The sequence below is a fragment of the Equus przewalskii genome, chromosome 3 (genome assembly GCF_037783145.1).
Source record: "Equus przewalskii isolate Varuska chromosome 3, EquPr2, whole genome shotgun sequence".
Taxonomy (NCBI): Eukaryota; Metazoa; Chordata; class Mammalia; order Perissodactyla; family Equidae; genus Equus; species Equus przewalskii.
Window position 1 is genome coordinate 61,111,045 of NC_091833.1, and position 72,089 is coordinate 61,183,133.

Here is a 72,089-nt window from a genome sequence, read left to right on the forward strand (position 1 = left end):
GCTTAGAATACCAGCACCAAGTGCTGAGCCATCAATTAACTCTTGCTAACGTCTTTCAAATTCTCTGGGGATATCTTATTTGCTTCTGTTAAAAATTTAAAAATGAACAAGATCAGCAGAAGTCAAAGAAATATAAAGTTTACCCTTACTGATAACTCTCAAATTATGCTACTTTTATTTTTTGTAGTAATATTATATTGTAATTGAGTGATTCCAGCAGATGCATGAGTCACGAGTTTTGCTCTGTTTTTATCATATATAATTTTGATTGACAACAAATTTGTTCTTTCCAAGCCCCCATAACAAGTTATTTCTATAAAGGCTTTTTACATTAATTAGAACTCATGTTACAAATAACAGAAATCTAATCCAAAATACCTTAAACATAAAAAAAGTGTTCATTAGATTACGTAACTAAAAAGTCTAGTGGCAAATTGAGGTATCGTTTAGTTTAGGGGTTCAATGGGTTTCATCCAGAATTTCTTTCTCTGCCTCGCTTCCCAGCTTTGTGAGGTGTGAGTGCGTGTGTGTGTGAGCTGGGGGTATATGGGTCTAGGGTAGATGTATGTTTGTCAAACTCTCAGCTGTCTTTTCATTACTAACGGCTTCAGCACGTTGAATGAGAATAAATTTCCTGTACGACTTGGCTTAAGAGGGAGAATACAATTTCTGGCAAAGAGAAGAAGGGCATAGAAATTTGAAACAGAATGTGTTTAGGAAGCTTCAAATAGCTTGGTGTGGCTGGAATGCAGGGTTTCTGTGGGGGAGTAACAAGACGGCTGGGCAGATGCCGTATAAGGCTGGGCTCTGCAAATCTTGATAAAGGTCTAGAGATATTTTTATGTCAGCAACAGAGAGTCATCAAGGGTCTCTAAGCAGTGAAATATCATAAAGTTTGAACTTTAGTAAGATTATTCTGGTATTAATATGGAAAGTGGATTTGACAAAGTTAAGACAGGAAGCCAGGATTGCTCATGGTGAAATAATGACAGACGATGAGGATCTGAACTAAGAGAGATATAATGAAAGTATAGAGAAGAGGAAACATGTTAAATATCTTTGACAAGTTGAACATTTAAGGTTTAGTTATCAATTAGAAGTTAAAGGTGAAGGAGTAGAAGAAGTTAAGGGAGAGAGAACAGGAATAAAATGACTTGTAGGCTTCCAACTTGGATGAATGGTAGTACATACAGAGACAGGAAAAATAGAATGAGGAGCGGATTTTTCTGGAGTTGAGGTGGGTTAAGGGACACGTAGCCCGACAGACCAGCAAGCACTCTCATGCAGAACCAGGTCCATGGGCGCTTTCTCTCAGCATCCTGCAGAGAGACAGGCTTGGGGCCTGGGAACGGTTGAATACTCTATGGGACTGGGCTCCAGTGGAGGGATCCTGCCCTCACGAGGCCTTCCTTTTTTATTTGTGCAAACCTGAGAGCAACTTTATGGGAAGAATAAGCATTTTGGGGGCAGAGGTGAAGCGGTCAGAGCCTACGTGCTAGCTGTTAAGAGAGCTGGAAAATATCAGGTTTGCAGGGCCTAGACTTTAAAGGCCTGAGTCTCATGGGAATTTCAGGTCAAATGAAGCCCCTGAGGGTAGAGGAAGCCCACAGTTCCAGATGGCTTTTTGTTAGGTTACCCAAGATGCACTCCTGAGATCCTCCTTTAGATAGTTCTTCTTGTCTCCACAGATGTTTTCAGTAGTCACTTGTAAATATGGTCCTGCAGTACTGAAGGAAGTATATTTTTGAAAGTTATCAGCATATATGTTGATAGTTAAAGTTTTGGATGAGGATGGTATTGCTCAAGGAGAATACATCATGTTGGCAAAGAAGAGAGACAAAGAAAGAAATGTGGGAAAGCCCAACATTTGAGGGGGAGGGGGGGAAGAAGAGAGCTCATGAGAGGGATGAAGAGGGACCGGGGAGGAGCAGGCACGGGATAGACAAAAACTAGAAGAGAGGGATATCCTGAATGTTAAATAAGACTTAGTGTGAAGATGCTGCTGAGACATCAATGAGTTAAGGAGTAGAGATTGTTCGGTGACCCATATATGCCCCATTTTAAAAGAAGTTCACGTTATCATGTTTCTAATTTTGAATGAGTCCATATGTACTTTTTTTTTTCTGGTGCTGTTTCTTTTTCTTGACAGCGTATTATTAAATGGATGATGTCTGTTGTATCTATGGCATCTTAGAATTGAGGAAATTCGTTAATTAGGAAGTTCTTAGAGATCTTAGCAAGGATAGCTTTGAAACACCAGCAAGTATTGTAGTAGGTACCCAGAGACACCTGGGAAGTGTTCCATAACCCTACCTCCTCCTACCAAGAGCTTGAAAAGGCAGGATATAAGATGAAGAAAATTACCTTTAAGAGTTAAATTAATGACTCAACAGGTTAAAATAGGTAAATACCAAGTCACGTGATTCAAGACAATCAGAAGGTAGCTTGTTCATCAAAGGAAGTAGATAAAGCAGAGTGGCAGAGATAAATACTGGTCGTGCCCATTTAAACACCTCCCTCCCGAGGGATCTGGGAATCTTGACCCACAAGCTTGGAGTAGTACAGCCTCACTGACATGGCCATTCTTGTTTGTGAAGATTAATTCACCAGGCCATTTTGGTGGGATGAACTTAAAATAGCCAAGCTTATGAAGCTTCAAATTATAATTTGGCTAGATTATCAAGCTTCAAATTATAATATGGCTTTCCTAGGTACATATTCCATATGTTGAGTAGAGTGATACAGTGAAAGATATATTTCTTATGTAGATTAATGCTATCATATTCTTTCTTGCTTTTGATTTGCTAGTAAAATTAGGTCTCTGAGTCTGAGAGGATGGAGATCAGAAGAAAGTCATCATGCCCAGACTGGGAGCTCCCATGGGAGACAGATAATTGGCCTCCTGTAGAACTTCTCTATGTTGCTGCTTATCTTGGAAACTCTGCCACTATAACTTAAAGGAAAAAGGTGATAGGTTTTAATATAGGGACCAAACATCAAAAAACAACAAAACAAAACAACACCCAAAATTTCGCTATGAAAGCCCAACATGATGAGTGATTAATTCCGGTTTAAGGACTTTTATTTGCTAAAGGAGGTGGTCTTTCTATGAGCTGGACTTTAAATAATAGAAAATATTATTTCAAACAAAGATAGGATACAAAGTACACTTCAGGCAGAAGAAATTGTGCACATAAAGGATGGAAATCAGGAAAGAATAATCAATGTCATTACAAAGCGAGTCACTAAGCAAATCATTACCCAAATCTAAGAAAAAATGAGTAATTCAAAGTTTACCCTAAAAAATATGTCAGGACTGGATCCCCTTAAGATGTAAATTTTCCTCATAGAAAATGCTGATCCATTTTTGAGCAGGACACAGTACTCTAAGGTCAAACTAAAATCTGCAAACATAAGTTACCTCCATCCATTTAAGATATTTCATAACATCAGCTCTGTTTTGATTTAAATTTAAATTGTAGGTCGATAGTTAATGGCCAATATAGTAAATCAGATATTTCAGTTTCACAAAGAGGTTCTTGGAAAGATGAATGTTGAATTTCACATAGAAAGCGTGCAGCATACTTAGAGTTGGATAATTAGAAAAGTCTAGGGCCCCCATACAATTTCTGTAGCTAAGACTTCATTTACTAAGTAATATTTTATAATTCTTAGAGAAAATAACTAGTGTTAAATCAAGCTCAACCACGTTCTGGGGGGTGAAGGATGACAAAAGAGGGATAGGAAAACATTTTACCAGTTTCCTGTTACAGAACTATACAGTATAAAACCTAATTTTATTTAGCACTCCTCAAAGTGGCAATCAATGGTTTCCTCACTACTAGAAGGTAAAATAAATAAGCCACACCTGTGTGAAAAACAGCACTCTGATTATGTTACTACTTTCAAGTTCATGGAAAAAGAAAGGTTTTTAAAAATACTTTTTTAGTTTTATTAACTTTGCTTTAAATTACCAATTACTAAAACTCACTTAGCCAATCATTGCTGAGGAACTCTAAACAATAGTCAGGCATTTTGCAGTACATATTAATGTAAATCTCTGCCCACTTGGGTATATATTAGAGCATTGATCTCAATAACTCTTTAGAATTTGTTTTGTTTTGTGGCTGGGTTGGCAGTAGATCTTGGCTCTCAAAGATGCAATATGGAGTGATTTTGATTCTGTGTGCTGACACGAAGGAAATGACAGGTTAATATTCTTCATTCTTTTTCACCTGGTAAATGAATACTATCTTTTCTTTGTGATATGCCAATGTCTTTCGGTGAGAGTCTAAGCAGTATCCCCAGACCAGGACATAAGAGAGACCTGATAAATGTGAGAGAAAGAGAGAGAGAAAGGCGGGTGGGGGGAGAGAGAGAGAGGGAGAGAGAGGGAGAGAGACAGAGAGAGAGATTAAGATTTGCTGAGGTGTGTATCCAAGGAAGATTTTTTAAGCTTTATCTCAATGATAAAACTTGAATTGTTTGGACTCCTTGCTGATAGCAAAGATGGCTTTCTTTTAAATCATAGGCGTAAAATAAACCTGACGGTTTGAAATGTGAGTCTCACCTACTACTGCATAGTGCATTTGGGGCGATTTTTCATTAGCATAAAAAGAGACAAGGCATCTTCCCAGCCAAGAGGCATGCATAATTATACATTGGCAGGGCTAATATAACAGGAAAGGTCCTGGAAAAGCAATACTCCACAAGTCAGTGACAGGTTTACTGAGCCACAGAAATTACCTGTGTTTTCATTTCTCCTTATGGGTGATTAATTTGGATGCCCTGTTTGAAGTGTCATAATCCTGCTTAAGCATATTTGAAACATGACTGGGTGCTACACTCATCTCTTTGTAACGGAGGCAAATTCTCTTTTTTCAAACCAAGCCCCTACTACCAGCAGATGTTGTTTGTAGGATGGGTTACTAGGGAGAGAGTATTTTCTTACTATGGGGCTAATAAAATTAAGTTTAGTATAAGCCCTCAGAAAGGTTCCATGAAAAGTTGTTTTATTGTTAATTTTTGGAGAGTGGAACTTCCTTATGTAGAGCTTATGGAGTTATTCAGAGAGCCAGAAAATTGATGGTGATTCCTGTGTGTCAAACATTGTGCCAGCAGATGGCATATGAAATGGGACTGACGTTCAATAGGAACATATGGAGATGAAAAAATAAATGGGTATAAACTAGAGATTGGAATTTTTTAAAGAATGTTCGATTCACTTCACTTATATATTTTTGTCTCTTCTTTTTCAGTTGATATCCCCTGTGTTCTAGAAAGTAGTAATGCTATAGAAAGTATTCACAATTCCTGAAATGTAAGCAAAAGTCAGAAGACAAAGGGAGAAAGAGAGAGAATGCTGTAACCATTAACTTCCAAACCTTTACTCAGAGTGTAAATGGAGAAACGAAAGCTCAGTCTAGTTCTATTGAATGCTATATGGCATTCAACAGGGTAAGTAGCTAAGTCAACAGTGTGGGTAATTATCACATCTTGTTTGTCATCTCTGACTGAGTGTCCACAGCTCAGCCTCTTAAGTGTCCTGGAAGTGTCCAATCTCCAAATGACTGTTTATGACAATGAGATACATTTTAAGAATAATGTCCCCCATTAAGAGGAATTATTTTAAAGGTGACTCACTTTTGTTGACCCTTCCTTTCAACTTGCCTCCTTTCCACATAACACCAGGAAGAGGATGCTCCACCATCCTGGTGGCTGGTCTACAAGGATCCAAATGTTTTGTTTTCTTTAAGGCAATGTGTGTCTTAGACCAAATTGTAAAGTAGGTAAATTTGTGGAAGTTTTGGAAATTGTAGAAGGCCAGGAAAGGAGAAATTTCTAAGCCCTTCAAATCATAACAAATTGCATATATATTAAAGCTACAAAAACAAGAGAACTTTATTTGAATATTTGAACTGCAGGCTTTTGAAAAGTCTCAATTTTGTTAATCTTCCAAGTTGCATGAAAGGCTATTATAAGGATTTTTATTTAACATAGTACTGTGATTCTCTAGCTGAAGGACAGAATCAAAACATAATTACCCAAATGTGTTTTATAGTCATCGTTGAATCTCATCTAATTTCCACAATTATTAGTCTTAAATTCTAATACCAGTTGATACGGTCTTAGGGAATCCAAGCTAGTTTTAATGTTCATTCAAGCAAGATAGAATTATGCAAACATTCTATTGGGAAAAAAATGCCCATAATGCATTATAAAACCAAATTGTGAGTTCTGATTGTCATGATTTTGGGTTTAATGTGCAATGCTCCTCCTCGGTGTTAGCAGATATTTTAAAATTTCATAGAAAATGAAATGTGCATGTGTAGTTCACATGAAAATGAAAGCAATGTGTGAGCTTCTGAAATTATAGTGAAGATGATTAACAACAAATTCAAGATTAGAGAGCTTCCACAAAAAGTACCACTGCAAGGACTTATCTCTCTTATAAAGATCCCTCATGTAGAGAATAAAGCCAATTAGGCATGTGCTACAGGTTGGATTGTGCCCCTCCATCATTTCATATGTTGAAATCCTAACCCCTACTTCTTCAGAAGGTGATTTATTTGGAAATAGGGTCATTCTAGGTAGAATTAGTCAAGGTAGGATGAAGTCATACCACAGTAGTGTGAGCCCCTAATCCAATTGACTTGTGTCCTTATAACAAGAGGAAATTTGGAGCCAGACATGCTCACAGGAAGAGCAGCATGTGAGGTGAAGGCAGAGATGGGGGTGATGAAGCAGAAGCTAAGCAATGTCAAAAGTTTCCAGCAAACCACCAGAAGCTGAGAGAAAGGCATGGAACAGATTATCCCTCACAGCTCTCAGAGAAACCAGCCCTGCCAGCATCGTGATTTTGGATTTCTAGCCTCCAGAACTGTGAGACAATAAATTTCTGTTGTTTAAAACACCCAGTTGGTAGTACTTTATTATAGAAGCCCTAGCAAATTAATATAGCATGCCTTTGAAATTAAAGACTAACACCTACATTTTCTAAGAAGAGTGAGACAGTTTTCCTCGTCTTCTCTGTGTCAGTTTGGCTATCCCTTTATCAGGAGTCCCCAAGTGTGCCATGAAGAGTCACATGGCTTCTCCAAAAAATTCCATGAAATCCAGCTGCTTTCAAAGATATGAGTGTCTTGTCAATTGGCACTAACTAGAAAATGCAGTTAGAGAAAGAGTTTTGCCAACAGCTTTCAGTTTCCTAGAACTAGTGGCTTCTGGCCACAACACTGAACTTGAACTTGGATGATTTTTTATAGCACCACCTTTCTCTCTCAGATATTTGAATTCAGAATCTTAAACATGACAATAATTCTGTAAGTATGGGACATGAAGAAGAGGTAATGTAATAAGAAATAAATATCAGGCTGGCCTAAAGTATCTTCTTTCTAACTCTGAATTCCAGAAGGCAGTGAGGCAATTTTTTGCATTATTTTAATGGAAAAGGATGTGATCTTCACATTTTATATATAGCAAATTACTCATACAACTAAAATACAGAAGTATAATGCCAATGAAAAGAAAAAATCTCGAAAAATTATTAATGCTTGTGACAGATTGTATTTTCCAACAACACCTGCCGCAATATGGCCCCTTGAATATAGATGAGTTTTTGACTTGCTCATAACTATTGAAATGCAGTGAAAATGATGCTGTGTGAATTCTGAGGCTAGGTCATGAAAGGTGATGCAGCTTCTGCTGGGTTAAGTGGGAGGTTGGCCCTGGAACTCTGAGACACTCTGTAACAAGTTTGACTTATCTGAGGCATCAGTGCTGTGAGGAAGCCCAAGCCACATGGAAAGGCAACATGGAGGAGTTCCAGCTCAGAGTGTGAGCTGAGAGTTCCAGACTGGGCTGACAGTCAGCATGAACTGCCAGGCATGCCTTTAGATGATTTCAGCCCTCAGTCTTTGAGTTGTCCCAGCTGAGATCCAGAAATTTTGGAACAGAGAGAAGTCATCTGTACTACGACATTTTAAATCTTGACCCATAAAATTAGCGAGCAAAATAAAATGGTTATTTTATGACACTAAGTTTTGTGGTAGTTTGTTAGGTAGCAACAGCAACCGGAAGAGTAGCTTGGTGAACGTTTCCTCTTGTGCAGAAGACCCAAACCTCTGAAACGCTTCTCCCTCTTCAAGCCACAGTTTTGCTGGTAAGTGACATATTATTAAAGAACTATTTATTAACTTTAGAAAAAAAGCCACATTTCTGATCTTTTTCTTCCTTCAGCTAAGAGGGGTTTCTACAATTCATCCCTGTTTAGATCTCTCTCAAATACCGAACTTTTATGACCCAAATCTTCATAAATATAATGATGTCCTTCCCTTAAGCATTACTTCTTACATTTTTATAAACATTTTATGTATTACTTATTTACTATTTTGGCATAAATATTTTTATTTTCTAAATAATATAGCAAAGTTAGACAACCTGCAAGACAACTATTATTAATATTATTAAGATATCTTGTGAAATTCTCTTAAAGTTTTCCTAATATATTAGTACTTTAGGATTTTAGGTCTCTGTCTTCACATTGATGTAAGTTGGTTTAACGAATTGGCTTTGTCATCATTAATGTCTAGGAATATCAGATCATTTTTACTAAAAATGAGTTTGGTTGGTATTTCACGTAGATCGTGAAATGTGGTGTTCACTGTTGGCTCGTGAGTTTTTTCCCGTATTACTTCAGATGTAAGGCCCCAATATTACGTAGATTCCTTCCTTAGTGCTTGAGGCACAAGAGCGCATATCCAACATTTAGGGGGCATTAAGAAGAAATTAGAAGAAGATGTTTGTTTTAAAGACCTGAATTTTCTCAGTGTATACAAATATAGTAATTAAATAAAATTCGTTTTATTTGCTGCAACCAATTTTCCTGTCTATAGGGGCGTACCTCTTTTATCTTAGAAGTCATTCTCACCGTCCAGACTTACATTCTGGGAAGGCCGCTGCAGGCAATGGTGACTCTTAGGGTAATACTTTATTGCTTTTTTACAGATGACTTCAGACTTTTATTTCAGTCTCTTTACAGAGTACAGGATGCTAGAACAATTACAATGTTTTTACAGCAGTAGGACTTCTTGAGGAAAAGTCTTATCTGTCTTGTGTCAACAGATATTTTTTTCCCATAATAGGAAAAGTGATTAGATCAGGAAGAAATCTCGCTTTCTAGGGGCCAACACCTGAGTTTGATTAAAGTTGTCTGTGAAGACGTTTGGTTTATCAGTAATCTGAGGACTAGTAGAGATGGTCCCATTAAGTAGATAAATCAGCAGAAAGTGTTTGCACAGTGGTGAGTTGTTTCCTCCGTGCCTTAAAGCCATTCTGACCTTGCATGTAGGGCAGAGCTGGCTAAAAGTTAGCTAGATTTTAATCTCCAGGATGTAGATTATGGTGCATTTCATTTGGGTCAGTTGGCAGGGTCTCTCACACTTAACTACTGTTTGTAATAATCTGGTTTACTATCATCTAAGGCTTTGTGACTCATGGTGTGGTTCACAGACTAGCAGCTTCAGTGTCACACGAGAGCTTGTTGTAAATGCAGAATCTCAGGCCTGTCCCAACCCTACTGAATCAGAGCCTGCATTTGGGAAGGATCCTATGTGCACACTAAAGTTTGAGATACTCTGCTCTCAGATAAGACGTCCTTGGAACTGGGCGGATGCAGTGTTGTACATTGAAAGTCCATGTGTCCACTCCTATGTATGGATGGATGGAGAGGGAATCTCATTACGGCTTTTTCTGTTCTGGGTAGTACCATATAACCATGAATGGGTGCTCAATCTGTAAAAGCATCAGAATGATAGTGTTACATGTCTAAATATTTAGCAGCCATGCCCTTTGTTCCATTTGTTTGAAAAAGTTTAGTGCTTGAAGAGACATACCCCAGCAAAGAAATGAGTGTGAAGATATCAACCTTGAGAAAGGTGAAATTATGTCATGGAAGGACTGAGTGACTCGCAGGCCAGCTCTTGGAAGAACAACATTTTGCGCCCAGTGTGGGCTGTGAAGCCAGACCGGACTGCAGTCCCTTTTTTAGCTGCTCCCTGTGTCTTTTCACACAGCTGGCTCCATTTTACTCTTTAGGCTTCAGATTGACTTCAGATTGACTTCAGATTGACTTCAGATTGTTTCCATTCTGAAACATAACCTTCGTGTGGAGCAGGAAATTATCTTTTGTTTTCCATTGTTGTAAGCCCTGAGTCCAGTGTCTGACGAATAGTCTATCAAGATGCACTTGTCGAAGAAACAAACTGCATCTGGCTTCCTCGCTTACTTGCTATATAATCTTGGGTAGTTCATGTAACCACTCTGAGCATCAGTTTCCCATCAGTAAGTTAGGTGCATACCCACTTCACTAGGTTATTGGGAGGACTAAAGGAGATACTATATGTAAGCCCTTAGCATGCTCCCTGGGATATCATAAACACTCAATTAATTTTAGTTTAAATCTAAGTACTCAATGTGGTTATGGAACCAAGTGAAAAATAATTCTTGACTTAGGAATGTATAACATAAAAATAAAACAGTTTAGTTTATATACTTAGCACTATCTTGCATGTTACAGGTGTTGGTGTAGGAACAAAATGAAAAATTGCAAATAATCAGAAGTGCAGAAGCTCTATCAGATTGCAGTTTCTCCGTTGTATACTCTTGTTCTCTGGGGTTTTATGAACTTGTTTTTTGTTTGTTTGCTTTGTTTTGTAACGTAGGAGAGGGAACTGCCCAAGGACAGCCTTGTTGGTATAAAAATGGAAACTGGCAGGCTTGCTTTGCTAGGGCTGCTGGATGCTCCTCTCCGCAAATCCTGAAAATTGCTTTATTCCGTTTGGAGCCAGGGCGGGTGTGCTGAACATGCACCCTAGCCTGAGCCCCAGTGCCCGAAGGCCCCCTAGCATCTCACTGGTCCACTTACCAGCTGTTTCTTCTCCTGATAGGATTACATTATCCTATATAATATCTGCTTGCTGATGCTTTCACTGAATATTAGATATCTCCTAAAATTCCTGATTTTTGAATTTTTTTCTCAGTTTGTCTTTAAGTAGAGAGCAAATAAAAAATTCAGATGTAATTTGATCTATATAATTTTTTTGTTTATTTTCTTTGCTTGAGGAAGATTAGCCCTAAGCTAACTTCTGTTGTCAATCTTCCTCTTTTTGCTGAGGAAAATTGTTGCTGAGCTAACATTTGTGCTCATCTTCCTCGATTTTATATGTGAGATGAGGCCATAGCATGGCTTGATGAGCAGTGTGTGGGTCCGTGCCTGGGATCCAAACCCTTGAACCTCCAGCCACTGAAGCAGAGCACATGACCTTAACCACTACACCACCGGGCTGGCCCCTAATTCTGGTTTTTAAACCCATCTAAACCACTAAATTCCATTAAAAAGCTAATATATTTAAGACACATCTCCCGAGTGACTATTTTCCTTCAGAAGAAATTAGTCACCAGACTGATTCTATGCTTTCTACTACACAAGAGATGCAGGACTGTATGCCCACCAGTACGTTCTTCTCTCTTCCATTACAATCAGTAAGAAAAAATGTCTTCCTTATGCCTTTTAATCAGGGTTAGGGATGGAGATTATGGTAGGAGAACCAATGGGGGTGGAAAATGTATGTGGATAGATTTCTTGGGACTTAGAAAACTTAAAGAAACTTTAAATGAAAACTACTGACCATACTATTTTATACTTAAGCATCAGACTTTACTTTGGTTTAGCATAAGTTTCTTGCCATCTTTCAATGGTAAAACATAAAGCAAGAATTATATTTGTTGAACTTTATCAGCGTTTCATTTGAATAATCCATTTGAATAACTATCTTTAGGCAAAAGTGTGAAACTCCAAGTGGATCAGGAATAGCTGATTTTCTTTATCTCCATGAAAAATTTGCATATTAAAAATGGCATATGTAAGATAGAGATACTAAGAGAGAACATTTTCCAGCTCAAAAGTCATTTTACCTCTAAAGTCTTAATATTTTTTTCTACTTAGAATAGAGTCCACTTAGTTTACCAAAAATGAGAACAAAGTAGTAGATATTCCTAAAATATGTCAATACTTTTGGTAAAGTCATAATTGAGATAGTGTAATTTTAGTGTGTTATTTGTTAGGGATGGACCCATAGATATATGAAAAAGATGACATTTTAAATCAGTAGGAAAAAAGATAATGTTATCAACATGGAAAACCTAAAATTATAATTTGACCTCACTCCATATGCAAAAATAATTTCCATGCAAACTAAGGAACCTATGTGAAATGCAAAACCTTTTACATTTTTGCAAAAATACAGGAGAAGGGTAGGAGACAATTTCATGAAAAAAATATAGAAAAATGCTGTTAGATTTGAGTGCATTAAGGTTTAAAATTTTCTTGCCTCAAAAAAGATAAGAGATAGGGTGGAAGAAAATAGTTGCAATTTGTGTAGCCAACATGTAACATCTAGAATGTACTGAGAACATGAAATTAGAACACAAGTAAAATCATCAGTTAACCTAAGAGAAATATGAATGGACAATAAACTTATAAAGAGCTGCTTAGGGGCCAGCCTCGTGGCCGAGTGGTTAAGTTCACGAGCTCTGCTTTGGCAGCCCGGGGTTTGCCGGTTCAGATCCTGGGGTGCAGACCTATGCACCGTTTATCAAGCCATGCTGTGGCAGCATCCCACATGGAAGAACTAGAATGATGTACAACTAGGATATATAGCTATGTACTGGGGCTTTGGGGATTAAAAAAGAAAAAAAGAAAAGAGAGGAAGATTGGCAACAGATGTTAGCTCAGGGCCAACCTTCCTCACCAAAAAAAGCATTCTTTAGGAAAAATAAAAAAAGAGCTGCTTAACCTAACTAGTAATTAGAGAAATGTTAATTAAAAAAAAATGGGATCACATTTTATACCTGTCAGATGGGCAAAAATAAAGCTACAATGCCAAGTATTGGTAACAGGGTAGAGAAATGCAAATTCACACGATTCTGGTGAGAAGAATTAGTCCAACCCAGTTTAGAAGGCAATCTAGCATTATGTAGAGAAGCTGAGGATTTATGATGAATTTTGTCTCAGCAATTCTTTTTGTAAGCCCATCCTCTGCAGAAATTCTTGCCCACATGTGGGAAAACATCCACGAATGCTTTTTGCAGCATTGCTTTTAAGAAAGAAAAACTGGGTACACCTCTGTCTCTATAAATGGGAAATGGATAAACAAAGGGTGACAGAGGTATACAATGGAATATTATACAGCAATTAAAATGAATGCACTAAAATGAAGTATATCAACATAAATACATATCAAATACATGTCATTAAGTATTCACATATTCTTTAAAAACACACAAAAAAGTCTTAAGTTCCCTGTCTATGTACCCAACATGCCTTGGACTGGACGTCATCTTTGTGAGTATTTATCATTCACTTACAAGAGGGGTAGCAAAGTTGAGAATTCAGGTCTGAGCATTTGTGTCTTCCTCTCACTCTGTCCCACCTACGAGCCTGACATTCTGCGTTGAGACTGTGGGTTTCTTCCTGCTCCCTTTGAGAAAGGAAGCCATGTTCTTTTGGAGGCTAGCCTCGCCTCGGCAAAGAGCGGAGCCTGGTCTTTCACTGTATACTCCCTGTAAAAATCTGACACGATCATTGACAGGAAAAGCTATTCAGCACATTGTGAAGCTGTGGAAGTAGAACAAGCTCAAAATCGTGTAGTAATCAATTAAAATGTGAGCCAACTGAAGAGTTTCAGAAGGTCCAAAGAAATGATAAATTCCCCACTGCTTTCCACACAGAGTATTCAGTTAATTGATTGGACATTTCTTCAAAAATTATATATTGAAACCAATATGTGGTTTTTCCTACATGTTGGAACTGTGAATGAGGACTTTCACTTTTCCTTAAATGTGGAAAAATAATACCTGTGTAGTATTTATGTTCATTTCCCTGGTGTAAAGTTAAATTTTGCAATTGATATTTTTAATATCTTTATGACAGCTTAGAGTATACAATTATTTTCTAATTTTAATTGTTTTCTATGAAAATATATTTTACAAATAACAAAGTATATATATATTATGAATGTATAGAAACAAATTAAAAGCACTCAGTTTCATTAAATCAGGGAAATGAATGTTAAAATCACAGTATGATACCTCTACAAACCCCCCCAAAGGAATAAAAAGCAAAGTACTGACAATACCAAGGACTGATGGAGGTGTGAAGCAGCTGATGCTCTCATCCATTTATCTGGTAAGAGTCTAAAGATAGCTCAACCACTTTGGAAAACTGTTGGACAGTATCTAAATTTTCAACACAGACATACCCTGTGACTCAGTAATTAAACTCTTAGGATCGCACAGTTAGAGAAATGCGTGTGCATCAAAGTGGCGTCATTCCTAATAGCCCCAAAGTACAAATGACCCATATGTCTTTCGCCAGCCACTAGATAAGTTGGGTGTAGTCACACGGTGAAGTGCTATCCAGCAATGACAAGGAGCAGGCTCCTGCTACATAAAACGTCATGGAAAAGTCTCACAACATAGTGTTGAACAAAAGAAACCAATGCAAAAGAATACATACTGTGTAATTCCCTTTATATGGAATTTACCAGGCAAACCTAATTTACGGTTTTAAAAATTTACTTTAAAAATTTTCCATGGTATTAGTTCTGTAATCTGCAAAAATAATTCTAAAGTTTATCTGGATGAATAAACAAGCAAGGAAGCTAAGAAAAATTTTAATATTAATACTGACAAGCATTATCTTGCTCTATCTGGTTGTAAAATATTTTAGAAATTACAATAATTGAAACAATTTTGAACTGGTTCAAAGGGGAGTTCAAGGGAAAGGGAAAATTTCCTGTAAAAGATGCTGACCACCATAAAATTTATGAGAAATAATTTAATAATTATCAAGTACTCTCTTCAAATGAAATATGAATGACTATATGAATTATTGTTATTAAAACATTACTGAAGTGTATATATTTACTAAGGAACACTTGAGGAATTATTGTGAATTAAAACACATCCATGTAGGTCAAGAAATGGCACTGCAGAAGCTCTCCTCATACTCCTCCCAATCTTCACCCCCTCCCTTCTTCCCCAAACTATTATCCTGCCTTCTGACATCCTGGATTAGTTTTGTCTGCTTTTGAATTGCGTATAATTGGATTAATGCTGCATGTATTCTTTTATATCTGCCTCTTTTGCTCAATATACAAAGTATTTTTTAAATAATATCAAGAAAAATGATAAATCATTTGCAAATTAATTGAGTTTTTTACCTTATAATGGACACTAACATTAAAAGCCAGAAGAAAACATAACTGGAACTTTAAGTGAGGGAAGGTATTTATAACATAAAATCAATGGAGGAAACCACAAGGGAACACGTTGCTAGATCTGAGTTAAACAAAATTAAATCTATATCAAAAGTGCTATAAAAATTAAAAGGTAGGGGCCAGCCCTTTGGCCGAGTGGTTAAGTTCGAGGGCTCCACTTTGGTGGCCCAAAGTTTCGCTGGTTCAGATCTTGGGCACGGACACGGCACCGCTCATCAAGCCATGCTGAGGCGGCATCCCACATGCCACAACTAGAAGGACCCACCACTAAAAATACACAACTATGTACTTTGGGGAGTTTTGGGGAGAAAAAGGAAAAATAAAATCTTAAAAAAAAATTAAAAGGTAAATTAAGTGGGAAAAATATGTGCAACAATATGACAGAAAAGCATTAACATGTACTTTAGATAAGAGTAACTCTTATGGATCAATAACAAAAATATTACCCCAACAGAAAATTGAACCAAGATACAAATAGACAAATCACAGATATAGATTAGCATAAACAGATAATTTTATGTATCTAATCAGCAAAAATATATCAATTTATAGAAATCTATTTTAAGATAATGATCTGAATTTTACCCAAATATTTATATATAAAGATATTTTATAAATTTTAAAACAATCTAAATGTTTAATGGTAAGGTGAATTATCTTGTAGATAATAAAACATTCTCACTTTGGAATATTATATAGTCATTAAAATTATGCTTTTAATGAATATTTGATGATAAAGAAAAAGTCTTGAGTGTATAATGTTAATTATAAAACGTTTTTAAATATGCCTTGTGAATGTGTTCATGTGTCTATATGTTTACATGAAGAAATTTGGGGGGCTGGCCCGGTGGCACAGTGGTTAAGTGTTCACATTCTGCTTCGGTGGCTCAGGGTCCGCCGGTTTGGATCCTGGGCGTGGACACAGCACTGCTTGACAAGCCATGCTGTGGTAGGCATCCTATATGTAAAATAGAGGAAGACGGGCACGGATGTTAGCTCAGGGACAGTCTTCCTCAGCAAAAGGAGGAGAATTGGCAGAAGATGTTAGGTCAGGGCTAATCTTCCTTAAAAAATAAAAATAAATAAAAAAATTAAAAAACAAAGAAATTTGGACAAAATTTCTTCAGCCTCATGGCTCTGATGGCCTCAGGGTGGTTGGTGAGATTACAGTGACTTTCAGTTTCTTCTATTAATTTTCCAGATTTTCCAAATTTTCTACCTTGGACTCTTTTAATCCTTTCATTCAAGCAGCGAATATTTATGCACCAGGAACTGTATGGTTAGAAGAAAAAGGGTAGAGAAAAGGATCCTATCTAGGAATCACAGAGTGGCAAAGGAAGGGAAAAGATCAAGTGGCAATCCTCCAGGTGTCCTGGCCAGTGGAGGACTTCCTGCTGTGGCTTCGTCTCGCCGTTGCGTCTCCTGTGTTCCCCTGCACAAGCTCAGCTTTGCCTGAGCTCTCTTTGTTCTGGATGTTATGCCCACATGTGTCACAGAATCCAATTTTTGTCACAAAAGTTGTGACACAAACACAAAATTAATCGACATCTTTTGTGCAAATACAAAAATGAGTGCTCCCTGAAGAGGGAATAATTCTCACCTATTTCATAGTAGAATCAATTTTGATCCCTGTAGTGTTTTCATTGTCTGATAGAACTAGACTATTTTTAGGAAACATTAAAATAAAATTTTATCTTAAAGCAAAAAGCCCTGCTTGCTGTCTAAAGGAGGAGCTAACTGTTGCATGTGTTCAGCTTCCACCGGTACACACTTCCACCCATCGAGTTCGGGTAACCATGCGGCAGGCTTCCTCCGAAAGCAGTCGTTAGCCTACTGTCAAGCTGTCACGCACTTTTTGGTACCATCTGTCTCCTCTGGCACATATGACTGCTGTGCAGTCTGGGGCAGAGCAATTTACTCCTTTACCGAAAGGTCCAAAGCGCATTTAAAATGTAATTTACTCTATCATTATTTTTTCAAGGTGTTCCTGAGAACACTGGGCCTGGTGTAGATTTGGGCATGAGTTTGACCAGAATCCAGCTCATTTGTTCTTCAAACAGAAAGTACAAGTACCTTCTACAATGTAATCTAGAAACAATAAAATGATAGCTGAGCCACCTAGGCATAAACATCACTGGTTCATTCTCACATATTCTTAGTCAGGCATTTATTGTTTTTTTAAGTCAATAGCATAACGATTAGTAAACAAATACACCCCTTATTATATGCACACCTTCTTTTAAAGCAAATTCTCCATGCTTTCCAACTCTTCTAATGCCTGCTCCTTAGGCATTTGCCTCCAGGACCTGATATTAGAATACTGAAACATTTTCACGGACTACTAAATAGTTTTAGAATAAACTAGGCCGTGGCCCCAGGGAGGAAATGGCTCAGCTTCAGGGATGCATAACCACCCATATATTTGGTAAGCGCCGATCATTCTGCTGCACAGACTCAACAGGCTGGTCCCTATAGCCGCTCGCTTTCCCCTTTCAGTCCTTTCCTACCTAGAACCTTGAGGCTGTGTGTCCTTTGGCTCATGCTGCTGGCCAGCTCTTCCTGTTCTCAGCTGTGTTATCTAAGTTTTCTCTGATACTCACTTTGCCACTAAAATGCTTCATAAAAATTTGTAGTGAAATAGCCTGCCAGGCCCCATTCTTGTCTATGTACCAATCTAGCAAATATTAAAATCTTGCAAAAATCTTCATGCTAAATTAAATAAAGCAAAGACAGAGCTCAAGACGAGAAATATAATAATTACTTTACTAGACTCGGGCTTCTCCTTGGTATTACCTGAATAAAAAAATACTGAAATGTTTCTCAATTTTCCTCGTTTACATTTTTTCTGCACCATTTTAAATAAGGTATGACTTAAAAATTATTCTTGTAACTACATATGGTGACAGATGTTAAGTGGACTTATTGTGGTGATCATTTCACAATATGTACAAATATTGAATCATTATGTTGTAGACTGTAAACTAATATAATGTTATATGTCAATTGTACTTCAATAAAAAAAATAAGGTACGTCTAATCTCTGGGAACAAACCCTTTGCATAAATGATCAAATTTCATGCACTTCTACTGTTACCAAAAGTGCATGTATGGCAAGTCAAATATTACATAATATGCTACCCTCTCCTGGCCGTAGGTATATAACGAGGAGTCAGACTTCATGAACAGAAAAATTCCTTCTAAGTCTGGACTATCTATCATTGATAAGTGGTACATGGGGCCAGCCATAAAAGGCAGATAATATATCCCCTACTCCTCTAAGTTAGCCACACTCCCTTTTATGCTAGCATTGGGATATACACATGCTTCACAACATTTAGCACATTTTGTTATAACTATCTATTTTGACATTATTCTTCCCTTCTAGTCTGTGCATTCTTTGACAGAATACTTAACATTACTCGTCTCTATATACCCCACACCATGACAATTTCTGCACCTCACTAGGTACTAGTGGTTTTTAGATGAACATATAATCCACCACAATCTAGAACAAGAGTCCATAAATTATGGCCTGTTGGCCAAATCCTGCTCACTGCCTGCTTTTGTAAATAAAGTTTTATTGGAACACGGCGCACTCACTCATTTATATACCGTCTGAGGCTGCTTTCCTGCTACAACAACATGGAATAGATGTGACAGAGATCTTATGCTTCACAAAGCTTAAAATATTTACCATCCATCTCTTTTCAGAAAAGTTGGCTGGTGCCTGGTCTAGAGCCTGAGAAATGAATTATTTTCTAAGAAACAGCCCAGAAGCCCCAGCACCCCAAAGTTAACCCAGGTCCTTCTACTTTGTTCTTCCTCAGTCTCCTGAATATACTTTTCTTCTAAAATGTGTGACCATGTATTTGTAACCTATCTTTCGCACTAGACTCTGGGGATATAGTAAGCTTTCCAGGGGCCCTGCATGATGTAGGTCAGTGGTCTCTCAAACTTTTTGCCCACTTACCCCTTAGGAGAATTTTGGAAATCCTAGCATATATTTAAGTTGAGATCTAAAATGTTTCATTAGAAATTTAGATTGTTGCAAAGGATATAATCTTCTATGGATGTAAATATTCACACTTTAAAATAAAACTGTTACATCTGAGAGAATGTATACAGCAAAGTGTTTGACACCCACTACCATCTAAAGAGATTTTGGCTTCCAGTTAGGATGGAGAAAGGCACAAGAGAACATCACTTCTACTCAAGCAATGAGAACAAGCCAGAGAGTCTACAAAATCATGGTTTCTGGAGTCCATTAGAGAGCTGAGGTTGCAAGGCCACTCGGTGAGCTGAGATCCAAAAGTGACAAGGCCTCTATGAGGAGAGGCAGGACAGAAACGAGCTGGTTGACATTTGGCACAGCAGTGAGAAGAACAGGTGGCTGCCACAGAAATGAGTAAGAGTGGAGCTTAATGAAGACTTTTAGTGGTGAGCGTGAGTTTGGTATGCTTCCACAGGTGGAATCTGCACCCACCTGCCACCTGTCCTCGGACGTCTACCTAGAGTTTACAAGAAACGTGAAGACATGAGTTAGGATCAACTGCAAAGGGGCACAAGGAAACTTTGGAGTGAAGGGCTTGTTCTGTATCTCCTGTAGCTGGTTACACAATTGGTAAAATTACCAAAATTCATCAAAATGAACCACTTAGAAGAAGTGGATTCAATATGTAAATTATGCCTCGATAAGCTGAAAGAACATAATTTGGGCCACAACGAGTGGCAGAATTGTATTAGCAATATGATACTCTTTGCGTAATTTTTAAAACAAGAAAAAATACTAAATATTATGGACAATTACTCGCATAGAAATGATAAGCACCAAATTCAGGATGAGGTCACTTTGGTGGAGACAAGGGCGAGACTGAGATAAGAAGACGGACACGGGCTTTACCTGAATGTATTATGTCTCGTTTCCTTTTCAAAAATCTGAAGCAAATGTGGCTAAAGGTTAAGATTTTTCCATAGCTGGGTGATGACCATACGGGTGTTTGTAATATTACTTTCTGTAATTAACGAAAGTAATCTGGAGTTAAATTCACACAGAACAAAAAATTTAAATAATAGTATTGAAATTGTTTAAGGCAAAAAGAGGGAAGTGATAGATGAAGGTGGAGGAGGGGCAGGCAGAAGAGGATGTTCAAAGTGTTGATTTTTTTTGTCTTTGCAGCTCAAATAAAGTTCTCCCAACAGCACAATTATGTCTCCTCATTCCCTTCTGAGCCAGTGCACTTTGTCCTTCTTCTCTTGTTAGGAAAAACAGATCCCTACCCATCAGTGAAGCTTTCCTTTGTGAATCTGAAGGGTTTCCAGTGGCCAGATCTACCAGCTTGATTCTATCTTTGAGGACAGGCACTTGTTAATACTTCAGCAATAAAAATGTATAACCTCGACAAGCAACCAAAGGAGAGAGTGATTACACTTGGACACTTGTTCCCCAGGTTCCCAAAATCTGTGTTCTTCACCATCATGTGGGTAGTACAGATAGTTACTCAGCAAGCTTCTTCCTAAAGTCCCCACTCTATTAAATAAAATTTCCTTCCTGGGCACCCTCGCCTCCTACACTTTTGGTCGTTTCCACTCCCTTTGTAGTGTGTAGATTGATCTGGAGGAAGATGGCAGTCAGTATGCAGAGAAACTTCTGGTACTTCCTCCTCCTCCTCCCTTCTTCCTCCCTTTTTCTTGCTCCTCTTCCTTCTCCCTGTTCTTCTTAACAAGGATGGCAGTTAAAATCTTGGCAATGTCTGATGTCCATGATCTTTTCTTATTTTCTAGTACATTTTTCCTGACAATGTTACTGCTAAGAACTCAGAAGTACAAGAATTTGCATTTTTAAATTTTCTATAAATAAATTTAAATCTATCTTTGAGCCCATGTCTCACTTTTCCGGTAGAAATTAAATTTCACTCTTTATTAGGGTGCCTCCTCCTCCCATGGGCATGAACCACAGGACTGGGATGTCCCTATGGGCATTGCTCATCGGTTCACACTTGCTGAGACCACCTTTGTTCCAGCATGAATGGTCCCTTCAGCATCAGAAGCTCTGTTGCAATAATGCTTAAAGCATGGGAACCTGGGGGCTGAGTTTCCATCCCCCTAGGGGCACCAAGCAGTCATCCCCTTGAGATTTTGAGATCTTGTTGCCTCCTCTAGATACTGCCTCTGATAGCAATTAATTCTTCCATCTTCCACTACATTGAGACATCTTAATAATTGTAAGCCATCTCTCCCTTTCCTTCATTTTGTCCACAACGGTTGCCCTCAAAGGCCCTCCTCTCTCTCCCTCCCTCCCTCTCTCTCTCCCTCTCTCTCTCCCTCTCTCTCTCTCTCTTTCTCTGTCTCTCTCTCTCTGTCTCTGTCTCTGTCTCTCTCTCTCTCTGTGGGGGGTGGGAGGGCATCATCTATTCAGTGAGCTTTATCACTTAGAAAGACCAGAAAGAGCTCTTCACTTCAAGCATCAACTATTTTCTACCTTGTAAAAACCTCAAGGTAAGTAAGTATACTGACCTCGCCACCTGCTTGAAATGGGGAAAGAAAAAGAAAAGTACATAGGGGAACAAATAGAGTGAATTGATATTCTAATACATTATCCTGAAACACAAACTATAGAAATGATTTCTGAAGGTAGCCACTGTGCATTTTTTAATAACTCGCCCCCGGGTTGCATTTGTAAAATTTGTTAGCCTGCCTTAGACAAGTACTTTTAGAATCAGACTCTCCTATGTTAAACTTCTCAGCTCTGTCACATTCTAGTTCTGGATCCCTGAGGCGGGCACTGTGATGTGCCTTCTAGATCCCCCTTCAGTGAAGGACATGTTGCCTCAAATTGGGAGTGCTTTTTGCGGACAACCTTCGGCTGTCAGGTCGTCAGGGATTGCCTCAGCTGCAAAAGACTGCCTCACCCAAGGTCATGCCTTTTCCCAAGGTGGTCCACATTCAGTGACTGACAGATGTGGGATGTAAGTGCCTGGCCATACTCGCCCAACTGGGGATGACTGAAAGGCGTTCTAGCTTCAGTTTCCCCTGGTTGGTTGAGGCTGTCCTTGAGACTGGTCACAGATCTACTTCTTCCTCTCTCTCTGCCCACTACTGCTCCCCTCCTCTCCCTTTGACCAGTTTTGATCGCAAGGGCATTCCTCAATAAGCATCCTGCTTGCAAAACTCCATCTCAAGTCTGCTTCTCGACCTGAAACATTTTTGAAACTCAACTTCTTCATTTGTATCACAGTATTATTGTAAAGATTAAATGAAATAGTGCAAGTCTTACTATAGTGCCCGACATATTATAAGTTCAATAATTGGTGGAACCTAGTATTATTGTTGCTCAAAAATCACTTTGCTAAAGGCTGTTCTCAACCATTCATCTTCCTATGTTTCTAGTGAAATCTAGTTAAATCAGAGTCTACAAATGGAGGGCATCTTTGCACTCAAAGGTGAAAAGAGAGTCTACAAAACCAGCTCAGCAATGTCTCTCTTTCCCTGCTATGGCGGTTGAATTTCTTTGTTGACCATATGTTGCAACACTTCTGCAAACAATGACTAGAATTGTGTTTTTTTTTTAAACTAAAGTAGGGAATTCTGAGTGCGACTCGACATGAAAATGTTTTCATTTTGGTACCAAGATATCTTTAGAAAAAATACTATGCATTCCTTAATTTTATCAAAATAGAGATATATACAGATATTTATGGAAAGATGGATGACTGAGAGTAGAAATTCCAATATCTGAATGTGGTTTTTGTTTAGCCACCCTCCCTGAAAGATCCTTGGCCCATTGTAATGCCCTGAATTTGACCGTTTTAGATTAGCTCCCTTCCTTCTCCATGACAAGATGAGAATATAGCTATAGCTTATTGTTCTCAAATTTAGTGTGCATGACAATCCACTTGAAAACTTATTGAAAATGTCAGTTCTAAGGTGCCTCTCGTAGTTTCTGACTCAGCACATCTGAGTGGGAGCTCAGGAATGAGCGTTTTTTAACAAGTGCCCAGGTCATTTTGATGCTAGCTGTGAGAAACACTTGCATGGCAAATGGCTAGGTTAATCTCCATTCAATCCAGAGAATAAAGAAAAGGGAATAGGATATAAAATGTACTAAGTCTAATTTGCCACACCTAGGATTTCCATTAGCATCCTGTAGAACCCACAAGAGACACTTTGAAAGGGCTCAAACAAGCATCTCTCTTACAGACTAAACTTATCATGACACTCTTATTATTAGGTGATCATTTATGTTGTGAAGTATGGCTTGATCTAGAACATAACACTTACTTGCTGGTTTTTTTCTTTCTTACCTCAGTGTCCACTCTTTCTCAGTCTTGGTTGGGTTTTCCCAGCCTCTGTTGGAGTGTCCCAGACTCAAACCTTGGTCTCCTCATTCCCTAGGTCATTCATTCTCATGACTTTAAACACCATCTATTGAATAATAATTTCTAAATTTGCATTTCCAATTTCATTCCCCTGAGCTTCAGATTCACGTAACTGTCTACTGGGTATCTCCACTTGAATGCAGAATAGGCATTTCAAATTTAATTTGCCCAAAATTGAAAACTTAATTTATAGTCTCCCCAACTTCTCATCCCCTTGACTCAGTATCTTAGCAAATGGTAATTCAATTCATCTATTGTCTCAGGACTTTGAAGTCATTTTTAACTTGCATTTTTATCTCCCTCAGAGTCCATATTAAATGGATCAGCAAATCTGTTAGCTCTACGTTCAAAATATATTTGAAATTCAAGACTGGATTTCAGTAGACTGTCCTATCCCCAATGCCTAATTTTCATCACTTTCATTACTATTACCCTGAGCAAAGGCATCGCAATTAACTCTTTGGATTCCTTATTGGGACTTCCCTACAATATATTCTCAACAGAGCGCCAGGATGATCCCATTAGAACATGTCAGGTTATATTAAGCCCCTCCAAATGTTTCCAGCTCACTTGAAATGGAGTAAAATCCGTGTACTTTTCATGTGTCTTGGTCTGCTTGGGTTGCCATAACAAAATATCATAGACTTGGTGACTTAATCAACAGAAACATATTTTCTCATAGTTCTCGAAACTGGAAGTCTGAATTCAGGGTACCAGAATTGTTGGTTTCTGATGAGAGTTCTCTTCCTGGCTTGCAGATGGCCACCCATCTCACTGTGTGCTCACATGGCAGAGAGAAAGAGCAAGCTCTCTGGTGTCTCTTCTTAGAAGGGCACTAATCTTATCAGACTCAGGCACTGCTCTCATGACCCTAATTTCCTCCCAAACGCCTCACTCCTAGTACCCTCACACTGGGGGAGAAACAAGCATTCCATCCATAACTCCATGGCACACAAGACCCTCCACAGTCTGGACCTTGACCTTATTTCCTACCTCTCTTTTCTCATTTATTCAGATCTAACTGTCTCTGTATCTTTGCTCTTCATTGAACCCACCCAGGTTCAATGAAGGTTCAACCCACCCCTGCCTTGGGGTCTTTGCACTGGCTGTTCCCTTTCTCCTCACATAGTCAAATGGTTCATTCCCTTAGTTATTCAAGTATTTGCTTGACTGTCAGTTTATCAGATAACTTCTCTTGGCCAAAGTGTACCAGGAACACACCTCTAGTCAATATTGGTTTTCTTGGCTCATTGCAAGGAGAGAGGCAGCACACCATGGGAAGCCATGTGGTGTACCAGTAAGGGGATATCAGAAGGAGCTTGTCATAGTGCTCAAGTTTGTTCTAGGTAACTTTGGGGAGGGTTCAGTGAAGCATGGATTTGCTTTGAGGCTGTCAAAAAGTGGGACAATTCCATAGCTGAGTATCTTAATTTTTAACTCGGAGGAATGGAGTGAGACTAAAGCTATAATTGGTTAAGAGTCAGCAAGAATCAGCTATTACTCATGTTAGCTGGATAAGGGGATGTCTGGTTATTTTTGTGACTCGCACAGTGTTCTTGTTTTTGTCTGTTCTCAGACATGATTACTATTTGGACTCGTTTTGGTTTTGCTCTAATATAGTTACAAGAATGGTCTTGTCTGATTTTAGTTTTCTGTAAAATTGTTTGTGTTCGATAGGAAGACATCTTGGCCACTTCCGAGCTGACAGCAGACAGGTGCTTCTTTTTTTCGTACTCAATCTAAAATACAGCCTCTCCTTGTTTCTCTCCTCTTATACTGCTCTATTTTTATTGGTTATTTTTCCTCCTAGTATATGTCACTCACCACCTTCATACAACAAAGACGTTGTTTATTTGTCCGTTCTCTATACTCTCCCACACATAACTTCACGAGAGTCAGTGTTTGGATTCACTTGTTTCATCCTCAGTACCTTTGTATTCTCCTGGAATATAAGAGATGCTCAGTACTTGCTGAACAAATTTGTTCAATAGATGCTGGTTTTCCCAAACACACTTAAAAACAAATCAAGTTATAAAAGAGCCAAAAGATGAACAAATATCTTCTTCATAGTGTATGAAGTTAAGTACAATTAAGATGTAAAGACACAACTAGCAGATGGCTACCAGGTGACATAGAGTAATGATTGTTATATTACTATAAATCACGGTGTGACTTTTATAAGAATCTTCAAGTATGTGACTAATCTTTTACACAAAGTATAACTGGCTTTTCTGTTTCTCCAAGAAAAATTGAGATTGTCAGATATACAAGAAATTCCTCAATTGGGCAGACTGCTAACGGTGGACTAGGTACATACATGTGAATACTAATTTGATAATATACCTTCGTATATTTTTGGCGCATCTGTACAGTGAAGTTTTCTTTGAATAATTTTCATAAGTAGGTGAAAGGAGAGAAACTTACTTTTATGAATTACACACATAACCTCTTTAAGGCCACTGCTCACAGTACTTTGCTAATATGTTGCTTATCCCTGAAATTACGTGTCTGTGTGTGTGTGTGCACGTACATGTGTCTGTGCGAATATTCACCCACCACGTGTGTGTATGTGTTCCTCAATCAGCACTCAAAGAGCTGATTACCAGCGCAGCAAACAGAACTGAAAACCGTCCTGCAAACGCTCCCAGCCAGTGAGTGCCCAAGGCACTGTCTGGAAAGCGTCTGGGTCAGGGTGCCCTCAGTTATGAAATCAGCATCCGTTAAAACTCCTGCAGCCAGAGCTTCCTAAAATATTTCCTCTTTATTTCTCTCTATTTTTTGAGGTCTCATTATTATTTCCCTGTTAGGGAAACAGATCATTCTGACCTATTGTAGAAATTGAAAACACAAGATGTTGGCATTTGAGGAAATGAAAAATTAAAGCTTCTGTATTTCTAAGGTCTATGTCTCTATGATTAGAGTCATTAGAAGAAGCAATCTATCAGGTTAGCCAAGTCCAAGAATAATTATAATATGTATGAGCCATCATTTATTGATACTGTGTGCCAGCTAATGCACTAAATCCTTTACATTTATTGTCTCCTTTAATTCTTACAACACTAAGATCTATAGTTCCTGTTCTAGAGACAAAATACCGGAGGGTCAGAGATATCAAATTTCACCTTATAACTGGCAAAGTAGGCGTATAAACTGTGGCAGACAGAGCAAGAACTCCACAGAGAAGTCCATGTGCTAACCCCTGGAACCTGTGCATATGTTTCTTCACATGGCAAAGGGGATTTAGCAGGTAAGAGTAAAGTGTTTGAGAGGGAAGGTTATCTTGAGTCCCAATGTAATCACAAAGCTTCTTATAAAAGGGAGGCAGGAGTATGAGAGTCAGAGAACAGATGTGACTACAGAAACAGAGGTTAGAGTGATGAGCTTTGAAAACGAAGGAAGGATCCATGAGCCAAAGAACACGAGTAGCCTCTAGAAGCTGGAGAAGATAAGGAACAGATTTTCCTCTAGAGCCTCCAGCAAGAATGCAGCCCTACTGACACCTGGATTTCAGTTTCATAGACTCCTTTCAGACTTTTGACATCTAGAACTATAATATAATAAGTTTGTGTTGTTTCAAGCCACTAAGTTTGTGGTAATTTGTTATAGCAGCAATGGGAAACTAGTACATAAACCAAGGTCTGTTTAACGCCTCTTCTATATTGCCGTGTGATAAGACATATATTTTAACTGACTCACCAACTGGCTGGTAATATCAAGCAAATTAGGCTTAGGGAAAGCAATAATCTCCTAATTAATGTAAGACATATTGTCTTTGCATATTTGGAAATTACTTCATGAAACACGATCTCTGTTCCACCACATATGTTAAGGAAGTGTGTTCTTTCAATGAGTTGCTCCAGATGAAGTGATGTGTAAGCTCTGTTCAAAATAGACCATTAATTTACTTAAGGATGAATAGTAAGCAACTGTAATACTGTATTCACTCAACTGTTTGTACTTATTGTATAACTGCTTAATCTGCTAGTTTTAACATGCATATTGATTTGGCCACTCAAGTTAATCCCTTTGTGTGTATGTTTTGAAAAGTATGAAGGTGAAAACCCAGCTATGGTTAATGCATCATCAAAATAGGGTTACAAACCAGGGTGATCCTTATAACTGTCTTTATCAGCAATCCTCCTTTAGCAGCTATCTCATTATGGGATTAACATCTTCTCCCAAATGCCAGTCCCTCTCGTAAGGTTATCTGAGGTACATCTTCCACCTTTAAAGGAAAGAATCACAGTGTGGTAGTTTCTCTTCCAGTTCAAAAGGTGAAGTTAGAGAGAGATGGAAACTTTCTCAGGAAAAGTAATAAATGCCCCCATGCTGGCAATGTATCCTTTCATTTATCAAATATCTACTGAGTATCTACCGAGTGGCGTAGGAGCGGAGATTACACTGCGGTGAGGGCTACACAAAGAGGGGTTTACTTTCAAGTGTGTGAGATAAAAAAATAGCACAAACATTTCAAAACCTAAGGATCAGAAGAAGTTCTATGAAGAAATGGTAGTAGAACTGAAAGTGAATGTGTTCATGAGTCCACCATCTGTTTTCAACACACAGAACAGAAGAAAAAGCGGTGAAATAACTATCGCAGTTAACCCATTTTGTTATGAATAGATAATTATGGGAAATTTAGATTTTATGTAGAGCGAAAGGAGAAAGACCATTAACTACAGATCTTGCACATTGGGTCGTCTGTTTACTTGACATAAGCATTCACTAATATTCTTTTCATCACAAGCCCTCTGTCCCAATGACTGGATCTCACAGGGAAAATGGCAGGAGGCAAACACTTGAAAATAATGTGCCAGATTTGCGCAACACAAGAGAAGGGGTGTTTGTCCTTCTGTCTCTTTTAGTCTATACCATACAAATTGCTGTTGAATCTGTACACTGAATGTAACCCATGTCCAAGAAAAATACCATCAATTCAGAAGCTGGCTCTTGTTTGATCATCAATACTCTTTCCCTTGGCACCATTGAGACCAGTCGCTATCTTTCAAAGACATGCTCATTTGAGGCATTGGAAAATACATTCTCAACTTCCAAGTGGAGTTTTATGTCCCCTTCAGCTGTGAAATGTTACACTGACCATCTGGAGAAGAAGGCTTGCCCCGTTTAACCTTTGACCCGTTCTCTAGAGGTAAAATCATCGGTTGTTTATGCACCTCTAAACATCTGAATAAATAACAACTAGAGTTGATATGTTTTCTATCCACACTCTTTAAAAACATAATCTGCAGCATTTTGGAGGGTTGCCTGACATTTCATCATTAAGCAACCTACTAATAAGAATTCCATATATAAGGATACTTGTAAGTGGTCTTCTTACTGTAGCTCCCTGGAAATAGCTGAATATGAAAGATAAGCCTCGTCTTGCAGAAAGATATTAAGAAAATACTTTTTTCTTCTTGGCTTTTTTTGGTTATTTTGTGGTCTTTTAAAATTGACTCTGTCTTCCCTTTTTGGGAGAAACAATAGTTGGTTTTCTTTCATCATAAGGAGGTAGGAATCATCCTAGCACTTCTGTCTGAAGTCAAGATTCAACAACCCCTTGAGGGTTTATCAGACACACTGGCAGTCATGATCCCTCAGGGTCTTCTGGTGGGGTTAGGGGCACAGAGGAGAGGGATTTCTGCTTTTTTATTGTTTTGCTTGGACAGATCTTACGGTCCACGGTGACCACCCAAACACAACCCTTTTTTTTATTATTGAAAACAATAATGGGCAACTTTTCCTTAATCTTTCACGTGTTAAAAGTTCATTCATGCATGCATACATTCACTTATTCGATACGTGCTCTTCTAAGCACTAGGGATATAGCAGTGAATAAAATTTGACGAATCCTCGACCTCATGGAGATTACATCCTACTGAAGGTGCTCTTTTCCCAGGGAACTTGCTGATTTTACATAGTCACCTACTCTTCTTCCTTATTGCAGATATGAACCGTCATTTGGAAAGGGCCCAAACACCTGTGAGAATCTTACTTAATCCTATCTTGTTTTCTGGGAAAGGGAAAAAATTGTTACATGGCGTTCTCAGAAAGATCTCAGGCCCTCGATAGAGGATATTCTTAAGGATTTTTCTATAATAGACAGTTTTTCTTTTACTACTTGTCATTACTCAGGGTTCTGGTTGCAGGAGACAGAAATCAAAATCAAATTAGCTAAGCAAAAGGGGGAATTTAGCTCTTGGAAGAACCGGGGAGGGAATTCTAGACGTGGAATATTTGGGGACAGAGGAGATGCAAATGACGCTGAAATCTCCCTCTGTCTATTTCTCTCCCTCTCTCTTTGTCCCCAGACTCTGAGTCTCTCTGCACAGTAGTCTCATTTTATCCTTATGTAGACAGGCTTTCTTCAGATGTCTGGGATTTGCTGTAATGCCTTACACGGGGTGAGTACGCTTTACCTCTAAAGAGTAGGGCAAGGTTTGAGTAAGACAAATCTCTATGCTCTGGAGCAAGGAAGTCATGGCTACAAGAGCTGCTGGATTATATCACTTCTGTTTAGTAATCTCAGACTGCATAAAATGCCTGTGTACCAAAGCTCAGCTTTTGTTATGCACCTATCTCTGGACAGATCACGTGACCATGACCACACGAATTTGGGAAGGCAGGCACCATTTCCAAAGGAAAGGATGCTGTTACAAGAAGAGATGGGAATGGGATACTGGAAAAGGAGCTGCCAACTGGTTCCTACAGTCTCACTGCTCAGTAGGGCTCATGGGCAAGGATTGTCTCTGCTGCTAGTGTATGGAAGGAGGTTGGTCCTTCTTCATCTTGGTGCTTTTCAGACCACAATTCCATGAAGATGGTTCCCACTCTATCCTCAAAACCTAGGACAATGCATGGCACTTGGTAGTTAGTAAAAGTTGGTTGACTGAATGAGAAGGAAACTACTGGAAGATATTATCCATGAAAACAGGAAAGGAAACCAAGAAAGAAGAAGACACAAAATCTGAGAAAGAAGGGATCCAGTAGAGGATAAAGAGAACAGACATTTCCAATATCATGGGAAAGCAGCAAGCCTTGAGATTAGTCAGTTTAGACTGGGGCAGATCAGAAGACCTGGAGAGAGACTATAAAAAGAAGATGAAATTTATACACTGCTTAATGTACTTAATGTTTGAATATATAGAAGGTAGATTTGCATAGTCAGAGAAGCGTTTTGATAAATTGGTGATAAATACACAGAAAAACTGACAAAGAAAATTAGCCAGATATATCCTTGGGATCCCAAAGAACTTGAAAACAAAAAGGATATGAAAGAAAGAAAAGGTACTACAGATATATGAAATGTCTCCGCTGTCAGTAGCATCTGTATCATCATAACAATGTAAACAATGAATATCCATTTACTGCAACTTTTAAATAATTGGGTTAGGAGGACAGGGCGTGAGTATATCCACATGGAAGGTGGGACCACAGGTAGGGTGTAAGAAAGACCTAAATCATTATCATCCACAGCTAGAGGCTGATATGTAGGGCTTAACTCTGAAAAATCAAGAAGTAGCAATATAAGCACGTTATCTAATGATATTGAAATAAATACAAAAATGGTCAATTAAACAAGATGAAAAGGGTTGCCTCTGAGCAGCAAGAAAAATGGTTGAGGGAGCAAGAAGCAAGCTTTGTATAACTATGTGACCCTCTAAGCTGTGTCCATGAACAACTTTAATAGAAACAATGTTAAAAAATATCTATAATGCCTCTTCCCATGTGTTGGCAGCCTTTGATACCAAAATATTAACTATAATTTTCAAGCCATCTATTTCTACTCTTCTTCTTGTCCTCCCTCCTTTCTACCACACAAAATAAAAGCCATTTTTCTACTTTGTAAGGATCCTAGAAACCTCTCAAGCCTTCCTTCCCCAGAGGAATGACTATCTAATGATGACTTTCAGATTGTAAGGCAGCCAGTGAAGAGATAGTTGGAGGCCCCTCCCAGGCCTCCTCCAATCACTCAACCCGCCTAATCTACTGCTAGGGCAGACTTCCCCAGAGAGTTGTGGGAAAGTGGACAATTTTGAGGAGAACTTTGCTCTCTGGATAATCTATTTCCAAAGCCTTGTGTAGCCCAGAGGTCTTGGGATGTTAAAGTGGCTACTTCTAGTCTAAGCGTCTTGTTACTCATCTTCAGTCCTGCTCGATGTGCTCCCTACAGTGAGGAAGTGTTTTCAGCACCCTCTAGTAACAGATGTGCTTAGAACAACGGGTCCCCCAACTTCTTATTCGTGAAGAAAGGGGAAAGGATAAGGTAGAAAAGCCACTTGAAATATGCCAGATGTACACGGAGCTGTCTTTGCTGTTTCTGAGAGCACAGAGTTCCTTGTTTACATATCTTAGTGTATTAGTTTTTGATTGCTTCAGGAACAAATCACCACAAACTTAGTGTTTTAAACAATATAAATTTGTTATCTTACAGTTCTGGAGGGCATATGTCTGACATGCTGGCTAAATCAAGGTACCAAGAAATTCTACAGTCATCTCTTGGCGTCCATAGGGGATGGGTTCCAGGATACTCTGTGGACACCAAAATTGGTGGATGCTCAAATCCCTTATATAAAATGATGTAGTATTTGCATATAACCTATGAACATCCACCTGTATACTCTAAGTCATCTCTAGATTACTTAAAAAATCTAATACAATGTAAATGCTCTGTAAATAGTTGTTATACTGTATTATTTAGAGAATAATGATGAGAAAAAAAGTCTGTACGTGTTCATTAGAGATGCAACTATCATAGACCTTTTGATCTATGGTTTACTGAATCCATGGATGCAGACCTTTTGGATGCAGTGGGCTGACCGTATTCATTTCTAGAGGCTCAAGGGTGTGTCTGTTTCCTTGCTCATTCAGGTTGTCAGAAAAACTCAGTTCCTTGTGACTTTAGGACTGAGATTTCCATTTGTTTGCTAGCTGTCAATTGAGGGCCATCCCTAGCTTCTAGAAGATTCCTGCATTCCTTGGCTCATGGCCACATTCTTCCACCTTCAAATCAAGCAATGACAGGTCAAGTACCTTTCACTTTGCATCTCTCCTTGTCTCTCCTATCCTCTTAGCCTTCTTTCTTTGTCATATCTCTCTCTGACCACAGACAGGAAATATTCTCTGCTTTTAAGGACTCCTATAATTTCATTGGGCCCATCCAGATAACCCAGGAAAATCTCCCCATCTCAAGGCCATAAATGCTAATCACATCTCAGTCTCTTTTCTCATATAAGATATCATATCCACAGCTTCTGTGCATTAGGATGTGGACATATTTGCGGGGCAATTTAGTCTCCCTACCACACTCAGTTTTGGGGCAGAGTTAAGATGGTGAGAAGAACGAAGGAGGGGAGAGAATACAGCTGCTGCCGCAGCTGTGTGTGTTTGTGTGTGTGTATGAATGTAACACATGCACGTGTGTATGTACAGGTTGTCATTATGAATAGATAGCTGCCTTTCTAAAGCTTTCAGTTGTATAAACAAAAACTTTAACAACAAAAGATTATAAACATTGTGTTGATGTTGCAAGGATAGCCTCCTTTCCCTGATTCTTTCTTCTTCAAATTCACTGGACTCCAATCCACCATGTTTGCATGGAGATATTAATTACATGCCGTTCTGGCTGTGTCCGAGTGCTTTACTTACTTTAGATGCAAGATTTCTAAATTGAGACTATTAGATGGACCACTTTCTCTAAGTTGAGTTTTCCGTGGTGGAAAAAGGTTCAATGAATTTAATTGGTTGTTTAGTGGTGTAAGGAATGTTAAACTGCTAATTCCATGAAGAAATAAACTTTCTGTACAATTTTGGAAAGTGTCTTGAATATAAAATAAAACTTTATTATACTATATTGCTACTGATTCAAAGCCTACGATTATTTGAATAGGTACTAAGTAAAAGTGTACCCCTGTAGTATCAGTTCTAGTTGGATTTTGTTAAACAATTTAATATTGTAAACAAGATTTCAAGAAAATATGTGATTGACTTGTAGAAAAAAGTGCCTTATCTTTTATTCAAGTAAGTAGCTTAAAAATATATTGGGCACTTGGGGCCAGCCTGGTGGCATGGTGGTTAAGTTCATGTGCTTGGCTTCAGTGATCTGGGGTTTGCCGATCCGGATCTGGATGCTGACCTATGTACCGCTTATCAAGCCGTGCTATGGTAAGCGTCCCACATATAAAATAGAGGAGCATGGGTATAGATGTTAGCTCAGGGCCAGTCTTCCTAAAAAAAGATAAAATAGTTGGCACAAACAAACAGCACTCACTCCTCTAGCTCCTACCTATAAAATTAACTAAAGTGCATGTATGTAAAATATATCAATGGCAGTGATGCTCTTTATTTTTAAATCTCACCTTACTAGTTTCCAAAAGCTTTAACAAGGTCAACTTTACGAACATTATCTCAAAGAGGTAGCAATTTGACCTGGCTGCCACCCTTTTCTTCCCTTGGTTGCAATTACTGAGCCTTTCCTAAATATGAATCCATAGGAGAAATGTTTTCAATGTTGATTGCATTCATGAATAAGACTCTAGAAATTATTTAACATGTTTACTGAAGTTTTACTGACAGACTGCTGTTTATGAAACTGGGAATTGTGTAAAAAGTAGACTAAGTCTCCACTAACACTTTTTAGAGGTTCATCATCTATGGAAGAATTCTAAGTCCTTATGACAATCTTAATATAAAAATTATGGCAGTTTGCTTTTTTTAATGTTTTCTTTTGCTGATTAAAAAAATGAGTCATCTTAGAAAGCATTTTACATGGACAGAGCTGTCTCTACGGGATCAAAATTGTGATGATCACTCAAGCTCTTTCACTCTTTATAATTAACCTCTGCCTTCCACTACAAGTAATAGAAAAGTGGTTTTCGGCAGCCATTAACGTCAAAAAATAAAAATTGTCATGTTCAGCATCCCAAGAAATCAGATAAAATGATCTTGCCTTATTTCAGAGTTTCCAACAAATAGGTTACCGAAGTTCTGAGAGTCGTTGACCCCCTCAAGGCTTGCATGTGTGGTGTGTTGAATGTATGCGCCAGCTGCGCTAATTCTGGCCAACACAAGAGCAAGCCATTTTGTCGCTGCAGGACAACATTTATGTGCATAGGGTATTGCTTTCTCCTCACCTGCTGTACTTCCAAAGGAGTTGGCTCCAGCATCCTCTGCTTCCTCTTTTTACTAATATCGAGCCTTGAGATTCTAAGGAACTTGAGTCCAGACAGTGCAAAAGATCCATTAGGTCTCAACTCTTCACCTTTCTTGTCTGAGGAGAGGAAGAAAACCCAAGATGTTATGAACAGTTTGTCTCTAGAATAATGGAAGAGAGTCTTCTGTGCCTTTTATCACTATGGCTTGTGAGATCCCAACAGCTTGACCCATATGGATGCTGGAAGAACTCACACCCATAATGGACACAATTTCCAGCCCCTGTAAGGAGACAGTAACTTGAGAAAGGGAGACGAAGATAAAGGACTGAGGAGTTAGTTCCACCTATTGAGGTGGAACCAACAGAAATCACAGAGACTTTTTAAAGTGTAGAAAAACTGAAATGAGGTAAATTTCTTTTTTCTAATATGTAAAAAAGAATAGGAGGTACATGGGAACTCTTTGTACTTTCCAGTGAATTTTGCTGTGAACCTAAAACTGCTCTAAAAAAATTGTTTATTAACTTTAAAAAATATGTATTTTTGAAGGAATGGACTAGTTGATTTTAAATTTCATATGGAAAAGCAGACTAAGTTTCCACTGATACTTTTTAGAAGTTCACGTTATGAAATAATTCTAAGTTCTTATACAATTTTTATATAAAGAACATGGCATTTTACTTTTTTAAATGTTTTCTTTTGCTGATAAAAAAATGAGCCCTCTTTCAACAATTTTGAAAAAGAAAAACAAAATCTCAAAAACATTATACTAAATGAAAGAAGTAAAAAAAAAGACAATATGCAGTATGATTGCATTTATTCGAAATTCTAGAAAAGGCAAACTACATAATCATATTAGAAGTTGCCTGAGGCTAGAGGAAAGGGGGAGAAGCAACTGCAAAAGGGCATGAAGAAACTTTTAGGGAGTTGAAGCTATTTTATATCTTGATTATATCTTCAGAAGCACTAAAATTCAGTAAACTGTACCTAAAATGATTAAGTTTTATTAGATGTAAATTATACCTCAATAAAGCCATGAAAAATGTGTGTAGGCTTTCCAAGAAATGAACCTGAAATGTATTGACACCCATATCAGATAACAAGTTTACTTGACTCTCTGAAGGAAAAAATATCAAAGCTGTATCTTTAATTTGATTGTTGTACTATTAAAATCTACCTTTGGGACGAAAGTGCAATTTTTATTACACAGACTCTATTAATCTTTCCCATGTTTTCCCCAACAGTTGTAGTTATGGCCAAATAAAGAGTTATTAGCAGATTTAAAATGAATACAAAGTGAAGCCTGGTTTCTTCAACACTAGTTCTTAAAATCCCTGAGTTAGGGGCAGGCTCCGTGGCGCAGCAGTTAAGTTCACACGTTCCACTTCAGCGGCCTGGGGTTTGTCGGTTCAGATCCCTGGGTGAGGACTTGGCACCACTTGGCAAGCCATGCTGTGGTAGGCGTCCCATGTATAAAGTAGAGGAAGATGGGCACGTATGTGAGCTCAGGACCAGTCTTCCTCAGCAAAAAGAGGAGGATTGGCAGCAGATGTTAGCTCAGGGCTAATCTTTCTCAAAAGCAAAACAAACAAAATTCTCTGAGTTACTACTAGCACCGATAAACATAGGAAGGATCATAACCTCATATCACAAGCTTTTAAAAAGTTACCATGACACATAGAAACCCTGAAGACCTCGGTGCAGTGCAGTGAGAGAAGGCCCCCAACTTTACCTCCAACCTCCATCAGTTGATGAAATCATGAGAATTCTCATGAATGCTTTCTACTTGTGAAGAAGTGAACTGAGATACGCAGGAAGACCTGGAAAAACTGAAGGGAAAATGCTTGGAGGGAAGAATAGCTGCCAAACTTATCATCATACAGGTCAGCTGGATTGGGGTAGAAGAGTATAAATCTACAGGAGAGAGTTGTACTTTTTCTAGAGTGGGCCCTGGTGCTTGATCTTCCCCTGGTTCTCAGAGAGAAAACTATGGCCAAGTCCTCTAGCAAGGATTACACCAAGGCACAGTGCGTTCTTAAGCCTTTCCTACTCCTGTTCTCTGTCTCTGAACATTGGCTAGAAATCAACTTACAGTCCTTATTTTGAAGTTCATTTGAGTAAAGATAAATTGTTTGAAGATATGGTGTGTAGAATGTCAAGGAGAAGTGATTCAAACGATATGGGCGACAGGAGGTGCTGTGCACAGCACTGCCTCATTTAAGCACTAGGAAGATACAAGGAGAAGGCGTGGAAACTAAGCATGTTAAAGGAAGGACCATTGGGTATAGAAATGTAAGGACTCTGTCAGCAAGAAATAAACCGACAGAAGAGATTATCCTTGAGTAGTTTGTGCTGAGAAGAACATAACAGGAATATAATTGAATAAAACAAATTTAAAATTCTGAAACAACAGAAGAATGAGATAGAAAAATCAATTTCAAACTATGGAAAAAATGTCCAAATATGACATAAAAAGCAAGGAATACATTAGACATGGTTGAAAGACAAATAAATAGTTTGATGCATAATCTTGAGATAATCATAGCTGATATAGAAGAAAATACTGATACTAAAGAGACCATTTTATTTCTTCCTTTACAATATATATATACACCTTCTTTCTCTCTTTCTTCTTTCTTTTTTTTTTTTGCCTTGAATTACTGTCGAGAACTTCCAGAAAAGTATTGAATAGGAGTTGTGACAGGACATCTTTGCTTATTCCTGAACTTAAGGGGAAAGTATTAAGGCTTTCACCATTTCTCAATTTCTTCTGTGACGAGGTTCTCAGACCTTAAAGTCCAGCTGTATTTGGCAGATATAAAGCTATGTGGTGTTCAAAGATATTCAAAATAAAACTTTTTTTCAAGATCCCTTTCTGATTATCCTATATATTTCAGATGTAATAGGCCTTCTTTTGTAAATGGGAGATATGACATAGATCAAAGCCAGTGATTTTCAGAAAAACCCAAATAATTTCTTGGGATTTTTGCAGGCTTATCTAAGATGAATATATTGGCAGATACATTATCTGATTCTTATTTTATTCATTGGAAATCATATGTAAATCATTCTATTTTCCCCCTCACCTCAAGAACGCTGGGATCCTAATAAATACTCAAATAGCCAGACTTTTGATATGTTCCCATAAAGATTTTTTTATTCTATCCCTTTTCACTTTCTGATCATTAAGGGGTACACAAGTATGGGACTGAAACATTTTGTAAGTAGGATTTGTGCCCAGTGGCAGGTTGCTCCAAGAGGTAGTTGAGACGGCACCATCTGTGGTTGCTGAGGACCCTTTGCGACTATCTAGTGGTGAAGAAGACTGGAGTCATGTTTAGGAGTATATTCGTGTTGCTGACCTGCACAAGGAGTTCTAAGTCAGTTTTCTTGTGTTTTGGTGATTTTGCTGTTCGTATCTCTGTCCTAGGTCCTGAAGAGTGGATGTGGTTGTTCTTCTATTGCTGTAGGATGAGACAGGCCACACGTGTTCTACAGTTACCTATTGTCTGAAGAAGCAGTATTCAACTGTTGCCTTACCTTCCAAGGCTAAAGCTAACAAACCTTCTTTTCTTTTTCTCCCGATTCCCAGTTTCTCTGAAAATAGAAGTATAGTCCCCCTTAGTATCCACAGCTTCTGCATCCGTGGATTCAACCAACCATGCATCAAAAGGCCTATGCTGGTTGCATCTGTACTGAATAGTACAGACTTTTTTTCTTGTCATTATTCTGTAAACAATACAGTATAATGGCTATTTACATAGCATTTTCATTGTATTAGGTTTTGTAAGTAACCTAGAGATGATTTAAAGTATATAGGAGGACGTGCATAGGCTATATGAAAAAACTACCCCATTTTATATAAGGGACTTGAGCTTCTGTGGATTTTGGTATTGGGAGGGTGTCCTAGAACCAATCCCCTGGGGATATGGAGGGACGACTATAACTGTTAGATACTTATTTTAAATTATTTCATATATCATCTCTTTTATCCAGCTACCACAACTGACATAACGATGGCTATCCATTCTTTTCTCTCTTAATCAGACTCACTCCATTTAAAAATGCAGAATAAGGTGTATAATAATGTAGTCTTTATCCTTTCCTACTCAGAAAGTTGATTATATCAATAATTATTGAAATCAAAGCCCCTAGCCCAAACCTATATATATCCATAATCACTCATGCATTTATTAATTTCTTCTTTGCTTCATTCAATCTATATATATGGAGAAACTATTACATGTTAGACACTGTTCTTCAGTGTTGGAGACATAATAATAATAGTAATGATAATATTAACTTTTCAAAAACAAGAGAAGTGGAAACATAAAAAAATAAAAAGAAACGTTATAAGTACTGTGGTACCATTAGGAACAATGTGCTATGGATGCAAAGTGGAGAAAGATTCTCTTTAACGTAAAATCTAACAAAATACCTATTTAACAAATGAAAGAGGGTTGTGTTCTAGATCTTAATATTTGTAAGTTTCTAAAATGTGTTAGATCACATACCCAAGGCTAGGATTCAAAAACATAGCCATACTGTCAACTGCATCTGACTTAAAATTGAATGGAATATTCCACATCCTGATACTTGTCTTTTCCACAAAAACACAGGAAAGTAAGTATTTCAGAGATAAGAGAACACAGTTTAAATATAAGGATCAGTGCAACCTGAGACCTGAGGATCCTGGAGCTCAGTTCCAAGAAGCTGTCAAATTTCCCAGGAAATAATAGACTTTTGTTATGGACTTCATCATCATCATCATCATTAAGCAAAATCAGTATGCCTTCATCATCATAGCACATTGCACAAATAGATAGTATTCAGAAGTATTACTCTAAAAAAACCCAACATTCACATGAATATTGCAGAAGTGACCAAACATCATACAGACACAAATTTAGACCTAAGATTATATGTAAAGCAAAGGGGAATTTCAGTTTGTTTGCTCAGTTAAGTGAATGGGAGATGTCTGAAAATTTCAAAAGACAGAAAAACAGGCACACAGATCAATGGACCAGAATTGAAAGCCCAGGAATAAAACCACACATTTATGGACAGCTAATCTTCGACAAAGGAGCCAAGAACATACAATGGAGAAAGAAAAGTCTCTTCAATAAATGGTGTTAGGAAAACTGGATAGCCACATGCAAAAGAACAAAAGTAGATCATTATGTTACAGTACACGCAAAAATGAACTCAAAATGGATTACAGACTTAAAGGTAAGAGGTGAAACCATAGAATTCCTAGAAGAAAATATAGGCAGTACACTCTTTGATGCAGGTCTTAGCAGTATCTTTTTGAATACCGTGTCTACTTAGGCGAGGGAAACAAAAGAAAAAAATAAACAAATGAGACTATATCAGACTAAAAAGCTTCTGCAAGGCAATGGAAATCATGAACAAAATGAAAAAACAACCTAACAACTGGGAGAAGATATTTGCAAATCATAGACCTGACAAGTAGTTAATCTCCAAAATATATAAAGAAGTCATACAACTCAAGACAAAAATACCAAAAAAAAAAAAAAAAAAAAAAAGGGCAAAGGATATGAACATTTTTCCAAAGAAAGTATTCAGATGGCCAACAGACACACTGAAAAGACGTTCAATATCAAATCAAAATCAAATGCAAATCAAAACTATGGTGAGATATCACCTTACACCCATCAGAATGGCTGTAATTAACAAGACAAAAAAATAACGAATGTTGGAGAGGATGTGGAGAAAAGGGAACCCTCACAAACTGCTGGTGGGAGTGCAAATTGGTGCAGCCATTATGGAAAAAAGTATGGAGATTTCTCAAAAAACTGAAAATAGAAATACCATATGATCCAGCTATCCCACTACTGGATACTTATCCAAAGAGCATGAAATCAACAACTTAAAGAGATTTATGTATCTCTATGTTCAGTGCAACATTATTCACAATAGCCAAGGTGTGGAAGCAACCCAAATGCCCAACAATGGATGAATGGATAAAAAGCTGTGGTGTATGTATACAGTGGAATATTATTCACCCATTAAAAAGACAAAATCGTGCCATTTCTGACAACATGGATGGACCTTGATGGTATTATACTAAGTGAAATAAGATAGACAAAGACAAACACCATATGATTTCACTAACGTGGAAGATAAACAAACACATGCATAAAGGGGACAGATTAGTGGTTACCAGACAGGAAGGGGGTTGGGGGAGTGCAAAGAGGTAAAGGGACACATATATATGGTGACGGATAAAAACTAGACTATTGGTGGTGAGCACGATGCAGTCTATACAAAAGCTGATACAAAACAATGTACACCTGAAATTACACAATGTTATAGGGCAATATGATCTCAGCAAAATAATGACATAAACAAAAGAAAAGAAAGAATTGAATTCTTTGATTGATTGATTAAATCAATTGAAAGAATGTCTTGGAAACTAGGACTTGTATAGAATTGGACTAAAACTCAGTCCAACCACACAGCAATTTTACTTGAACGTTGTTAACATTGGGTTGCACTCCCTGGAAAATGTCTTGACGCTGAGTTGCACTGTCTGTTGTGATAGCATTGGGTTCTCTTCAAAGGATTACTACTCATTACCAGGAAAGAACATGATTACAGTCATCGTCAGAGAGTACAGTACCTTGGTAATATGAACGTCCCTAATTTCTTGTTCAAACAAACATCCTATGTGGTTAGTTTGAAGCCTTTTCTCATGACTATCTGTTCTCACGGGAGAAGTGGAGGTTGATATCAGTGATTCCTTGCTTACAGTTCTCTTCAGCTCCAAAAGCATTGTGCGTTTCTTAGCAAGGAGGAATTTGGGGGCTGCTGATAGTTACTTTTTGATATTTATTGTTAAAAAAAATACACTCATGAAAAAAATAATAATTCAGAATGAAAAGTAAAATCCCTTGTCCTCCCTCTCCTTCATCCCAACAAACTCTCAGAGGTAACAGCTTAACAGTTTTGCATGTTTCCATTCAGTTATTTTCTATCCATATAAATGCATATGTCCAAATCCTCATTTTTTAACACAGAGAGATCATACTTTACTGCTCTGAGAATAGAAACTTTAACCTGATGAGGAGAAAGCAATAGCAAGTTCAACATTTCAGTGTCATTTAATCATTTTAGAATAAACTCAGAACTTTGAAGTTCTTTAGGCTCAATTAAATTTTTACAAAAATAACTATCAAATCTAGTATTGTCAGTTCCCTGATTAACAGAGTAAGGACTCTGGAGCAAGTCTGCCTGGTTGTAGGCCTGTTTGCTTCATTTTCTTGATATATGACTTTAGGCAAGTTGAACGTTTTGTGCCTCAGTCTCCTAATCTGAAAAAAGGGGATAGTAGAGGAAGATGGGCACAGTTGTTAGCTCGGGGCTAATCTTCCTCAAGAAAAAAAGAGGAAGATTGGCCATGGATGTTGGCTCAGGGCAAATCTTCCTCACACAAAAATAATAATAATAATAATAATAAATTTAAAAATATAAAATAAAAGAAAAATGGGGATGTAATACCACCTGCTTCAAATTCTGGTAGTGCATCTAAGCAAGTTAATATCTCTCACATGTATGGAACAGACATTGGCACATGGCACATCCTAAACAATACATTTTAGTGATGATTATTAACATTATTGTGATTCAAAGGCTTCTTATTGCTCTAGGTCTTAAACCTATGAAATTACCTATAAGGCTCTGCACGCTCTGCCACTGCCGATCTTACCAAACCCCTTCCTGTTCACAAGTTCTTGAAATGGACTGGGCTTGTTCCCCCCTTAGATTTTTGCATGTGCAATTTCCTCTGTCCTCCCTTCATTTTATAGCATCTGACTTCCCTCTCTGGGTAGCTCTCACATTCTTATGTCTCAGCTGAAAAGTCAGTTTCTGAAAAAAGTCTATAATGGCTCTCAGACTAAATCAGATCTCCTCTTATTAAAGTGAACAATAATCACGTATTTATCACCCAAACGGGGCACCTATGAGAGTGAAAGGAAGCAGTACTGACAATTATTCTAGGACAGTAGGTATAAATTGGAATTATCCCAGACAAACCAGGACATGTACACTTTCTACCTATAATACATTGCTATAGTATTTTTTCATTTTTTATATATCAATTTACAATTGTATTTAATTCATTGTGCAAGTATTTGTTAATGTTTTATTTTTCTGCTAGTCTGTAAGCTCAGTGTGTCTTATTTACCACTGTATTGCCAGCTCCTAGCATAGTGATTAGCATATTGCCCGAAAAGTCTCGAATGGATGAGTGACGTGTAGTCTTTGTTGTATCAAAATCAAAGCAGGTCCCGCACTATGCTATTTCAAAATGGTCAGTCATGAGTGCCGAAGCCTGACCTTTCTCTCGTTCAGAGCAATCATTAATCTAGCTTCCCTCCTCCTGGCCTTACTTAGGCCTTTGTTGGAGGCCTACTTTGAAGGGTAGTGTATCCATTTATTGTGTGATTCCAGCGTAGGTCCTGAACTCTTACCATTGTATCCTTTCCCTTGACAGCTTTCCTACACTTTTGATTTTCAAAGATTTATTAGTGGGCCTGTATCTGAGGCAGCAAGTTTAAGTGGCCACTGTTATTCATGTAAGTGTAAGGATCTGGGCAAAGGGAAGTAGAGTCTGAGGCCATACACACGTCAGTGAGTGGCTCAGGCAACATGCCTATTTATATGCAAATAACTGTAACATGGAAATTGCAATTGTTGAAATGGAGCCGATATTTACATTATCTTGACTTTTCTATCTATATAGTAGAAGTATTATTTAAATGGTCTTTTAGAATGTCTAAAATGTTCATGAATATTTACAATCATAGATAAAAAGTACAATAGAAAATCTTCCAAAATTTATAGAATGTACACATTTATTGACTTGGTTCTTCTGCGTTGCCACAGGCAAGACATCCAAGTAGGTCATATTTCATTGATGGTAGTTGCCATCTTTGGGTTCTTTGTAGATTACTGTGGATGCTATGTCTGACTCACTATTTTAGGAGGATTAGGTGTGCAGACTCTTCCTGGATCACATTCCATGGGTTATAGCAAGGTACACAGGCCACTGAACAGGAAATTGGATCAGTAAATGGAAACAGTTAGAGAATGGAACATAAGCATACATGCCTTTAGCAACACTATCTTTTTTTTGCCTTTGAACCTCACTGACTCAACCCCATTGCATTACCTACTTTGGAATGAATTCAGATTATAATTTTATTTATGTTTTAGTACAAGAATTTAATTTTGTTAACTAGTTTTATTCCAGAACCACCTCTTTCACCACCATAGCACGCTAAAGTACCCCTTAAAAACACTTTGAAAAGTCTTAATGATTCTAGAGACATTTATATATGCATTCCATTCATGCCATTCATTCCTTTATTCAATCAGCAAGACATTTGCTAAGAATTTCCTCCTGGGTGTAATGAGTCAGTAAAATTTAAAAATGAGAAACAGCAATTTCAGTCTGATTGAATTTCACCCTTACTATAAAGGCTTAAATTGATGTCCATTTACTATCATCCCCTGTCCATGGTTTTTCATTGTCGCTCCAATGCCAAGTTTCCTAGGAAAAAAAGCAAATTTCCTGATCTCATTTCCTCTCTCTTCAAGAAGTTTCAGAGTTCAAAGTCACTTTCTGGTTTCCCATGACTTTTCATAGTTCCAAGCTGTCACTTCTATTTTACGTAAGGGTGTAAAACAGTATTGTTAGGATTCTCTACAACCAATGAAATCTCAACCAGTTACAGTTTTTTATCATTTTTCTTATTTGTGATCTAAATATGTAATTATTTACAGTAATTGTTAAAATTTCTCCTTTCAAACCGTAATACAAAGTGATGTGCATTTTATAATAATGCAAGTAATTTTTTCTTCTTTATGTTCAAAATGATCTTGATGACAATAAATCACTTAATTGGAAAACAGATTTTTTTTTCACTAAATACGGTTGAAATCTTTTTGCAGAATTCATGTTGTCTTTTCGTGAAAACAAAACACCCAATGAATTTGTTAGAAAAAAATCAAATTGGTTGATTCACTGACACCCTTATTATAGATATAAGTGGTGTTAAAAGTCATCTCTAATTTCATCATCTTTTTTTCTAGACATGCTTATCTGGCTTAAAAATGTCTCCATTTGAAGAACGTAAGTATAACTGTTTAGTTTTTGCCTCCAAAGTCACAATTAAACATAAGAAAGGATGAGGTTGGAAAAAGAAACAAAAGTTAGGGTAACTAAAACTAAAACTGTCTTTCCTTCTTACTAATTCCTAAAGCACATTAAATTTTAAAATTCATTGGGTGAGGCTCTTCAGCCTCTTTATTTTGGTATATTTTTATAGACTACTGCCAAGAGTCGAATTCAGATCCAATTTTCAGCTGTTCATTTCCACTGAAGTTTCTATAATAAATTTTTTTTTTCATTTAGGTAGAATCAGTCATCTAAGAATTTAATGTATTTATATATCTCTGCCTTTAACCATTTTCATTTAGTTAAAGAATTTTGGGAAAGTCATTACCATTCCCTTCATTTTAAAAATAATTAAACAATTACAAGAAAAACAAATATAGAATCATTGTGTATCTTCTTTTTTCTCCCCCAAACAATTACTTGTCTATAAACCCTGGAAGAAATAATTTCTTTCATCCAACTTCAATCCATATGTGCTTATAAAAACTAGCAGCAGAAAATCCAGAAGTAATCTTTGTAACAAACTTAGTAGTTTAGAAATAGCTAGTTATCCTGGGTTAGTATGACACAAGGTTATCTTAGGAGAGTATTATGGCTAAAGATACATCACATTTAGCAATTATTGCACAGTTCACTATATTATCAAACTGTAAATATTTAAATAGGAACAATCCTGCTCAATTCCTCTGACTCCTAGTGGCTGGATTGCTCTCAGAGGTTTGGGAACTTCTTTCCACGACCGCAGGCATCCCATTAGGCTAAAATTTCCCAGTAGCTTTTAACTAGAGTGTGAAGCTTGATATTAGACTGGGGAGAGTATATCTGCCAAACAAAATGCTGTCTATCTACTAGTACAGGTCAGGTAGGCATGAAGAAATCATTTTGGGTTTCTTCATGAAGCTTATGATGGTGATACAATGGTGCTTTATTTTTTAAATTATTGTTGCAAAAATTGGGAATGTTTTTGGATGTATACACAAAGGTAGTGTGTTGAAAGGCACAGTGATTGAAAGCATGACCTTTAGAGTTCCACACACTGGAGCTGATGCTATCCTGGTGTCATCATGTACCCGCTGTGTGTCCTGGAGCAAGTCACAGGGCTTGCTGAGCTTCTGTGTTCTCATTTACTAGATGATACAGTGACGTCTGTGGTAGACGTACTTGGATGTCTATGCAAAATCCACCCCCCTACCCCCTGCTTCCTTGTTTATACAACCGATTTTGGGCATCTTTGCATACAGAGAAGTCTGGACCTCTTCTCAGCTTCAGGAGGCAAATATTGATTATTTTAAGCCAGTCAAGGAGATTCTATTCACTGTGAATTTGATTGACATAGAATTGGAAATGTCATGAAATTATAGTCAATAAGAAAATGAGGCAAGTCTGTGGAGCAGCTTCTAGAAACTTGCCCTCATTCTTAAAATGGGTCATGTTCTCTGTTGTGTCCTTTGGATGCTGTGTGACGCTATGATGCTTGGAGCAGTTACGGCCATCTTGTAACCATAAGCTGAGAAGACTTACATGATGCCAGGAGGGTGAAGCAGAAGGTGTAAAGGAACCTGTGTCCTTGATGTCATCACTGAGCTTCTGACTTACCTGATTCTAAAACTACCCAACCCTACGTTTCTTGTTATTTAAAACAATAGGTTTCTTTCATTATTCACAGCATTTTGAATCAGGTCTAACTCTAGCTCTTGCAGCTGAAAGCATTTGAATGGATATGAATAGTTGCCTCCATACAGCTGTTTTGAGAATTAAATGAGATAACACATAAAATGTGTTTGGTGTAGTGCCATACGCAGCTCTCAAAAATATTTATTATTATTATTGATGTTGTTGATATTAAAAATGTTATTTCCGTAATGGTCCTCATGTCAGATTTCAGCATAGTTTCAGGCAAAATTATGAGGCCTGAACAGGAAAAATGGGGAAAAATTTACTTTCTACAGCCTATTTTCCTCTTTCAGCACGTCCTTCACTTGCTTTCGTAACCTTCTAAGTCCACCCAACCATGCAGAAAAAGGATCTGTTAGTTGATTGTAACAAATGAAGAAAGAATGTTTAATCAGGCAATTTTTAACCCAAAAGAATGATATCCTAGTGTTAGAATTCCAAATACCATATCAAATTGGTAGGTAAGAATTCAGGGTGAGACTTTATCACCAAAATGTTATCATACAAGCTTCCACCTACATCTAAAGCAAAACCTTCCACTGTACAATTGGGCACTAAATCCCACATAGTTTTTTGTCTACTCACAAAGAATTCCCCTCTCTGGTGTAATTGTTAACGTTGGATAATTATCAGGTGGTGCCCTGGGCATTCCAGATCATTATCTGTTGACAGTGAGAGTACTGTTCATTTTCAAACCAGTAAGAGAAGCTGTTTTTTTCTTTGCATATCTCTGGGATTTCTAAGAGATTTAAAACTGAGAAAATGTGGATCTCCCTTGCATTTCCAGTGGACTTGGCCTTTACAATTATTTGCTGTTCTAGAGTTGAGAAGAGTTGCTAATTCCTTCAGAGCGTGAAGAGAGATGAGTGTGCACTGTACACTGACACCAAAAAAGAAGCAACCCCAAGAGTTTGCAACATCATTTCTTCTATTAGAGCACTTATTTGATATGAGATATTGCCACAAACTTCAAAATGTAAAGCAAATTATTAGAGGGAACAGGTAATTATGGGGGAAAAATTTGACAAACACTGCCTCTCACTTCTATCTCCCATTAAGAAAAATGACAGAAATCCGAGCTTTTCCTCAAATGCCTAGAACGCCTTGAGATCACTTTTATGACTGATCTGCTAGGCAACTATACAGAAGGCAGCCCTCTTCATTTCAGTGTCCCCAAAGGGGGCCTTAACGGGACTGTTCCTCTGCTATGTGATGTCCTTACAGGTAGGATAAAGATAGATAATTTGCAAAAGTCAGGGTAAAATGAAATGTGAGGCTCCTTGTTCAAAAATGGTTAAAAGCTTCAAGACAATAATGGCAGAACATTCAACCAAGCATGGGGCCCTTCTGAGCTGGGGCTTATGCCACTGCCAGGATGAGCACCTGTGAAGCTGGGCCCGCTGGCAGGGGCTGACTGTACTCATCTCTCTGCTTCACTTCTTTAGTGTTGGGTCTGTGGAGCGGAGGAAAGAGCATGGAGGGAGACAGACCTAGGTGAAAGCCTGGCTCTCTTCCTTCTAAATGTGTGGGTGTGAGTGATTTACAGTTTCAGCCTCCTGCACGGCACTGCTTGGAGGGTTAAGTGCTCAGAACATCCAGGGAAGCACCTTGCATGAGAGGGACTCAATGAATGGTTTCGGGAAGTCTGGGTTTAAATTCTGGAAAGATCTAGTCTTTTGTGCATGTGACTAGGGCCCCTTGAGTGAGTGTTAAGTCATGGCCTTACTGGCCTTACTCTGTTCTGTAGAGTGTTGGCTGACAAATGTCTTGTGATCGTGGTCACGGGGAAAGTTGAGGGAGAGGTCTCAGAGGGGTCAGCACAACCCATCCTCATATCACAAAAAATAATTTAAAAGGCTCACCAGTATAATATTTGTAAACAGCAGATGCCATGCTGTTGGTTATCACTAATAATGGAAGATTTTCTTCCTTTCCTTTCTTCTGTTTTAATTTGTTAACATACTCAAATTGGAAATGACATTTTAATTTTTTTACTTTGAATCGACAATTGTAATATGTCTCTAATTAAAAAGCTAATATCTATATTCAAATTAACAGAGAAAAAGGATGCTCCTTTGGAAATCTCCAGCTAAAATAAAATAAATGAACCTTTGTTTGAGCTTCATATCTGGTGTTGGAAAAGTGGTTACCTCACCTATCTGCTGCCTGTGTTCACATTTCCAAGAATGAACATGATGAAAATCAAACAGATGAGCCAGAGGGAAACGCATCAGGTGCAGTATTGTTTCTTGTATAATTGAATTAAATGTCAAGAAAGCTTTAGATCCATTGTTAAATATTCTGCCATTGTTAAATACCCAAGGGCTGGCCCAGTGGCCAAGTAGTTAAGTTTGCACGCTTGGCTTTCATGGCCCCGGGTTTCGCCAGTTCGGATCCTGGGCATGGACACGGCACCACTTGGCAGGCCATGCTGAGGCAGCGTCCCACATAGCACAGCCAGAGGGACTTACAGCTAGAATATACAACTATGCACTGGGGGGGAGTTGAGGAGAAGGAAAAAAAAAAAAAGAAGATTGTCAACAGATGTTAGCTCAGTAAAAAAAAAAAAAAACGTAATTATGTTTTAAAAAAAAAATTCACCTTTCTTGTTACTCTTTGTTTAGGATTTCCGCCCATCCTTGAAAAAGTTGCAACAGGAGAGAAGAGAGTTTCCCTTTGAACTGGGATTTCGTCCTCAAATATTCCTCCAATGTGATGGACACCTGCAAACACGCATGACTTTTTGGAAAATCTTGTTTTAAAAAGTGAAGATATTGAAGCCTGGAGACGTGAAATAAACACGCTGCCTGGGGTGACGCAGTTTATGGGAAATGACGATGTTTCTATGTTCTCAGGAACTGGGAAGTTTGTCTCACCAAGCAAATGTTTGTTCTTCTTGGTGAATAAGGATCTGCCTAGTGTATTTATTACTTGATTGTGTTTACGTTCCTTTGTGTTTGTCTCTGTCTACATGGGTGGGAGATTGCGTTTTTAACTCCCAAATGGCAGGCCTGGTGCTTGGTGTCATCTAATAATTCCTTCAAATCCCTACGTCAATCGGTAAGCCAGGGCAGGCTTGGCTTTCTCTCATTATTAGGGATCTATTTTGAGATTCAGGCTTCACATGATACACATGAAACATGAAGCCAGCCAGAAGCCATAATTTTTAATGGCTGATTTTTGACAGATCTTGCCCCAGATGGTGGCACCAATTCGCAATTATCAAATGTGGGGGCAAGAGAAGATGAAGGGAGTTAGTTACATAGACTAGAATGGAGGATATTCTCACACATGCCTTTCATAAGAAGCATCAGCTGTAAGCAACCACCCCTCTAGATGAAGGAAAGGGGGTGGCCACCCTGGTAAGCCTCTGAAAACAGTAATAAATATGTAAGCTGTGAGGAATAATTAATAAAACCAAAGAAACTTAAGAAGCTTGTTTTTCTCCTCCTCACTCCGAATTTCTATCAAAGCTCTCTCATGGGTCCTTCAGAGAACTACAACTCTACTAAGTTTAAACTAAGTTTAAAATATATAAGTATCTGACTCACGAGAGATTATAATGGATGAGGTCTGACATGTTGCAGGTTCTTTGTGCAGCTGCTTTTGGCTTGAAAATGGGAGTCTTTTGTCTGCACCCATCAGTGCCTTCATTCCATAGTGACAAAGTGGTGGTTTCAGATGAATGGCTATGGGGATGGAGAGGGACCAGAAGTTAGGGTGAAAGGGTGATGTATAGATGGGATTCACACTATAACACAGAAGGCAGCAGTGATGCCACATAACAGCCCAGGTTTTAGAATCAGTCAAACTCAGATCTAATCCAGGCTCTGTCCTATGTTCTTTTGAGCAAGCTATTCACAAGATCTGAACTTTGACTTCGGCATCTCTTAAACGAGGTTAAACAATCACACCTACTACAATGAATGGAAGTATAATGCAATCGTTAAAAGCCTCAGATATGGGCTCATAACAGCTTCACAACCTTGGTCAAGTTACTGAACCTCTGCAGGCCTCAGTTTCCTCACTTGTCCATGCAGTTAGTGGCACCTGATCCACACAGTGGTTTTGAGAACTAAAGCTCCTGGCACATAATAATTACTCAATCAATGTCAGTTATTATTCATGATCAACAAATATATATTAAGTGCCTTTTATTTGTGGGGCACTGCCCAAACCACTGACGAAAGCAACTAATGTACACGAAGTGCTTTGGTCATAGAAGGCACGCAAGAAATATTTGATGAATGAAAGGGAAGGCAAGCCTCTTGGTGTGTCCCTAAGATTTGGTTAGGCTTTGACTATCCAATCCAGCATTCTTTATGTGTTACTGGACAACTGGCTGGATGGCTTTTTTTTAGCTGGTGTTGCTAATTCCCAGTGAGTGGAGTCCAAAGTATCCCCTTACCCAACAATCAGTAGGAGGAGAGAAGGGATTCATTATCCTCTTCTTTCTCTGAGGTCTCTTCTATTGTCCTGAGAGGTGATAGGGAACAGGACAGCCAAAGGAAAAGACACACGAAGTGGTCACATGTATCTTTTATAAAAACGTACCTGAAATGGAAAATAAACTACATATTTTTTTCAGGTCTGAAGATCAAAAGCAGGTGTCCTTAACCTAGAACGCTTGAATGGGATCAGTGAGTGTGAGAATCTTCTATAATTGCAGCCGTATTTGATGTGTTCATACATTTTTCTGGGGAGAGAGGCCATAGTTTTCAAAAGGTTTTAGAGTTTTAGGTTTTACTATCTAGTAAAAGATTAACATTTAGCGGCCAATGAGTGTCGAAGACTGAAATAAGAAAACTAAAGTGATTTTGAGGTCAAAGCTTGGATTTACGTAGTGTAAATGTAAATAAGAAGAAATACCTGAGTCAGAAACAGGTGTGCAAGCTCATCAGATTCCAAAAGGGATGAAAAATCCACCTCACGGAAAGCATTCACTGCATAATTGCTGTCAAGATGCACTAAAGCCTGCCAGATCCACGTACCTCGATTAATTAAGGCCTTGGAAGGTTTTTTGAGAGATCATAATTACACATTATGAAAACACATTCTCAACTACAGTTTCAACCCATTGATACTTTTAATAGGTTAATTTGCTTGACATTTGAAACTCTAAAACAGCAGACTTTGAAAGTAACAACAACAAAAAGCCAAAAATGATATGTCATCTGAATTGAGTATTTAGTGCTACTTAAATGCTATTGATTGTGCTTAAAAACAAAGTATGCCAACGTCTCTAGTGCATGAACAAAATACCATGACGCAAGTGCATTAGTGTCTGGTGAGAACACATGCCAGTAACCACCCCTGAAATTTTAGAGGCATTTTGCAAGAACAGGCATTAGGGAGGATCTGTTGGGTTTAGGATGGATTGGCACCTCAGAACATTCTCCCTATTGTTCATGAATGAATGAATCAGCCACTTAATTTCTATTCTATCTGAAACATGGGGAATTCCCAAGGAAAGATTTCTTAATACTCTGTCCTGAGCAACAGAGAGCATCTCTTGCTTTGCTCCATTTCCCAGCTTACTTTTTTTGGTTGTAGTAGTATAAGGTAATAGTCAGGGTTGGGGGGAGGAGAACGGGCACTAAAAAAAGATTTGTCGGTAAGTGTTTCAAAGCCTGGCTTGGCAGACCATTTAAAAAACTGATGCAAAGTAAGACAAATATCTGAAAACACAAAAATTTATTTTCATGATAATCATTTGTGCTTATATTTAAGGACATCTGGGTGTGTATAAACTTTGACCTATCTCTCATTTCTGATTATTTATTTATATCATCATGGTTTCTGACTCCTAGCATCCATTTCTCCTTCCAAGAGTACCTCTCTGATCTTTCTTTGCAGAATTACTTCTATATAATTCATCATCTATTAGGTTAAGGTGGCACTAATCTCTCATTCCCAGTCTAACTCAACCCCAGGGGCTCACGACCCAGATCAGGTATTGAGAGAATTCTGTCATTTTGACCTCAGTGATTGGCTCAGAGACAGACTTGTCCCAAGTCAAGCAAATGGGGCTCAACCCTAGGAGTATGTATTTGCCCATTTTATACAGGGCTGCTGAGTTGGCAGAACACAGATCTGGAGCTTCTAGACTCTACTGTAGAGGAGAACCTACTGAAGAATGAAGTCAACACAGAGAAACACAATGATGTTTAGGTATTTACTTTCAGCCATGTCTGAAGCTGCAGCTAGACTTTTCAATACCTAAGTCAATAAATTCCTAATTCTTTCTTTGAGGGGTCGAGGAGGGTAGGAGACAGAAGAAGTTGTTTCTAAATCCAGTTTGAAATAGGTTTCTCTAAAGAACCCATACCAGAACACAGTCTATCCCCTTTGCTTGGAAAAGCTTCCTACCTTCTCTTTGCCTCCCAAACTTGTGCTCATTTTTCAAGGTCCAGCTCAAACCTCACCCATTCCAGGAAGTCTTCCTTGAATATCCCAACCTAATGAGCTCATCCTCCCTTGACCTCTTACAGCACTCAATGTTCTTAGTTCTTATTCCTTGTCTGCCAGAGATTGTTGACCTTGTAGTGCTAGTCATGTTTTTTCAGGTGATAGTCTTATTTCCTAAAGGGTAAAGCAGTTGTTAAATGTTCTATGCCCCTCTATGTCCCTTAGCCTTTGTCATAGAAGGTTATACATAGTAGGTGAGCAATGCATACCTGTGGCTTTAGTTAATGTAATGAAAATAGATACAAGTACATTTCTTATCCACTTGTTAGTCCAGAATAAAACCTTGCATGAAATACATGATTGCACAGTCATAAGGAAGATAAACAATTACCAGGGATTGCAGCTATCAGAGAGATGTTATCTGGTGTAAAGGGAAGAGCAAATAGAGAGAATCTGAATTTTCAAGTCTCATCTATAATATGGTGAGTGTTTTTCATTGTTAGCAGAGAAGGGACCCAGGACTAGTATCTTCACTGTTTATCATTTTTCACTGACAGTATTCCCAACATCAACATTATAGGAGTCTTGGTCACAAATAATAAGATATATTATAACTGAGTGTTGAACTGAAACCTATGAATATGAAGTAAATTTCAGTTATTTAAACATCTAAATTCTTGGGAATCAATTCCACCACATGGAAGATCATTTCAACAAAATCACCAAGCTTCAGGTATAGACCTACACCCTTGCTTCACCAGAGAGGATGGCTGCCTCACTCCCCTGAGAACTGAACTACTACCATCTCTTTTCCTTGTTCAGTCCTGGATATTTCACTAGCCTCATTCTATAATCTGCTTGCCATCAGTTTGTAAAACTTACTCAAATCAGTAGAAAAATTATATTAGGCTCAAATCATCTAGATTTTCCTGGCAACACTGACTTACATAATCATGTTGTACACATACTATGTGCAAGGACTGGAGGAAGTCCAGAAGGTTATAAATGAAGTTTCCAGCAAAGAACTTACAGTCTAACAAGAAAAGGAAACTTGAACATCAGTCTTTGTAATGTAAGAGTAGACAAGATGAGGATTCACAGGACGACAGATGGACCTCTTCACATCCCCTCCCTGCCCATCCCCCACACTTCTTATCATTCTCAACCCTACACCTCCTTCCACCCTAGTGGACTGAGTCTACCATGCAGCTGAATGCCTCTAAAAACGAGGAACCTGGAGTAGTCAAACACAATACAGTTTTCCTAGTCACACAGTAAATGAGAAGCGTTCAAATCATAGCTCTGAGCTTCTGCTTTCAGATTCAGTCACTCTCCAGTCTTACCACCAATTATATTTTTCATTAAACATGGGTAAATGTTTTCTGACATGCTCTTTTTAATAAAGTTGCCTCAGTTAAAAAAAAAAAGCCTTTTTGTCTCAAATTCACGCTTTATCAGTTTTGCCTCCTAGGAGGTATCATATAGCATAAATCCTCTGATTAACCATTTTCCCACACTGATCACTGCAAGGTTCCTTTGTGAATGTTTATTTTCATGTTCTCATTGGTAACTGGTGGCACTTCAAGGTAAAGAAGGTGTTTTTCTTAGTCATTACATATTTGACTCATGCCAGAAATTACTTCCAGTTCTAATCTCATGTTGCTTGCCCTGTTGCCTGAGAGATTTAAGTTTGCTGCATGAAAATAGCAATTTGAAGAGATGAAAGTTTAACAGATGCTATAAATAGCAACCAACGCTCTTGTCGTTATAGTTAATGACTCCACACCCAATTCCTTTTCTATTGTCTGTCGTTAACTATTATATCTTAAGTGAAACTTGTGTCTAGTACAATCAGTAGAATGAACAACGAAACCATAAAGAGATCAAAGGATTAGTGAAAGAATATGTTCTCTTTCGCACACCGAGAATGAACCTAACTTTCAGGGATTCATACTGACCAAAGATCCTTTGGAGTTCTCAAGCTTGATCCCTATATCACCTTCCACTTTCTTCTAAAGAATATCTCAAGTGCTCAATTTACGAAATCTTGTAAACAAAAGAATATTCATGGAAAGGCATTACTTCTTCAGGTGTCTGAATGGGTAATTTATTCTATGTTTATGCTATAAATCCTAAGACTAAACTTACTAAATATCTTCACAGTACACGTTATCCATTTCTAAAGCAGCTCCTTTCCACTAATCTTGGAAATGTAAGTGCCAGATCTGCAGGTGCTATTAGGTGGGATATTTATAGAGGCAAAATTTGCCAAGCTACAAATTATTTGGTTCCTTTCAAAAGCTTAAAAGCATCATTAGAAAATCTTTGGCAACGGTACATAGAGATTATGGCTTATCATATTTTCTGAAATGTGTGGCTGTTTCTTTTGGTTTCTCTACTCCTTCTTTTCCTCTTTCCACAAATAGAGCTGACGTCCTGGTCATTACCAGCCTCCAGTGAAATGTCTTTGGGTTTTGGCCTCTGTTTCTGCTGCTTTTGGTGCCCATGTTCCTAATCCCTCCTGACCTTTAGAAGTGTAGGGCATCCTCTGCTGGAGTCTATGATTGCTGTGCCAGCTTCTTGTGTTGAGGGGACACATACAGGCTTTGGGGACCAAGAAGGTGCTACCTAAGATGCTCTCTGACGGAACATGCCACAGTGCCATTTTCTCTCTGTTGCTAACCACATTGGAGTAGGGCACCTTGTGAAGTGGTCTCTCCTCGAAGTCCCAATGTGAAGTGGAGCATAAGCCCCTGCTTTTTTCAAACTACCTCTTCTTATAGCTGAAGTTTCTGTCATCTCCCTCCTCACTCTCATCTCGGGGTGAAGGCTAGGGCAATGTGGGACTGCTTCCTAGGAAGCGAGCAGCACCTCCTTTGCCGTCTTGTACTCTGTTTTATAAAAAGTGGAATACAGAGGTTAAACGATCACTCTCCAGAGCTAATCTGACTGAGTTTAATGCCTGACTCGTCCACTTACCAGCTGTGTGACCTTAGGCAAAGCTATTTGCTCTTCTTTAGTTTATACATCATAAACCATTATATCAGTATCAACCTCACAGAGTTGCAGTGAAGTTTAATTTAATTACGTATGTAAAACATCTAGGACAGTACCTGAGAAATAGAAGGAGTGAATGCATAGTGTTATTATAGACTTCTGAATCTTACTGATGGTGACAGAAGAGTTGTTTTCCCTGAACTACCTCACAAATAGGGGTGTTCATATGGCAGTAAAGTTAGTCACAAGCAGTACTTTGAGTCTTATGACAACGTTCTGTATACATTGAAGATGTCTGCAAACTAGGAGAATTAAACTCACTAACATTAGCTATGATGAAACTGCAGCTGTCACATGAAGAAATGACCAAAAGGAATACAGCCAAAAATGGTTGGAAAAAAGTATTAAAGATTTGTCAGCTAGTTAATTAATAGGAATATTATGTTCTAATTCTAAATAATAGTCACTTTCATAAATAATTTTACATTTATAATTTTGTATTCTTTTCTTACAGAGGGCCCCCAAAGTTTCATCCCCCCCCACAAAATCTGAATTTGTCACTGAAATGTGCTTAATCTTTTTCTTTTAAATAATGAACCCCTTTAAGAATTTTGTGCACCCCATGAATGCTCTTCAGAAAAATGCATGCAGTCTATCCTACAAGTTCAGGGAGTTCACCTATCTCCTTAAAGCTCATCTATCAACCCCTGGGTAAGAACCCCTGGTTTTAAGGAAAAATCAGCTGAGTTTAGCATTGTGCATAAAACATCAGTTGAGAAGGAATACAACAGCGGGCCTGAATTTCCTCACAGGTGGCTCAGCTTCACTGCCTTTCTTTCTGCCTGATTCCCCTCAGCTTCTCATACACCTATAGCTTTTCTATAGCCCTGGTAGTTAGAGCTTTGGAGGGCTGATGCCCTGGTAAGGGTGAAGAGGCTGAAGTGCTCTTACCTGTGGGCTTTCTCTAGAACAAACATTCCTCAGGAGAAAAGTCACACTCATGAAGGGTAAAGACAGAGGTGGATTTTTTTTTTTTATTGCCAACTATTTCAAATAAGACAATGGCTTGCCATATCCTCCCTTAGCAACCTCTGTTTATACCTAACTAACCACACCATGCTAATGTGGTCTGATTATTTGTCTCTCTCCCAAACTATGAGGTTTTGGCACACAGAGATTATGTTATTCATCATAGTGATTCGAGTTCTGGAACATAGTGAGGCATTAATAAATGATTATTGAATGAATGAATAAAGAGAATGAAAATAACTAGGTTTTCTTAGCTACTTTTTACACGTATTGAATAGAATCCATGGAACCAAAATGTCTTTTCCCAACATAATCACAAAGCATCCTGCAGTTCATGTTACTAAGAACTTTCATTCCCTTTTTAGCCTAATACACATAGAGCTAACCAATGTAAACTGGTAACAAAATCTGAGATGGTATCTATGAATAGGAAAAATCTTTGAGGTGCAACTGAAAGATTTATGATATTTGTGCTTTTTTTTTTTTTTGCATTCATTCCAATATTGCTGGTTCGTGGCCTCTGGGTGCATCGATATTTTTAATAATTAAAACATGTCTGGAACCACTGGGAGATGGCGCACTGAATGGCATACACCAGAATGCACATGGCGTTCCTGTAATGAAAAATGGCAGACTGCAATTAAAAGACTGCTTCTAAAGCAAGAACATCTGGGGCTTCCACTCAGTGGAATCTCATAGCCAGATTAAAGATTGCTATTATGACTGAATGTATGTGTTTATCCTTACCATGTCACCTTAACACTTAGGAATTTCCTATAGTGAGTTTAGGAGACGAGTTGAGATGAGTTTCTGTAAGGAGCCCTAGATGTGGAGCTGACCAGAGTCTAGGTCTTTATCAGCTAGTATATTTTCACACTTTGTCCTCATAGATACTTTAGGAGCCAATTACTGCCAATTCAGAGTGATTTAAAAGCCCTTGCTCTTTGGTTCATTGGTTCTCTTTTACAAGATTGCTTTGAATTTACGTAAGGAGTGTGAGCGTGTTGCCTGAAGAATCTGGACTCTGGAGCTAGACTTGCGTAAGTTATTTAACCTCTTTGGGCCTCAATGTCCTCAAGTATAAAATGAACATCATAATAAAACCTCACTACCTCATAGATTTGTTGTGAAGATCAAATGAGTTAATGTATACAAGACAATTGGAATATGTCTGGCACGTAAGTGCTATAGACATGTTAGCTATTTCCACTATGTTGCATCAATACAGAATTCCATTCTTATGTGTAATATTGGGTTGTTAGATAGAGCAATGAAGGGAAAAGTGTCTGAGTGGGAAAGGGTACTGTCTGACATTTCTTGAAATATTTTAAGTTTTGTCCTTAAGTGGAGGAAAGTCTCTAAGCAGAGACTCCTCTGTGGAGATTCAGGGACTGGAGAGCACATGTGCCAACTCTTTGCTAATGATCGACCTCATCATCTGGCTGTAGACTGAAAGTGACTGAACAAACTAGAGGATATTAGGGGAAGTACATGGACTCCAGTGTAACTGACAAAAGGTGAATTCTTCTAAGTGTTCAATGGTCCCAGGGATTCACCAGTGAGAACAGTACTCCAGCCTTTAACTGGGAACCTAAAGGCACAATGTCATGGTTCTAGCCAATGGAATGAGTGATATAATTTAAATAATCACCTTGTGAAACAGCTCACACCAAGCTCATCGAATCCGGTTACCTTTCCCTGAGTTCATCTTACTGGACTCATCTACAATATTTGACTTGAAATACTCTCCTCTCTTGACTTCCACAACACCATGCTCTCCTGGTTTTCTTTTTACTCTCTGGTCCACTCATTCTTGGACCCTTTGCCAATCACCCTCCTCCTCATCTCTAGATGTCCTAATTCCTCAGCGCTTTGTCCTATGTTCTGTTCTCTCTCCCTATACCTTGCCCTAGTGATTTCATCTATTCTTATGGTTGGAAACACAATCTGGAGAATAATAAATTTCACATTTACATGTTGAGCCTTGACTTCTATTCTGACCACAAGAATCATTATATTCTTCTTCCTAATTGACATCTCTATTTAGATGTTTCTAACCTAATGTGTCCAGAAGTGACCTTTTGATCCCTTCCCAATTTATTCCTTCTCTTGTCCTTCTCATCGTAATAAAGGGCAACAGATATCTGGAAATTCACCTGGATTATTTCTTCTCTGTTAAGTTCTATTTTCAAAATCTATCTAGAATACACACTTCTCTCCACTGCTGCCATCAGAACTCAAGCCACTCTATCTGTTATCTAGAAGACTGATAGCTTCGTAAATTGCCTCCCCACTTTTTCTCTTTCCTCTGTGTAATATATTCTCCACATAGGAACTTGAAAAATCTTTCTAAACATGCATCAGAACACAAGTGAAGAAACCAAATGTAGCGACATTAAGTGAATAACACAAAGTGACTTTTCACACACGGCTCTCTCCCCTTTCTGCTATCAACAGGGCTGCTGCCACTTTAATATATACTTTAGTGCAAAATGGCCGCCATGCTCATAAGTATGTTTTACTGATTTTCAGAGTTTTTCATCTTTCTCAGTGATGCTAGCACTGCTTCTGTGTTTCATTCCACTCCAATCCCACTCAACATGCTTGGAAAGATTGCTCTCAGCATTAGTTACCTTTCTAATCCTCAGATTCTTAGTTCCCCAACATTTGCCACTCCGAAATCTCAATATTCACTTCACGTCAGTCACCCACTCACGTTACCATAATGTTGACTTCAACATCATTCAACACTGCTCCACCCATATGTTTCAACATGAAATTCCTCTCTGCTTGCAATCTTCTCTTCTCCTACCTCTTCCACTTCCTAATACCTAGGATACCCACTCTTGAGCTGCATCAAAGCCTCTAAGTCATTAGCCTCCTCCTCATCTGTGATTCCATTACTCCTTTCCTGGAAGAAAAGATTTCTTTGCAAAGAGGAAGCCACTCTTTCTTATTCTTGACATAGCCAAACATGCCTGAAAACTCGCAGAGCAGCTTGGTGGGGTCCAAAACAAAATCATGCCGTCACTTCAGTTTCCCTTGTGGAGTTGAGCATTACTTTGGTTTATCTATTTTCCATGTTCTATTGAATTAATTATAACAAGTGTTTTACAACCTTTTAATTACTTAAAATTTTATTACTTAAAATTTTGTCTCATACTTATTCTGAATAGAGTGACTTCTCAACACTTTTGCTGAATAAGTCAAAATAAGTCGCACTAGAAAAATTCACTTTCCCTTTACACACATTCAAATTCTCTCTCTCTCTGTCTCTGTCTCTGTCTCACACACACACACACACAAACCAGGATAAAAAGCAAATAAACTATATACAATTCAGGGTTCTTTAGAAGAGACAATACATGCAATACAAACTTTTGTTTTCTTTTAGATTCCCATCTGCAAAGACATGCTTTTTCAGTTCTCATATTACAGGTAATCACATTTGATGTTATCTGAACTTTCCATCTTTAAAAATAAAATGTTGATGTATTCAATTAACATATTACTAAAGCCAGACAACAAGAAAATTTTGAAAAGGCAAAAATTGCTTTTGTGATGAGATTTATGCCTAGTAGACACAAAATCCAGTAACATCACCATCCTTCTAAGTTATATTCAATTTGTAGGAGCTAATTTCTACAGAAATTTATGCACAGCTTTAAATAATTTGTATAAATTTCATACCAATTATAATATTAGAACAATTTTTCAAAAATAGCATTTAAATTCTATGTACAGTGTCTTCATCACCAAGACAATAATATAATTAAACATTGAAACAATAAATTTATAAAAAGACCATAGCTCAAATTTAGTTCATATTTACCATATGCTAAATCTAAGTATCTTACATCTTATCAATTCCTTTAGTCTTATGACAAGCCACTTAGAAGTGTACCATTATTATCTCCACTCTTTGGCTAAAAATTGAGCATTAGGTTACTTGACTAAGTTTACACAGCTTGAGCACGCACTTTTTACTGTGAAATTTTATATCTAATCTTGTTCTGCATCATATTGTTGCATGTCTTATGGGATCCTACACATAAATCAGCATAAAAGCCTAATATTGAAAAGTGAACATATAGTAACAGCATCAAATTACTACCCGTTGGTCAAAAAAAGGAACTCGTATATAGAATTTAAGTTTCTGTACTCACAAAGCCAATATAAATAATTGAACACGTACATAGGTTAACAATTATGTCAGTGCAGACAACAATTATTGAACTTTTTATCTGCTCAGTTTATCAGAAGTTTTTGATATTTAGCTGGGGATGAGCTGTAGGCTATAAATATTTTTTCCTGGTAATTAAAACTCTCATGTATATATGTGTATATATATATGTATTCTAACATGAGAATTTATACCTAGGATCTCATCCATGGGACTAGTAATTTTAGATTATAATTTTGAATTCATTTAGTGTAAGTGGATTTATTCACCAAAGTTCTAGTAAGATTTCCATTGCAATTCATCTCTCTTTGCTGCTCAGTAATTTGATGTGCTGGGCTTGATGTCTGAAGACTTCAGTTCAACGCTTGACTTTACCAGTGACGTCTGTTTGACCTTAGGGAAGTCACTCAAGTTCACGAGTTTCACTTTTCTCATCTGCAAAGTGCAGATAATAATACCTTCCCTGCCAACTCCACAGGGCAGGGAGAAGGGTCAGGCGAGATAACGTATGAAAGTGTTTCTGAAACTACAAAGCACAGTATAATACAAGGTGTTAGTCACCTACCATCTGATCGTTCACATGAGACAATAAACATGTTCCTTGCTCCCCAAGAAGCAAGGCTATAAAATTCAGAACTGGGTCAACATCTCTTCAATAATGCAAAAGTAAAACAAAAAACTTCTTCATATTAAAAAATAATTTAACATGTTTCTAGTTCTTATTTTAATTGTACCAATTTGGAGGCACGAATTTGCTTTTTCCAGTTGTTTTGGCAGGACAAAAGCAGCTCCATACTAAAAGAAGGTTCAGGATACATGATTGAAATTTCCTTTCAGAGATTCTTTTATCTATAACATGGCCATAAGAGAGGCATAAAGACAATATATTTCTTTATCCATAAAAGAATAAGTTCTTTTATCGTTGCTAAAGCTACATAACTTTAAGGCAGTATTTAGATGTCTCCTTGACAAGTTTTTGTTTTTGAAAGGAAGTCTTTTACTGGAATTTCCATGTTCTTGTTAAGCTATGTGAGTTGTTTCACCTCCTGAGAGTTCAGCCACTGCCAGTGACTGAAGATGCCCCATTGCCTCACTGCCAGGAGATGGGGATGCAGTATTCACATTGTTTTGAAACTCATCCCAGAGAAGAGAAAGTCAGTCACAGTAAATGAAAAACACGAGTAAAGTAGCATTGAATGGCAGACATAAAAATCTATCTTCTGTATCTCTTGCTCTCTACCGAAGAACTTAGTATTCCCCTTGTCACAGTCACCTTCCCAGCAATAAAACTGGGAATTACAGCCAAAAACCGGACCAGTATTATTCCACAATTTTGTAGCAATAAAAGTGAATTCAAACTTAAGAAATCAGATAGTTTGACAAATGTCAACATGATATCTGATTTGGCAGCTTTTGCAATAGTGGTAATGGGAGAAGAAATGGTTCTCTTTTGAGTGAGGATTACCACATGATTTTGATTAAGAGTTAAAGTAGAAAGAGGCTTCCTTAGGAGCTGGAAGGGTTACCGGCAGTGAGAGCCAAGAGTTAATCTCTCTATGCTATGGTGTTGCCTTCTCTAACGCAATGACAATCATGCCTGCTACGCTTCTCAGGATCAAATGAAATGTCATTCATTCATTCATTCATCGAATATCGGGCACCTATTGTATTCACAAAAGTGGGCTAAGCACTGTGGCAGATTCATTGGTGCTTAAAATTGCCTCAGCTTTTATGAACTTAAAATCTGCGTAGATCAATGACATCAACACCAAGAACAGTAAGAACAAGGCAAAGTGTTAAGAGCCATTAGAGGCTAAAATAGTGTGATATTGGAATTTACGTCTTGAGAAAGTGCTTTGAAACTGTAAAATGCTGCCTAGGTGCACGCTGTCAGAATGGCTCAGGATATGGAGAAATTGAGGAGAGGTTTTCGATGACTTGCTCCTGCATGTGTTCCCCTCCTCTCTTCTCTACCTTGCTTAATAAAATAGGATAGGAATCACTTACCTAACACAGTGTCTTACAAACTCTATATGCTCTGTAAATATTTGCTGAATAAATGAATTCTTAACAGTCTTCTTCTCAATGTTATTTGAGGGAATAACCTAGTAAAACTTATTCTAGGTGGAAACACAAAAGCACTACTTAAATTATTCTTAATTAATAATTAAAATAGTAATGCTATTCTGGAGTATGTTTTAAGTATGTGTATTTTATGGCATTTGTTTCAGATGAAAGAGCCTGTAGACTCTTAGACTAGCCATAGACTACCTGTGTGAAATGTGAGTGCAGTATAAAAAAGTAGAAAATGCATTGATTTGGGAACCAGAAACTTTCCTTGAGAAAGGTTCTACCCACTGGCTTTAGGAAAACTACTATTTTGAACCTTAGTTTCCTGATTTGTAGGATAATAGATTAGAATAGATGATATTAAGATCCCTTCCAGCTTTAACATTTTCATGCCTCAACATAAGAGTATTATTTAATGACAGACATTTAAATTTTATAAAATGGACTTAAGTTACAATGGGTTATCACCATGTTTTGAGTCAATAAATTGCACTTCACTCTATAAGAATAGCAAAAGTTTAAAAACACATCAAAGGGCTGGCCCCATGGCCAATCAGTTAAGTTCATGTGCTCTGCTTCAGCGGCCCGGGGTTCACTGGCTCAGATCCTGGGCGCGGACCTACGCACGACTCGTTCAGCCATGCTGTGGCAGCATCCCACATAGAAGAACTAGAATGACTCGCAGCTAGGATATATAACTATGTGCTGGGGCTTTGGGGAGAAAAAAAAAAAAGCAAAAGATTGGCAACAGATGTTAGCTCAGGGCCAGTCTTCCTCGCCAAAAAGCACACTTTAAAAAAAAAAGATACTCTAATGTATGTAAAAGTACAAGCTCTGCACCCTGCCCGTGTCCCCACCACACACACACTTGGGACTATCTGGGGAGTAATCCATGATCAGTTCTACATGGTAAAGGTTAACTGAGTGGCATAGTTATTAAGTAAATTGGAGTCGTGCTGGATAATCAAAGAGGAATTTATTTATTATTTAAGGATACACCCATTTTTCCATTCTGCTTAGACTTTGTTCCAAGAGTGACAAAAACAGCCTGGCCAACCACTTCCTGAAGCTTATTCAAGCAATTTTATTAATAATAAATTTCAAGGAATTAATGACATATCGAAGGTGTTACACACTAATCACGAGACTGTAACCAAAACGGTCTTTTAAGAAATACATTCGTGACGGTGATTGAATGAGCCTTCCTCAAGGACGGAAGTCTCACCTATCCCAAAGCAGTTAAGGTGGCAAGTTAATGTAATATTTTTTAAGTGTCTGCATTGCGTGTGACTGTGCTGGGCTGTTTAACACATTACTCATTTTAAACCTGGTCAGAAACTAGCAGCCTTGTTCCCATTTTCAAAATAGTCTCAGAAAAGTAAGCTGCTTAAAACTGTAGAGCTAATTGGATTTGAATTCAAGTGTCTAAAACTTCAAAGCCCTATACTTTGCCCCCCACCGTACCTGTTAACTATGCTTAAGTGGGCAATATTATGTTATAGTAGGAGAAAAAATGTAAATTTAAAACATTACTGTGAAGCATCTTATGCTAATCAATAACCCACTTGATAATTCGTGAGGTTCCATACTTGGTGCTGTGTCTACACAGATATATTATTTTTCCTGGAAAGCAGACCCTGTCTACTTTCAATCTTGCTGCTTTTGGCCTCCTTCCGGTCCTCTTTAAATGTCACTTCCTGAGCAGGGAAGCTGTGATTTCAGATGTATAAAATTCCCTTCTTACTCCTAGACCATCCTGTGCCTTTCCATTTGAGCCTTTATCCCACATGTTCAACACTCACTCTAGACCATGATATCCACGGGGACAGAAACCATATCTGTCTTGTTCACTGCTGTGTCCCCACTGCCCAGAACATAGCTTGGCATGTAGTAGAGGTGCCCAAAACATCTGTTGCATGAATAACACATGTATCCACTATTGGGGAAAGTACTATAAGATTCTCAAAATATATAGTCCTTAGGTAACCTATGTCGTGTGTTTTTATATTATAGGGTCATATACAAAATGACAACATTAAAGGTCTTGTAGTAGTTAACAGATTAAAGAATGAGGCCTCCAGTGTGGACTGAAATTGTTTTAGGGTGAATTATTTGTAAGCAAGTTCATGAAACACTGCGCCATTTTGTTTTGTTTTGTTTTGTATTATCAGTTCCGAAGAACTTCTAACAGTGGAGTGGGTGGTTGCGTCGACATTGCTTCCTTTAGTAGACTGGTATAAGCAACAGGTAACAAGACCTCCTTTCTTCTGCTGCCTTTTTTGCTATACTTCTCACTGCCCAAAGATGGCAGTGTGTTAGAGAGTGACAGTCTTCTTTCTAAGTCTGAGCTGGCCTGCTGGCTGAATGGTTGGCTGTTGTCCTAAACAGTTGACCTGACTGCAAAAATCTCAGGTTTCAGAAGGATATCCAAAGTGGAAAAGGAGGGCTCTCCGTGAGAAATGTACCTGCCTGTTGGGTCCATTACCTGCCTTTGTTCAGGAGAGGAGAGCTCCTGCAAGTGCATATTCTATTACACACAAATGAGCCAACAAATTTGAGCCACAAATGAAAAAAATATTATTTAACGCCAGAAATAAAAATGCTGTTGGCTTCAAATTCCAGATGTCAATGCTGTGATCAATCTATCTGTTGATCCCACATGGAGAACCACTGCCTCTGCTCACTGATAGGCTAAGGCATGTCTCCGAAAAGCTCTTTATTTTCTTTTATGGGAAGGTAGGATAGAAATATTTGTCTTCACGAGCTGTTTTTTTTTGAAAATTGTTTATATCAAAGACATCATGAAGCAGGTGGAGGTTTGGCATGGATGCAGACAAGGTGAGATTGTCCTTGGTACCTTCCCCCATCCTTAGAGCTTCCTTCTCCTCTGGGAGCTGCTGTTCTCAGGCGCTGAGGTAGGACCAGGTGCTGGGCTCTTCTCCAGTGTGCCCTCCTCTGAAGCCTGCCTCAGGCTCGAACTCAGTCTTCTCTGCCCTCCGTTAAGACTTTCTAATGTTGTTCTCCACGGACTGTCTCTTTGTTGAAAAGGGTCCAATCAGCGACTGTCGAATGACAGGTACACTGATATCAGTCATTCATCCACTCATTTATTCACTATCCATCACTCACGAACCGAGCTCCTGCTATGCATCAGTCATTGTCATACATTGAGGTTCCCAACATGAAGGCCTTGCCTTCAAGGTCAAAGCTGGAGAGACAGATAATTACTCTTTAACAATATTAATGCTTCTGGTAGATAAACTCTGAGGCAGAGCCAAGCAGTTTGCCATGACAATGCATAGCACTTTTTGTACTTTAAGAGGATTATATCTATCTTTGTATCCCTACTTCATAGCATAATGCATGGCCCATGATAGACATGAAACAGATACGTAGGCTTAAGCTTTTATTAATGAGACACTGAGACAAGCTGATGGGGATGATATTTTTGGATCTCTCTCTGTTCCCATCAGATCATCACATGTAGGAAGAGAAATTTCTGTCTACCACGGACTGCCTCTGCCCATGGCAGTGGAACTGAAACAGAAATTGCGTTTTTACTTTCATTCTTTTTTAATGTTGGTTCTGAAGTGGAGAAGGAAGAAGGACTTGTTAGACAACAAGACAATAAAGTGGAGATTGGAATAAGTTCCCGGAGCTCAGCTCTGCTCTTACGGCAAAAATGCCACTGGGGCGTGGGAGGTGCCATGCGGCCATCGGGCACTTGTCCATAGTGGGGAATAGGCCTCATTTGTTTGGCTTGACTAATAAATATGACTCAGGCATGCACACCAGCAAGGGCTCATTTCCTCAGAAATTTGTTACGCTTTTGTTTGTGTTCCCCATAGAGGTTTTCATTTATCTTCAAAAGCATCCCACAGGCAGCATTTACACTTCTCCTAAGTTCTGCCTTTTTAGATAAACGGATCAATATTTTGAGAATTTACTTTGCATATTTTTTACCGGTTTTACATTAAACAGGCCAAAACACTGTCAGTTGCCTGGGTGATTTATCTATAAATGACCTGTGACCCAGTTCACAGCATCTTTCTTGACTTTTCTTAAGAGATTATTTCTCCCAAGGATGAAATGAGTATATCAGCAAGATTTTCTCTTCTCCTTGTGATTTTGGGCTCAGGCACATCAGGGACATGAGGAAACAGCTCAGAGCAACCCGAGAGGAAAATCACCCAAGGGATGGGGCCTTCGTTGCTGTGACTTCATGCCTGTAAACTGAGGACGAGCCAGTTGATCCGGCACATCTGGGCGTGTGTCAGTTAGAGTTCCCAGGGAACAATGGCCTTCACTGTGTAGGCTGCCACGTGGGAAACAGATTTGTTTATGTTTTACTTTATGTCATTTTGGGGGATAAACTATGGTTGCTCTTTTCTTTATTTGAATGCCACAGAGTCAGCAGGGAACTCCAGCTTCCTGATCCCAAATACAGGCTGGTTATTCCAGAAACTGTGAAATCCAGTGAGCTTTTTGGAGCTGTGTCATTGTGATGGAGTCTGTTTTACCTCCAAGAGCAGGAGGAGCAGGTTTTCTTGTGGAAGAGGAGGCAGATTTCAGGAAGTTCCCAGACAGTCATTTGCTATTTCTCCCTGGAATGGGGAGGAGGAATGAGATAAAGCAAGGGTGGAGGGGATGACATCTTCCCAAGGGCAGGGTGCCCACCTGGGGCATGTGAAAGATCACTCTGAGTTCAAAGGCTTTGCAAACTCGTCTACACCAATCAGAGACACATACGTAAATAACAGTTTCTGTCTTTAACTTAGCATTATACATAGAATTTTCTCATAACCTGATCTTTAACAGCATAAAAGTTTTGAGGATAAAAAATGATTCTCATTAAATTTAAGCTGCATCTGCATGCATTGCTAAGGTTAGCCAGACATGGGACAAACAGCTACCTCTTATAAATTCTGGTTTCAGATCTTCTGTTCCATCAATTCAATAAATACACTCATCCTTGTCAGATGATGAGACCCAACTTTTGGTCTGTTTATGAAATTGTGAGAATTTGGTAACAACAATAGAAGATAAAGTTGATTCAGAACATATATTTATAGGAGCTATTTGGTCACACAATTAATTTTAAGGGTTTCTAGCCACTACCTTATAAGATTGTCGCCATGTATTAGTAGGAATTGTTTTAATGAAAAAGAAAAAGACATTCAGACATAATTGGTAGTAAAATAATTGTTGTATCTCCTGGATTTTATGCAACTGAATATTGCAAAAACATAATATGAAAGGCATATTCTTTTTCAAATTCAAGTCCAATTTATGCTTATAGATATAATGGAGCTTCCTAGCTCCTGAGGATAAATGGGAAAATAATGGTTTATATAGTTCTCATTGCCTAAACAAATGAAGCTGATCACCTCAACAAGAGAGAAATTGTGTTTGCATTGGCATTAAATCTCTAATGAAGTTTATGTCCCATTTATGGTCTTGGCTCCTCAACCACAAACACACATAGCCCCCAGCTCCTTCCTTGCTTACATGGGAGGTCACAAAAGAAGCGAGAATCCCTGTTAAAATTGCAGTTAGTCAAGGTTAGGAGCACCCAGAAAATTATCAAATTATGGAGGCAAATATAGGCATAATGGCTGATATGGTACAAAATGTTAAACACTTTGGCAGTGACAGGGAGGACTCAACAAATATTCCATGTACTCCTCCCACATTTCTCAGTCTCCTTTGAAGTTAATAATATGTGTTGCTATCTCCCATGCTCTTAACTGTCTACATTCTATTTCCCTTCTGTGGCTGGAATAAAGGACTCCAAGGAAGACAAATTGCATGATGGGAGCAGCCTGGACCCCTGAGTCGCATTTTGGAGAAAAGCTGTGCAGGAGAGTTGCCTAGCCCCCGTTGGGCTATGACATGAGCAAAAGACAACTATGCTGTGTTAAGCTATTGAGACTAAGGGTTTGAAATTGGAATTGATTTTGCTGCTTGGTTTTAGGAAACCAATGCTAGCACTCCTTTTAAAATAATAAATTTTGGAGCCCAGACTGGTGGTGTAGAGGTTAAGTTTGCTCGTTCCGCTTTGGCAGCCTAGAGTTCACAGGTTTGGGTCCTGGGCACAGACCTAGCACCACTACTCAAGCCACACTGTGGTAACATCCCACATAAATTAGAGCAAGATTGGCACACATATTAGCTCAGCAACAATCTTCCTCAAGCAAAAAGAGGAAGATTGGCAACATATGTTGTCTCAGGGCCAATCCTCCCCGCCACACACACACAAAATACTAACAATAATAAATTTTTCTTCTAGTGCTAATGATACAACAATTTGATATTTTGGAGACTTTAAATGGTGAACTATATTGCTACATAGTCAATCTGGTCATTATATTAACAATAAAACTTGAAAACACTAGATTTAGACATTTTAGAGGGTTTAACTAATATGTGTAGGCAGCGCACTCTAAGTCTTCTAGGTGGCTTTGACCAATGCTCTTGATTTAACTCAGAGTTAGCCATCATCCCCATTGTGAAATTACATAGTTTGATTGTAGTTAAAAAGTTTTTAATGAGAATCTTTGGTTCTATTGTAAAAGGAGAAAAGAAAATTGTTTACCCATGGGAAATGTAAGTTCTTAACACACAAATTAGATATGGCAGAGAAGAATAAAGAATAAGCAACTGTGAAGAACACTGGTCAAGAAAACTCTTCCTATACAACTGTATCAAAGTCAAATCAAGGAATATTCCTCACCCTAAAATAGAAAGCCTCACAGTATCTGCCCAGTAGGATTTCAGAATTGCTATGGACCAGTAATTAAAACAGGTCACTCAGTGGTCCCACTTTCTGAATGGGAATGTTTATTGCAGTTCTGTCCCCATTGTATAGTGAGCGTAGGTGTGGATACGCTGGATGAGGGACAATAACTTCATAGTTTTCTCAACCTATGGGGAGCCATGTTTGTAACTCATGGAGAGACCAACCTGCAGAGATTATCCAGAGATCCTGAGCTTTGAGCTGGAAGTTGTAACTGCTAGGATTTTGGTTTCTCCCTTGAAGGGTTTAAGTGTATTTGCTGAACAGAAGGGCAGACGTCACAGAGACTGTTAGTGTTCACTAAGTATTTCATGGGCCTTCTTTATTTCCCAGCTTTTATTGCAGTTGATCTGGGGTTAGGTGACTATTTCTAGCCAGTGAACTGGGAGTGTAAATGAAGTGTGTCATTTTGGGTTGGAGGTAATTAAGTTTACAGAAACCTTTTGTAGCTGCAAGTGGAGGACCCAAAATGATGGAGATGCAAGGTGAGAGCCCCTGGACAAATAGAGGAGCATGTAACAGAGTTTCCTAGCCAACATGGAACTGGGGCATAAACAAAAAATAAAGTTGTTTTGTGCTACTCCACTGAGACTTTACAGTATGACTCTCAGGAGCTGGCTATAATGATCTGACCAATAAATAAAATATTTTAATCACCACTGATGTCCTAACCCAAGGAAAATGTTCATTTTCTTTTAAAGGAAACCCCTACAGAAATCAGCATTTATTTCATCATATACTGTTTGAGCCAGGTGTTATGACAGATACAAAGAAGTTTAGGGCATGTTCCTTTCCAAAATTTCTCAGTCCAGTTCTCTCATCTGCCTTCCTACAAGACAGCAAATAACAAAATGTCAGTTCAGGTTTTTGAGGTGGCATCCATTACCTTCTATGAAAGCTCTGAATGACTCTGAGTAAGGAGATACCAGGCACTCCACCTGTTCTCAGTAAAGACTGAATCCTGGAGAGATCATCAATGAGTGCAGCTTACCTGAACAAAAAATTTAGTATACATATTACATCCTGTGTCCTAACTACCCCCTCATGTCTAGGTTAGGGGTCTCCCCATGTGCTCTGATAGCAGCCTTTGTACTCTCTGTCTCATAATACTTTTCATACCATCTTGTGATTGCTCTATATTTGCCCTATTTCTCACTAAACTGTAAATTCCATGAAAGCCAAAATATTGTCTATATAACTTACCATCACAACTCCAGTACTCTTGCTATTATTTACTGCTCCTTAGAGTATAACTCTCATGTATTATCTGTCTCTTTTTATCTAACTTATTGAAAATCCTTTCTATATATTCATAGAGAAGATGATGAGTTTAGTTTTGAACATCTTGAGTGGGAATTATCTTTGGGAAATCAAATGAGGATGTATAGTAGGTAATTGGATAGAAGTTCCTGGACCTTAGGAGAGAAATTTGGGATGGAGACATAGAGATCTGTGAGGGAGCAGCATAAGGTGCTCTCTAAAACCATGGATGTACATGAGATCAGCTAGAAAGAGGGAGTGGATTAAGAAGGAAAGACATCTAGGAATGGAACTTCAACATTTATGAAATAGGAGGAAAAATATTGATGTAATTCTTAGAGATAGCACTGAGAGAAGTGTAAGGAAAGCTACAAGAATGAGGAATCGTGAAATAAAAAAAGGAGGGAAATCCAAATGCCGCCTAGAGGTGGAGCAAGATAGGGTTTGAAATAGTTCCATTGGGTTTTGGAACGAAGACATCACTGATGACCTTTACCAGAGTGATTTCAGTACAGTGGTGGGTCTGGAAGCCAGACTTCTGTAAGTTAAGAGATAAACGAGTGATGAGAAAGTAAAAAAGAGTTCCAAAAATTTGACAGTGAAGA

General features: G+C 38.2%; 1 long non-coding RNA gene across 2 annotated transcripts; it reads left to right on the forward strand.

The window, feature by feature from the left end:
- The first annotated feature begins 7,775 nt into the window (after positions 1-7,775).
- Positions 7,776-50,172, forward strand: LOC139082303 (uncharacterized). 2 transcript variants are annotated; one of them, XR_011538170.1, is made up of 4 exons: positions 7,784-8,161; positions 44,983-45,022; positions 48,800-48,975; positions 49,366-50,172. It is a non-coding gene; the product is annotated as an uncharacterized lncRNA (long non-coding RNA). The 2 variants fall into 2 exon arrangements; XR_011538169.1 differs by lacking the exon at positions 44,983-45,022 and having other exon boundaries at positions 7,776-8,161.
- The last annotated feature ends 21,917 nt before the right edge of the window (positions 50,173-72,089 follow it).